Source organism: Gossypium hirsutum, chromosome A07 (genome assembly GCF_007990345.1).
Source record: "Gossypium hirsutum isolate 1008001.06 chromosome A07, Gossypium_hirsutum_v2.1, whole genome shotgun sequence".
Classification (NCBI taxonomy): domain Eukaryota; kingdom Viridiplantae; phylum Streptophyta; class Magnoliopsida; order Malvales; family Malvaceae; genus Gossypium; species Gossypium hirsutum.
The window spans coordinates 30,274,051-30,344,968 of NC_053430.1; the positions used below are offsets into that span (position 1 = coordinate 30,274,051).

Here is a 70,918-nt window from a genome sequence, read left to right on the forward strand (position 1 = left end):
CAATTAGGCTCTTTCATTTACTCTATATTGTTGATTTAATTAGCATTCTTTCTCTTTACATTGATTATATATTATTTATGAACGCTATGAGGAACTAATCCTTCTATAGGGGATTAACGAGTGAAGGTATGATCTGTTAACTATTTTCTAAAGTTACTTAGTGGATCAGTTGTGTTGGAAAGGGAGAACGTGAAGTAAACCCTAAGCCTAACAACCCCAGAAAGTTATTAATGTAGAAATTAATCCGAAATTGGTATTGTCCATCTGTGACCACCTTAACCCTAAACCAATTTGGACTATGAGGTTGGAAGATAAGTAGTTCTTATTGACTCATTATGTTAGTGGAAAATCGGAAGATCTTGCTAGGGTAACGACTAATTGATTAACGAGGAATCCGAAACTACAGTTAATGGAGATTACCGCAGTAAGCTAATAACTCAAAATTAGATTTGATTTATTCTTCCTTTTTAATCTCTTGAATTTTATCTTTTTATGGTGTTTTAGTTTTATTGTTATAAAAACCCCAAAAAATATTTTATTTTATATTCTTTATACTATAGTTGAATTTAAAGTATTAATTAAATCTTTTAATGTTTAGGTTAGAATGGATCTAGCAACTACCTCCCTTGGGTACAATTCTCGAAGTACTCATCCACTCTGTTATAAAATTATATTACAACTAGACCCGTATACTTACGGATACCGCCTCGTAATTTTATATTTTTGTGCAGTATTCACACTTTGGACATTAGTACGTATGGAGCCGGTTAGCCCTCTTAATCTCTTCATTTGTAACCAATTCCTCCAAAAAAGCAATGTTCTGGGACTTAAGACGTGGAAAAATATTATATGGGAGATCCCTCATGGGCTGAGAAATTTCACCATATAGTTTCTCAAAAAAACCAATTGCCTCATCTTTAAGGATATTCTAATCAGAACACCATTCACCATTGTCAGTGCACAAAGTCGTGATACAATTGAATTTCCTTATTTGGATTGTACGATTGTGAAAAAAAATTTATGTTTTGATCCCCAAACTAAAGCCAATCACACCTAGCCTTTTGCCTCCAAAGTAACTCATCTGATTAAGAAAATTCTCTAATTCATCGCGAACATCCATTTTTAGTTTGACTAACTGATTAGAGATAGATTGATTTGGTGCCTTTTGAATATTTGAATGTAATCTCATAAGATACTTTTAGCACTTCAAATCCATAAACAGACCTGTTCCATTCCTTAACACGTGAGGTAAATTTAGTAAAAGAGTCAGCCATATTAACTGAATAATTCCACTTATCTTTGACAAAAGCGAGAAAGTTAGCATGATTCGTCCACTTTGTAGAAATCAAAAAGGTCTTCCTTTAGCCAAACAAGTTTCCAGTTTGGTCTTCAGGAGGATGGGCCTGTGGTTAGACTTAATTCGCGTGAGATGAGAAACTAGGCAATATGGAAAAGTAGATACCCATGTGTCATTAGTTAGTGCTCGATCCAGTCTCTTAACCATGCTACTTCTTTGCTAAGTAAATGATGGCCTAATGAACCTTAAATCCTGCAAATTACAAGAATCAACCCTGTGACACAATTGTTATTTTTATCATCAGGTAAGAGTATAACATTAAAGTAGCCCATTATCAACCAGGAAAAAGAATCATGAGGTAAAACAGATTTCAAATCATCCCAAAGTGTCTTTTGTTTCCTCCTAGTCAGACTACCATAAACAAAGAAGATAAAAATAAAATTAGAGAGAGCACTACCAGAAACACAAAGGCGAATGAACTGTATATGATTTTGGATAATATTAATCCGAACAGATTCATTCCAACCCACTCAAATTCCTCTTAAAAACCAATAGCTTCAATGTGGTTAGAATAATTAAATCATAATTTATCAATGATAAAATTTACTTTTTTACTGTTTACTCTCGGTTCTAGTAGGCACACAATGTCCGAACCCTCTATATTGTATTCTTGAAAAAAATTGAAGAAATTTACTACTAGCGCAACCTTGATAGTTCCACGAAAAAATAGTCAGATTTAAATCCATAAAATTAAGAAAAAAATCAAAACCATACTGTCTAGAAAATTCCCTCCAAGCCTCATGCCCTTCCATTCTATCTGAATCACCAGAACCAAATTCCTCAACAGACTGTGTCGAAATAACCTTAGCCAGATGAGCAATGGAATTGCGCAAGAAAACCCTTGAATTGCCAATTGTCTTGAAATGACTTCCCCTTCCACGAATAATATTATTAAGTTTTTTTGGAAATACATGCTCTCCCAATTCTCTCCTTCAAATCTCGTTCCACTAACCGTGATTTTTCTTTCCCCGAAATCGAACTAATGACCCCGTCCAACAGAACACCAGAGTTTGTATCTCTGTTCTCCTTAAAAGTAATCGTTGTATGCTTGTTGGGTGATGCGTCGTTGAGAGCACCAAATATATCCTATTTCCTACAAAATAATGAAAAGAACAATAAAGGGAAGTAGGGTCGAATCCTCAGGGATGGATTGTACGAATGCTTGTTTTTTGAAATCCTAGACAATTTCTTGGCCAAGAAAACCTGAGTTCCTGAAAAATAAAAAAAGACGGAATTTAAAGTCATATTGAAATTGCGAAATTAAATAAATTGCGAAAATTAAAATGGAGAATATAAAAATAAACAGAGTTTGGGAAAAGAGAGAGTTTTTTATGTAGTAAGATTCCAGCTTCCGGTTGTCTCGATCGGCTTTGGGTTCAATCTTTGGCTTTTTAGTAACCCTTCTCGAGTAGGATAAGCCAGTTATAGTGGAAGAGAACGCCTACGACCACCAGCTCCAAGAATTTTGATTTAAAATTTGGCAGAACCTGACTCTAGCCAATAATCGCTTTTGTGGGATTATCTTATACTAGATCATCACTTCCCAACGGCGAATACCACGCTGTTTTGTCTCTTGGATTCGCCAACCTTTGACGCAGAAAGCCAACGAACCGACTGTGCAACCTTCTCAAAACGTACAAAGCGGTCGTTCATTGCACAAGTTAAAAAGATCACCTATTAAGGGACATGGACGAAAGCGTCAGCCTCGTAATACGGAGAAGCGATTAATACCCTGTTGAGAAGGCTAAGCGTGGATTCTAAGCCTCATAAACCTTTTTAGGGAATTTCGACAACCTTCAGCTAGATTGGTTTAGTGGCTCATGATTTTTGGGAAAAAATAAATATAATAGAAATTAGATTTTTATTGAAGAAAATAAGGAGAGAACAAAAGACAGAGCTTTTGAGAGAGGGAGTGTTTACAGAAAAAAGAGATGTCCAATATGTGCCACTCCATCCCCTATTTATAGAACTAGAAAACTTAGTCTATTCCTAATTAAATTCTAAAAGATAAATACAAATAAATAAAAATAATTAAATATAAATAAAATTAAATCCTAAAATTAAATCTAAATAAAAATCCTTAATAAATATCCTAATATAATTGAAATTAAAATAAAGTCTTGTGCTATAAAATCTCTTCTTTTGTATTTTAGTCCTTAGGTCTTCCATGTTTGCATTTTTGTCACCACTTCTCTCTTTCTTTGCATGTTGGCCCATTATATTTTCAAATTCGCACTTTTTGCCTTTAAATTTCCTTTTGCCTCTAATTTAGTCCCTAAAAGATAAAATATCATAAAGTAACCCAAATTAGTAGGATCATACTCAAAATAAACATGCAATTAGCACATAAAATATGTCATTCTAGAGTATTATCAAATTCCCCCTACTTAGCCCATGTTTGCCCTTAAGTATGGTTCGTGTCTACTGTGAAAATTAAATCCTGACATGTAAGAAATACTACTCCAAAATTTTATAAAAATTAGTCAAAATGCTTATGGAAAATAAAGAGAACCCTTAGCTTGTTTTAAGTAAAATTTGAAAAAAGTATTTCAATTAACACACACACAAATTAAGATCGACTTGGATTATTTCATGAAAATTAGGTAATTTACCAAACCTATCAAGAGACCTTATTTATTTCTCCTTTAGTCCCCCAATTTTATTAATACCTCCTTGTTTTTTTCTTTTTTTTTAATTCTATTTATTTATTTTTACTTAGAAATATATTGAACCTTTTGACGCGAAGGGAGATGACAGCCAAGCACCCCACCTCGGTTACTCAGCCCAACATATTCCTAATTTTTATTTTTCTTAAGAACATACCGAACCTTTTGATGCGAAGAGAGATAACGGCCAAGCACGTCATCCCGATTACTCAGCCCAACACATTCTTAAAAATTAATTCTGGTTAGCAGAGTTTTACCTAACACGTCAGACAACCTTTTGACGCGAAATAGGATGAGAACCCAAGCACCTTACCCTAGTTACTCAGCTAGTCACGTCTTAAGCTGCACTCATAACCACGGAAACATTATTATTATTAAACGAAATTTTAATTTTGGAAGACTTAGGAGCAACAATCAAGTGTCAAAAATAAGTTTCAGCAACCACCTTAATAGTCATGAACATATTTTAAGCATGCAATTGTATTAAGTGTCCTCTTCGTATTTAAACTTAATCAAAATTACTAAAAGCAAAATAAGGTTGACTTTATCGATCATAATTATTCAGCCTAAAAGAAATAAAAAAATGGAGATTAAATCAAGCAGGCAAAATCATAACTAAATTAGTAGACAAAAATCATGCATGTGGGTCAAACAGTGGGCAAGTCGTGGTCAAATTCTTGGGCATGAAAAGAGGCTGAATATTCTTTAAAAAAAATTATATAGGCAACAACGACCAAAGCAGCAGCAACAACAAAAACAACATCTAAAACAATAGAAATAATGAGGAATGCCTCCCCCCACTTAAAACACATAGTCTTCAATGTGGAATAAATAAATAGGTAGAAGAAAAGTTTAGAAGAACTCCCCGTGTAGTTACTATCGTTCGAGCATAATGGCAATAAGTTCGGCTAGTTGCTGGTCAAAACTGTCGAGTCGAACCTCGATACGCTCTAAGCGTGGCTGAACAGTCATCGAAGGAATGTACTATTCCAGGCTGTAGGTTTTGTCTTTTCTCCTTTTTTTCTCCCTATTTTCGCTTCGATTCACCTAGTTTGAAGAAGAGAATTTTTATTAATAAAATAAATAATTAACTAATAAATCATTAAGATAAAATAATAAATAATTAAAATAAAATAATAAAGAAAAATAAAGGAAAAAAAGAGAAATAAAATTGGGTTGCCTCCCAACAAGCGCTTGTTTAACGTCGCTAGCTTGACACATCAACTAGCATTGGAGCTGTTCCAACTGAATTCTTTCATTTGTACGAGCTTGAGTATTCTCCTTTTCTGTCACATCCACTATATTTAGGTTCAACATCCTTGTGCCTCTTTTTTTGGTTTTGTTTTTTTCTCCCAAAAAATCTTATGTGTGCCTATCAAGGGGCCAATCCCTTTTGAGTCGTGTATGGTCCCATCATTTTTTAGAAATGTGCATTTGAGATGCTCGGAAAGTGGTTTTAATTCCAGATCTGGTGCCTGCACAACAGAAGGTAGAAGTTTAGTATTCATAGGAGCCAATAATTTATTAACAGAAAAATCATCAAACATCATTTGAGATTTATCTCCATAAGATGACTTAAAAGTTTTTTCTACTGATGAGTCAATTATATCAACATGGTTTATGTCAAAGACTTCACTTGGGTGACTAATAGTGCCATAAACGTTAAACTTCACGATCTCCCCATCAAACTCCATCGTGAGGGTTCCGCTTTGTACGTCAATCTTAGTATTTGCAGGATGTCTGAAGACCCAGGAGCGTTATCCTCCTCTATTTTTATCATATAGAAATCTACAGGGAAGATAGGCCCATTGATTTTGACTAATACGTCTTCGAGGACTCCTTCAGGATGCACAATGGACCTATCTGCCAACTGAATGATAACACATGTCTTTGTCAAAAAACTCGCGTTAAGTGATTCATAAACGAAAAAAGGCATTACATTTATGAAGGCCCCTAAATCTCATATAGCCTTCTTAATTCCCAAATGGCCTATTTTGCATGGTATAGCGAACATACCCCCATCTTTGCATTTTACCGGCATTTTCCGCTGTAGCACTGCGGATACATTCTTACCAACACTTACCTTTTCATTACCTGTTAGTTTTCATTTCTTGGTGTAGAGTTCTTTAAGGAACTTGACATACCACGGAATTTGTTTAATGGTATCCAACAGTGGTAAATTGATCTCGACATTTCTGAATGTTTCGAAGATCTCCTTGTCTTCTTTACCTTTCTGACATTGATTTAATCGTCCTAGAAATGGAGGTTGGGTTTTTAGCAGTGGGGGTTTCACTTGGACCTATTCGTCTTTTTCGGGATTTTTCTAGGTGATTTCTTGGCCAAAATTCCTATCAGGAATTGGTTCCAATACCTTTCCACTTCGCAACGTCACTGCATTTACGTGTTGTCTTGGATTAGGTTCTATTTGTGATGACAGCTTCCCTTGTGAGTTCAATTTCTCAATTGATATGGTCAATTCTCTTATAGATGCCTTGGTTTTCTGTTGAAAATCAAGCATATTAGCTGCTAATTTATTGACCAAAATTTCTAAAGAATTACCTGAATCTTGTGGCTATTGTGGAACCCGATTTTGGTATGGCTAGCTATATCATGGATTAACCCCATAACTTAAGTCAGGGTGATCCCTCCATCCTGGGTTATAGGTATTAGCGTAAGGGTCATATCGCCTTTGCGGTGGCCCAAGAAAATTTCCCACAGAATCTAAATGAGCCATAGTATCATCATTCAAACTGGGACATGCATCAGTCGTATGTTCAGGGGTAGCATATATTCCGCATAACTGGGCTGTTTTTTGTTTTTTCTATAATAAGAGAATTCATCATATTAGTAAGTCTGTCAACTTTATCCTCTAAGGTTGAATTACTTAGCTGGTGAACCCTGCTAGGGGGTTAAGGATCTGCTCGAAATTACTGAGAATTTACAGCCATCGTGGAGATTAAGTCTCTTGCTTGCTGTGGAGTCATGTTGACCAACGCTCCTCCACTAGCGGCGTCTACCATATTCATCTACATGGGTTTCAAGCCTTCATAAAAATACTAGAGCAAAGACTGTTCTGTGATACCGTGTTGTGGGCAACTTGCACACAACTTTTTAAATCGTTTCTAATAGTCATACAAAGACTCTGCGTCTTTTTGCCTTATACCCACGATTTCTCTTCTTAACTCAGCTGCACGTGACGCTGAAAAAAACCTGTTGAGAAACAAACGAGACAGATCAGCCCAAGTTGTTATAGATCCAGGAGGTAAATAAAATAACCATTCCCTAGCAGAATCTGCTAAGGAAAAAGGGAAAGCATGCAGTTTAATTTGATCCTCAGTTACCCCCTAAGGTTTCATACTAAGGTAAACCATATGAAATTCTTTCAAATACTTGTGGGGATTTTCGTTTTGTAACCCCTGAAAAGTTGGCAGTAACTGGACTCAAGCCTGACTTTAATTCAAAATCAGTATCCATAGTAGGATACGCAATGCATAGTGGAAGTTGTTCTGCCAGAGCTTCGGCCAGTTGCCGAATTGTTTGAGCCATAGGTTGAGGTGCTAAATTAGGGTTTTCGTCAACCCTAGCATTAAGCACTTCTTTTAAGGAATCGACTTCTACTTTTTCGCCTTTAAAAGTTTGAGTAGGGTTTTTATTAACCCTAGACTCTACTTCGTCGTCGATTCTGATTTCTGACGGTGGATTACTTTGAGTCCCAACCACCGCTGACTGCTTTTTCCTTGTGATTAGCTCTCGCAGTCTTTTCAATCTCTGAATCAAACGCAAGAGTACCTGGGGCAGATCTGGTCATAAGAAACAAAAAATAAGATTAGTACGTTACCGATCCCCGGTAATAGTGCCAAAATTTGATGCGTCTTTGAGAGCACCAAATATATCCTATTTCCTACAAAATAATGAAAAAGAACAGTAAAGGAAAGTAGGGTCGAATCCTCAGGGACCGGATTGCACGAATGCTTTTTTTTGAAATCCTAAACAATTTCTTGGCCAAGAAAACCTGCGTTCCTGAAAAATAAAAAAAAGACAGTATTAATAATTTTGAAATAAAATAAAAACAAAATTTAAAGTCGTATTGAAATTGCGAAATTAAATAAATTACGAAAATTAAAATGGAGAATATAAAAATAAACAGAGTTTGAGGAAAAGAGAGTTTCTTATGTAGTGAGATTCCAGCTTCCGGTTGTCTCGATCGGCTTTGGATTCAATCCTTGGCTTTTTAGTAACTCTTCTCGAGCAGGATAAGCCAGTTATAGTGGAAGAGGACGCTTACGACCACCAGCTCCAAGAATTTAGACTTAAGATTTGGCGGAACTTGACTCTAGCTAATAATCGCTTTTGTGGAACTATCTTCTGCTAGGTCATCACTTCCCAAAGGCGAATACCACACCATTTTGTCTCTTGGATTCGCCACCCTCTGACACAGAAAGCCAATGGACCGACTGTGCAACCTTCTCAAAACATACAAAGCGGCCGTTCCTTGCACAAGTTGAAAAGATTACCTATTAAGGGACATGGACGAAAGCATCAGCCCTGTAATGCGGAGAAGCGATGAATACCCTGTTGAGAAGGCTAAGCGCGAATTCTAAGCCTCATGAACCTTTTTGGGGAATTTCGACAACCTTCGGCTAGATTGGTTTAGTGGCTCGTGATTTTTGGGAAGAAATAAATATAATAGAAATTAGATTTTTATTGAAGAAAATATGGAGAGTATAAAAGACAGAGTACAAAAGACAGAGCTTTTGGGAGAGGGAGCGTTTACAGAAAAAAGAGATGTCCAATATGTGCCATTCCATCCCCTATTTATAGTACTAGAAAACCTAGTCTATTCCTAATTAAATTCTAAAAGATAAATACAAATAAATAAAGATAGTTAAAGATAAATGAAAATAAATCCTAAAATTAAATCTAAATAAAAATTCTTAATAATTATCCTAATATAATTGAAATTAAAATAGGGTCTTGTGCTATAAAATCTTTTATTTTGTATTTTAGTCATTGGGTCTTCCATGTTTCCATTTTTGGCACCACTTCTCTCTTTCTTTGCATGTTGGCCCATTATATCTTCAAATTCACACTTTTTGCCTTTAAATTTTCTTTTGCCTCCAATTTAGTCCCTAAAAGATAAAATATCATAAAATAACCCAAATTAGTAGGATCATACTCAAAATAAACATGCAATTAGCACATAAAATATGTCGTTCTAGAGTATTATCACTAGGCTCAAAATCGCTTACCGTTTTAGATATGATAATGTCTATCGATCCTTCTGATGCTATCCTTGAATGAAAGAAAGATTTCGAGATATCGCCACCACAGCCTGTGGAAATGCTTAAGCCCGAACTAGCAATACCATCATCCTCAACCCGACCATTGATTTTAGAAGCTTTTGCAATCATATAATCCTTACCAGGTTCCTCCACAACCCAACCCGTCAAGGAAGAATCCCTATTTTCCACTAACCCATTAGATGGCTCACTCCCTTTATCTTATTTATTAACCATCAACAAATTGCTCTCTCTTAGGCCCTCAGAAGCCCTAGAATACATTGTTCTTAGATCATCTACCAACTTCCTGGACAAAACGGGTACAACAACTGACCCACTAGCATTATTTTAAGCCTTGAAGGACCTGCCAAATTCTTAAAGCCTAATTTATTAAGTGGGCCTCTATTCTGAGCCCTACTTTCCAAATGGCTTGAATTGTGATGGAAGACCTCAACATCTTGATTGCCTCTGGGTAATATTTCCTTCCTCTTTTTACGCCGATTATTCAGTACCTCATCTCTATCACCAGAGTTGATTCCAAAGTTAGCTTCCATACCTGTCAGAGCCTTAAAACGAGACCCCTCATTTTTTGTCGTAATTCCAGTGCTTATCTATGATAAATCCCTCAATTTCCACCATGATTTATTCTCAACAAACATCCATGGTTTGTATGTTTCACCATTCTCACCCATTCCATCAACGGCCATACTTACAGCTTCTAGTAGCGTTTTAGACAATGGTAAATTCTTTTCAGGGTTGGGTTTAGAGACCCTAAAAGGACAGGCATCCTTCACATGACCATATATTCCATAATGAACACATATCGTTGGTAAGAATTCATATTTAACTCTCTGGATTTTTCCATTAATTAAAATTTGTGACACCAAAAGTTTATCTAAGTTTACATATACAACCATACGTGTAAATCTTTCTCTTGCCCTGTTATCTGTATTCATATCCAATTTAGCTACCTTGCTAATCATTCCCCCTATTTCCACCAAAATCTTACGCTTATACATGTATCCTGACAAACCCGAAAATTTGATCCACGACATTACCACGCTCGGAAATGTTTGTGTTGGATTAAAAGACACTATCCATTGTTACACTGTTAGATATTGACCAGAAATAATCCGAGGTCCTTCTAAAAGAACGTTTTCACAGTCAAGTTTGTTGTTAAATTTGGTCAAGAAGCATCTATTCTCAATATCCATAAGATGGAGCGGCGACGAGGGCTTCCATAAGCTGTAAATTTCATTCTATAATACCGAGAAACCAATGTTATGTCCAAGGAGTTTCAAGATCACAGTATTGTCCATATCCCTAATAAGAATTTGATGAATCCTATTTGAGAATTTGATTGAGGGAATACCATTGAAAATGGACTTCTAGATATCTCCATCTAGTAAATCAAAATCCTCAGTCTCCTCTAAACCTTTCCCAACAATGTTGGATGAATGACTAACTAATTTGTCTTTCCAAGAAATTGTTAGTTATTCAATCAGATCTACCAACAAATCCCTAATCACGCTCTTATCTTTATCTTTATCCTTAAAGCGAACCTTCTTAAGGATTAAGCCTTCCACAGAGTTATCTCCAGACATAATTTTCACAGAGAGAATTCATTTTACTATCTTGCTTTACTGTTTTATTATTTTAAACAAATTTAATTTTAGCAACATATTAAACATATTAAAATACATTCAAAACATGCAATTTTATGTTCAAACATTAATTAAACGAAAACTTGCGCATCTCACTAAAATGAGAGTACTTTCTTACTTCATGCATATCATTAAATTGTCAACATAAACTTAAAATAAATTCATAAAAAAATAACCAATAGCGCCTAAATTACGTACCAATATGTAACTAAACCAAAATTACATAAGGTTTCAAAACAAACAACTAAAATTTGGGACTACGCCAAAGCACTGTTACTATTGTAATTTGACTGTTTTGTCCTGTATCATGCATAACCTTTGGGGGTGGAGTGTAAATGTATTTTTGAAACTATTTTGTATAACGATATATTATTTTGTTAAGACACTATCTTTTTACAAGAATATTCTTAACTTTCAATGCTTGAATTTAATTATTATAATTTGTGCATGAACCTATTTATTTGAACTTATCCGCCAAATGAATTGAACTCTGTTTTAAAATGCCAATGATGTACATTGAAACCTTTATAAAGTAATAGTCATCACATGTTTTATACTCGTAAATTTGTAAAGTTTTACAAGCTTCCACTGAATGATTTGTTTAAGAATAGTCTGATTTTAAGTTATGACACATCATACTTGGATCCAATTATCGGGTCAAATTTAGTGCGTTACAATTTAATTTTGTCAAACCTTTAACTCTTCAAAGTTTGCACAATTATTTGAATAGAGAGAAAACACATGTTTAGAGTTTCATCTACTTAGTGAAAGTTAGAAATCATAGAATAAAGGTGGGAGAAGAGTTACATTTTCTTGAATAATTGAGTAGATTTTTAAATTGTTCATATATTTTTTAAAAAAATTAAGTATTCTAAAAATTGTATAAATTTTTTTATGAATTTTATAATTCTAAAATAATTTTAAAATTTATATATATTTTTATAAATTTTCTTATGAATTAGTTAAAATTTAAGTATTCTATTTTATCAATTTAAACTTAATTCTAACTAATTCAATAAATCCAACACTCTATACATTTATAAATTCTATCAATTTGATCCTAAAACACATGTCATTAAAATCTAATTAAATAAGAAAATTTATAAATATTAAAAATTAATGACATTTATATTTAATGTAATATTAATATAATTTTTTAATATTAATATAAATATTATTATAAGTTTTTTTTATTTAATTAGATTTTAATGACATATGTTTGAGTCTCAAATTGATAGAATATGTGAATATTGAGGATTAAATATGTTATTATACCAAATAGAAAAAGGTCACATCATCACTCCTATTTACCATTTAGTAAAGAGAGATTAAAATAGAAATTGTTTGCTATTTAACAAAAAGTGACTAAAATAGAAACAATCAAAAATATGAATAACCAAAATAGAAATAATCTAAAATATTAGTAACTAAATTGAAAACTTTCATAATTGTAACAATGAGGCTTATAGGGTACATAGGCTAATAATTTTTTATTGATTCTTTTCCAAAAAAAAAAAAGTTCAAACTACAAAGAGGAAACATGTCAAATATCATTTCAAACAAATTATCTACCTGATTCCAAGTAAATATGGTGATATAATTTATAGCTGCCCTAATTGTTAGCCCACCAAAATTTTGATTGAAGTTTTTTCACCACATTTTTGTCCAATTGGAAAGCTTTGACAAGGATATCAGGATTAATCGATGGATTTGGTCCGAACACTGCATTGGCTATTGTAATGACACCAGGATTCTGGCTGCTCAAACCAGCGAAGGCAACGGCCTTGGTTTTTCCCACATTGAACTGGAAGTGAATGAGGCCAATTGGGAAAACAAATACATCTCCAGGGTATAGGACCTTGGTAATGAGACGATTATCGGTGTTGGATGTCACAAAGCCAACATAGAGTGTGCCCTCGACAACGACTAGGATTTCGGTGGCACGAGGGTGAGTGTGAGGGGGGTTTAGGCCACCATTTGGTCCATAGTCAATTCGAACCAATGAGATGCCAAGAGTATTGAGCCCCGGTATTTGAGCAACATTGACGGGAGTCACAGTGGATCCTACCGGATTTGATGTGTTTCTAGGAATGTTGAGCCCTGAATAATAGAAGTCTTCTGCTTTGGCAAGCTTTGGATCCTTGCAGAACTTCCCATTAACAAACACTGCATAAATGAAAAGAAGAAAGTTATTTCCATGTAGCATGCATGATAATAGGTTGTTATATTTGAAACACAATTTTAAGAACAAGAGATAAAAAACAAAACTTACCACCATCCTTGTGGTCGTCGATGGCTACGCAGAAGTCTTGGAGAGAACTAGGATCAGATGCGTAGGCTAATGGGGAAGCTAGAGCCAAAAGACAAAATGCTAGGATGAAATAAGCACTTTTCATTGTGATAAACGTAATTTTGTAGCTTAAAATTGTTTGAGTTTGGAAAGGATGAGGAACTCTGCTAGAGAACATGACTATTTATATATTACAATCTTTGAACTAGTCTATGTTTTTTCATTTTCATGGAGCAAATGAAAGTCTTACCAAGTCTATTGCATTATTATTATTATTTTAAAATCTGATGAATTATCTTCAACTACTACCCTGGTCTCTTCACCGGAATCCCACTTCCTATGCTTACATCAGTATCTTTGTCATGGAAGTAGTCAATTCTGTCAATTAAATTATATCTTATGCAGCACTTAATACAACCTGATCCATTCGAAGGTTGACTTTAGGAGGTATACAAGGTTGCTAAAGCACTCCAGGCCATATAATAATGTAATTTAAGTAATGTTAACACGTCCAGGTTGACAACATTTTGCCATTTGGCAGTGTTCAAACATAATCCCTCCATTCAAATACAGAAATTTGCATATTTTACAGTCATTCTTACGATAGGATGCTGGCATGTAAGGATTTTCATGCATGCAAGACTGTATAAAAGTATACTTACCTCTATTTTATTGTAACAAATGAATTCGAGAAATTGTGTTTCCAGGCCGGCTTATTTACCACCTTCGGGATCTATTAATTAAATCAAATAAAATAGCAGAATTGAGTTACGAAGTATTTGCAAGAAAGGACCTTAGAAAGATTCAATACTTGTGGTTTTATGAACCGTTCAATCTAAAGATATACATGGACACCCTAATCCAGTTCAAAAACTTAAGCTAGAAAGTGGAAACACCATAATTGGATTTTTTTTTTTGTTTGAAGTCAATAGAGTATTTAGAGAACAAAGAAGACCAGTTCCATTGCAATGTATAATGGCACATAGCGGTTGAAGAATGAGTCATTCACATTTCTTTAGAAAACAGTAATTCATTACAGACTTGGTAAATCTTTCATCTGTTTCCATTTTTAAAATTGGAATAAAGAATGAAAATGATAATGGACCTGCAGTGCGGCTAGAATCTATAAATAGACATGCTTTCAAACTAGATTTCTCACACCTCATAAACTAACAATTCTTACAAGAATATAATCGAGCTTAGGTTTGGTACTTACAGCAATGAAAGGTGTTCAATTCCTTGTAGCATTTGTGCTCTTGGCTTTGGCTTCTAAACTTGTCTCAGCTTCAGATCCAAGTCCTCTTCAGGACTTTTGTGTAGCAATTAATGATACTAAAGATGGTGGTGTGTTCTTTAGTTATTTGTTTTCTTTGAAACTCTATCTTTGCAATATATTTGTTTCGACTCTTACTAAAATTTTTACTTTGCATTTACGCAGTTTTTGTTAATGGCAAGTTCTGCAAGGACCCAAAGCTTGCCAAAGCAGAAGACTTTTACCTTTCAAGGCTCAACATTCCAGGAAATACATCAAACCAAGTCGGATCAATGGTCACTCCAGCCAATGTTCAACAAATACCAGGACTTAACACTCTTGGCATATCTCTTGTTCGAATTGACTACGCACCTTATGGTGGCCTAAACCCTCCTCACACCCACCCTCGTGCCACTGAAATTCTAGTCGTTGTGGAGGGCACACTTTATGTCGGTTTTGTTACATCGAACATGGATAACCGTCTCTTCACCAAAGTCCTGCACCCTGGAGATGTCTTTGTTTTCCCGGAAGGTCTGGTTCACTTCCAATTCAACATAGGGCATACCAATGCAGTTGCCTTTGCCGCTCTTAGTAGCCAGAACCCGGGGGTTATCACCATTGCAAATGCAGTGTTTGGCTCAGACCCCGCCATCAATCCTGATGTTCTTGCCAAAGCCTTCCAACTGGATAAGAATATCGTTAACCAACTGCAGTCCCGATTCTGGTGGGATAACAACTAGAGGGATTTATTTCGAAACTCCATGAAACTTATGTAGTGGCTAATTGTTTGGATGATGTTTGACTAGTTTCTCTTGCTGAATTTAGTATTGTTTTTAGTTGAAAAATAAAGAGGTTGATTATGTACCCTGGCTTGCCAAAACCTCTCTATATATTATTTTGGTCGTACTATACGGAGTCTTGTAATGGAAATTTGTTTCTTCTGCTATGGATGTTGGATCTTGGAGTTTGGCTCAACCCCTTCTTCGTGTAATGGAAATTTCATCTATCATTTGTTTAGCTAACCATTCACAGTAGTAAATAATAAAGATTCGAAAGAGAAAAAGTGAAACAGTGAAAGTACCATGAATACAAAAACCTCCCTCAGAACATCAAGCCTTGATCCAACCTGTGTCATATAACTGTAAGAAACAATTATGACAAAAAGAAAATGAATAAACAACCTAGACATCAAATTTTAATTCTCATTATACCATACACACTCACATATAACGTGTGCGTATATATGTATACATAACAAGCCAAATCTGAGTGGCAGAAGTAGTGAAACAACCTTCCATGGTTCAACATTACTCATAATTTACCAAAGAGATTAAGGTCATAGAAACAGGACTTGACAATTTAAGCTTCCAAGATAATAGATGTAAAGAGCAAATTGCAAAAGGCAAGTTGGAAGCAGTCCAACTTAAACACAAGGATCAGTTAAGAAAATTAAAATGGAAATAAATTATTTAATAAATAACTACTTCAGGTTTTAGATTTTAGCATTATGATTTTAGAAATACTAATTATTTGTTCCATATAACAAATGATTTACCTAAATTCCATATTTATTGATGTAAGTAGAAAGCAATCCGCCTACTAAGTTCGGAATATTCAACAAATTAGCAACATTTGATGCCAAACTCTCTTGCGCTAATCCTGCCTTCTCCAATATCTCTCTAATTTGTGCAGATATAAAGAAAATTCAAGAAAAAGATAAAAATGCATAGTACGATTTTCAATAACATCAACCCTAAATCTACTTAAAGGTTCCAAAACGTAACATTGTTTGGGGGCTGAGACAGTGAAAGGAAACTATTATAAGGATTTTTAATAATTTTCATTAAATACTCACTCAATTATGGGAAGTTACAAAATAATAATTTAATTTTTCTTTTGTTTCTTTTTCAGTTACCTTCCATTCAAATAACGACATGATAGCTTTTAAAATTTGCATAATAAAAATGTAGCCTCAAAGTTTACACATTATGTTAATTTAGTCTTAAATCTAAAAAAATAGCCACTAATACTTACATATTACCTAATTTATATTGACATGTAAAATTTTAATTTTTGTAGATATATAATTACATTGAAATTAAAACAAACTCCAATAGAACACAATGTTTGGATCTAGTACTCTTTAGTATAGTTTTTTGTCATATACACAAGTAATTTTTAGAACAGATTGGTTTAATAAAATTTCTATTATTCACATTAATATCATTATTATTTTCCCTTTATGGTTTTTGCATGCAAAACAAAATGAACAAACAAATATTGACTCCCTAATTATATAACACTTAACTCATATTAAGTTACATTATGTGGTTGGATCATAAACGAGAAGACCACTTATATTAGTAGGTCATCTAAATGGTTAATGGTTTGATGAACCAAAATTGAGTAAATAAATTCAAGAACTATTACATTGTCTATCAAGTCCAAATAGGGAAATACCTTATCTTGGATATCGGAGTAAAAAACTCCCAAAAGATAGAAACATAAATGCGATTGTTTGGAATGTCAATACTTTGGACATGACCCAAGATAAATAAATCCTAAATCCGTTTATGGATTTATTCGCTTGTGACGTTCATAGTGTGGCTAACCTTAATCTTAAGTAAGTGATCGACTATATGTGTGTGACTTGTATATTTTGATGTATTTATAGCTTAAGTTCAATTTGTAATAGAGCTGAAAGTTGGAATATTGGGCATACAAATTTTGCATGACACGACTTCATTTACAATAGTAAAATTCATAACTTGACAAATGGTAAGTGGTATCCTCTTATTGACATTACTTGATAGATGGAAAAGTAAAGTTGCCATGAGTCTTTCGTCTAGGACGAATGATGTAATTATTGTTTGTTAATAATTAACTTTTACATGAAAGAATATCTAATGGTTACCATGAGATAAATTAGAACCATATTGGATGAATGAATTTAACTAAAAAGATTAAGAATATCCTATGAGAGTAACACAAATGTGGCAAGGTCATTGAATGGACACTTAATAAGTTGCTTTTGTAATGATATATAATAGAGAGAGCTCAATCATGATACTTTAGTGGAACAACTCCATTAAATCATGTTATAATTAATAGATGAAGAATTAGAAATTAATTACAAATTATTTGATTCCTAATTATATACCTAATTGGTCCCTCTACTAGCTTGGTACAACCCTTGACAGTTTCATTTGAATCGATGTAATGGTTAATTGAAACCAACGAATTAGAGAAATAGACAACATGTATCACTATACACAATAAATGTGTTTTCTCGCTATAAACAAGAGATGACTTAAATATTAGATTAATTTATTCAAAATATTACTTAATTGATTACAATTAAATAATTGAAGTTTGAAATGGAAATTAAATTAATTAGCCATCACAATTTTGTTGAACAATAATATTAAATTTATTTGCTCATAAATTCTAGAATGATAAAGTTGCCATAACTTTAATGAAATTAAAATTAGGTTGAGAAAATAATTTAATAGAGTGAATTAATTAAATTTATTTTAATTGATTAAATAAATAATATTTTGTAAATAGAAAACAAGTTATTGGATTAGTTAAACTATATGTGTTGATTTATAAACCAAATAACACCTATAAATGTACCCAATACAAGAAAAATGGCCCGATAAGCTTATCATACATGGGATGGGCAACACATAAGGATCCCAAAGTGGGTGTCCCTTGCCTACCTTTGTTATCCTGTCAAAATAATTCAACTAAGATTTTAGTGATTTTCTCTGTATATAGAGATCATAGGTTAGGTTAAATCAGACCATACTAAGTATTGATACTCTGTCAAATTTTGATGAAATTTATTTTTCAAATAAATTCTAAATTTGAAAGGGTGATTTTTTTTTTTAATTTCTAGTCCATATCAATAAAATTTTCATTGTGCTCATGGTTTTTGTGAATTAGAATCCACACTTTAAGCAAATCAAAGTTTGAGAATAATAGAAAATGTCATTTTGATAGAAAGTAGAAAAACGATTTAAATTGATACGAATTTGGTAAAAAATTTACTGTCATAAATAATAAACGTGAAAAAGCCCAAGTCAACTTGCGGAATCCTGCTGATAACTTGTTTTAATTATATAATATATTTGAAAATAATGAATAGGATGCTCAAAAACTCACATTATTTGGTTAAATGATGACCACCCTTTTATATTTAGAACTCCTGATAAAGATTGTGTAGTAAATTATAGCCTTTTATATCTTCTTGTGGACTTTTCTCGTCGTAGGGAAAGCCAAGTCAGGGGTTGGGCAAGGCCAAGAAAGGCATGAAATATGACGTCAAAGCACAATTACCTTATTTCTCATCAGTGAGGCCTAAAGTCATTGGATTCTCCTGCAAACAATGTTGCCAATTTATTGAAATTGATCACATCATATTTTCTGGCAGACCAATTCACTAAACTCATCCTTGCCCATTCCAATTTTTCTCTTACTCAAAATCCAAGACAATATATATATATATAGGAGTTACATTTATAAAGTAATGATTTAGGAGAGAATATGCTCCTGACTGTTGTCTGATACGTTAAAACCAAAGCTAAAGTTAAGCTATTCCTTCAAAGGGCCGAAAGAAATTGTAATTAGGAGAAAGAGATGAACGACTAATCAAAATAAAATTATTTTAATATTTTGTAACTACTAACATGAATTATTTTATTATTTTAATATTCATTTTTATATAATATTTTGTCCTTTAATTTTTTTTATGCTGTTACATTTAAAAAAAAAATTATGTTATTAATTTTCATTTACGATATTTCTTTATATATATATATAAGCATTTTTACTTGAGTTAGGAAGAAAGAATTAGCCTTAAAATGGTGTTGCCCCAACGTGTTAAAGTCGATATTTGACACTTTAATTCAAAGTTTTGAGAGGGAAAGGGCGAGTGAACAGGGAATCAACATTGTAGAAGGACAATGACTCACTATGCTCAAAGTTGAACCATTAGAGTTGCTGAGTTGATAAAATTGATTGGTATTTGTTAGCTTCTTTATTTCAAGTTTGCATTTTAATTTTTGTAATTTTTTTTAAAGAATGTTAGCTATGATTTTCATTGTTTTCTATTATAAAGGAGCGTGCATGGATGAAAGATTATACATCGATATTCTTTGGGTTGGTGACAAATTTTTATAAGAAACTAAGCTAGGATATGAAAACTCATGTTATTAAGATTATGTTTCTTAGTGTTGTATTTTGATCTATTTATATAAGATGTTGCGTAAATATATTATCAATAGGATAATGAATCAAATAATATTTTTATCACTTATAATTTGTCTCTATATCCTCTTTGGTTATTTGTAATAAATAAGGTGGTATTTATTAGTTACATTTTAATTTTTAATAATTATATTTTACAGTTTTAATGAATTAGTTGAACTTTAGTTCTTTTCATAGCCAATTGGATGACTTTTAATTTATAATTAATTAGTTATACTTAGTTTTTTTTATCAATTACTTTCATTGTCTTTAAATTCTATTTTTGTATGTTACAAATTTTCTTTGTGTATATTAATTTTTTATATATTTTTTAATGTTGCCATTGCAGAAGCTTTAATTATTGTGCTAGTTTTTAGAGGATGTAATTGGTGGCTCAAGAGAATAGAAGATGATTTATTAGACCTTGAAAATATATAGAGAAGATAAATGTGACAAAATTTATAGTTTAAGTATCATTTTTAATGAAAAAAATACTTTAAATATTAATTTAAAAATTAAGATATAATTTAGGGGTGAATTTACAAATAAACCAAAATTGTATTACTAAAATCTATCTTAAACGATCTAACTACAAAATAATACTATAAACATTAAAGAGTTATAAATTACATCAACTTATAATTTTTCGTACAAATAGATAAGGGCGAAGCCAAAAAATTTTTTTAGGGGGGCCGGATGAAATTTTAATTTTTTATAGTTTATATTTTTATAATTTGTAAAGGATTAAATTGAATTTTTATAATTTTAGGGGGGCCAAAGTGCAATTTTACATTCCAAATTTAAAATTTTTAAAAAATTTCAAGGGCCTAAAATGAAAATTTTCATTTTAGGGGGGCCGGGGCTCATGCCCCCCCCGGCTACGCCCCTGCAAATAGACTAAACATAATTGGTAAATACAAAAAAAGATAAAAAATTTCATGTATTCTTAAAGATTCAGCATTCAAATTTTAATTGTGTCGACAAAAGTTGATATCGACATCTTGAATGTTAAGTTTAGATCTCATTGGGCATAAATTATATATTAATTCTCTGAATTTATTTTGGTTAATTAATTTAAGTTAAATTATTAAAATTTACTGTTATTTTATTATAAAAATGTTTCCATATATAATCTAACCATGCAAAGGGCGATAATATTCCTAGTAAATTATAATTTTTAATGCATCAAAATTTATCAAATGAATTCTTAATTATATACTGAAACTGAATATACAAAAAATGGCTTAATTAATCTTAAAAACTTAAGTTAATTGTAGTCATCATTGAATTGTTTATTACATTATTTCTAAGATTTTCATTATATTCAATTAAAAAAAAAAACATTAGATGGCCTTAGAGTTGAATGTCTTACATGAATTGCAAAAGTTGACAAATAGATGGCCTAGAGTCGTGGTGCAAGTTAAGATACAAAAAAGACAAAAGCTTCAATTTCTCCGTAATTTTTGTTGGCCTGGCCACCCTTTCAATCGCTGGGTGGTCCTCTCCAGCTTCTTTACTATATTTTCTTTTCTGTAATTCATGTAATTTCATTATTATTTCTTCTTCTTCTTCAGTTTATTTCACAAATCAATGAGATACAAATATCATATTTATAGAATTATCCTCAAAGAAGAAAAAAGTTAAATTAGCAGAAATCACAATACTAGAATAATTCAAAAATAAATTAACAATATATTACCATAATCAAGTTATTAAAAATTACATTCTAATCTGATATCATCAGATCAATTTGATAATGAAATTTGATCAACTAAAAAATTATTGTCGAAAGCTCTAAGATACTTACTGCATTAATGATATAAAAAAAAATCAATTCTCAAATAATTTATTTTCCTTGTGATCATCTGAAAATCCAATTTTACAAGTCCTCTCGAAATGGTTTTCGATAGATTTTTACTTGATAAATTTGTTATATACGCAACCGGAAAAAAAAATGAAGTTTGAGTTTTTATTGTTGGGTCCAAGTGTTGAAGGTTGCCTCTATGTATAATTATTATACCTATACAAATTTAACAGCATCTAGTCAACAAAAGTGGGAACTCAACCAAAAGTAGTCTTGATTTACTGTAAACAACTGCAGCAGCATGAACGGGGAACGAGCTTGAATTCAATTTCCGATAGTCTACGGGTACAATTAAACAAAAATGATATCATGGATCTGCTAACTATTGGAACCCACCCACATTGTTTGAAAAGTCAAAAAGGGTGGGCACCGAAAGTAGAAAGTAAGATTGGTTGGCAAGTTGGGTTAAAAGTTGGCATGGGATAATTGCAATTTTGGTCCCTAATTGTATAGGGACATTGCAAGTTGATCCTTAAACCTCAACTATAAATAGGCCTAACCATTTCTTACTTTCTTCATCCCACACTTGCCATTCTCTACTTAAGGCAATTGTTCTCTCTCCCTATTTGTAAACTTTCACTTGTATTTTTGGAGTGAAATATATTTGGTAGTGCCCGAGGACGTAGGCAAAATTTGCTGAACCTCGTTAAAATTCTAGTGTTCTTTATTTTTGTTCTGCATATTTTGCAAGTGTCATTGTAGTGATTTATTGTGCTATTAAATTACGATAGAGGGATATTCTGGCTAGGAAAGATCTGGTATGTAAGCGATCCTCGTGATCCACCTCTCTTTCCTGGGAATTGAACTTAGTGTGATTTTTCAGTACAATAATTTTACTCTTTCACACGCTTCCGCGCAACAATTGGTATCAGAGCCAGGTTCGTACTTGGGGAATACGACCGTTTACGATACTATTCACGTATACGGCACTGTTCACGTATACAGTAGTTGGGACTGAGGAGAAAAATGGCAGCAGCATCGTCATCAGCAAGGACTACTGTGACAAATGCAAAATTTGAAGTAGAGAAATTTGACGGTACCAATAATTTTGGTATGTGGCAGTGTGAGATCCTGGATGTCTTATGTCAGCAAGAGCTGGATATAGCCCTTGAAGAAAAACCTGACAAGATGGATGACAAGGAGTGGGCCAAGATCAATAGACAGGCGTGTGGTACAATCCGCCTATGTTTGGCCAAAGAGCAGAAGTACTCCGTCATGAGGGAGACATCAGCGAAGAAGCTGTGGGATACATTGGAAGAAAAGTTTCTAACGAAAAGTCTTGAAAATAGGCTTTATATGAAAAAGAAACTTTTTCGGTTCACGTATGCACCCGGTATGTCGATGAATGACCATGTGAACTCATCCAATAAAATTTTAGCAGACTTGCTAAATTTGGATGAGAAATTTGAAGATGAAGACAAGGCATTATTGTTGTTGAATTCCCTTCCTGATGAATATGATCATCTTACCACCACATTGCTTCATGGGAAAGATTCAATCACATTTGATGCAGTCTGTAGTGCGTTGTATAGATCTGAGACTCGAAAGAAAGATAAAAGAGATCACAGAGATACAACTGCAGAAGTCTTAACAGTAAGAGGTCGTTCACACAGCAGCAAACCTGGTAGAAGGGGTAAGTCCAAAGGGAAACCCGCCAAAGATGAATGTGCCTTTTGTCGTAAGAAAGGGCATTGGAAAAAGAATTGTCCTAAGTTACAAAAGGGCAAGTCTATTTCTAATGCATGTGTAGCGGAGCATGATGAGGAGTCAGACTTTAGCTTGGTTGGCATGGCAATGGCATGTCAAACGGATGAGTGGATATTGGATTCGGGATGTACTTACCATATGTGTCCTAATAAGGACTGGTTTTCTAGTCTTGAAGAACTAGAAGGTGAAGTTGTTTTTATGGGCAATGATAGTGCCTGTAAGACAATGGGTGTAGGTACAATCAAATTGAAGAACCATGACGGCTCAATCCAAGTTCTGACAGATGTTCGCTATGTACCCAGCTTGAAGAAAAATCTCATCTCATTAGGGGCCCTAGAATCTAAAGGGCTCACAATCACTTTGAGAGATGGATTACTAAAGGTAGTAGCTGGGGTATTGACGGTGATGAAAGGCACTAGAAGAAATAACTTGTACTATTTAAATGGAAGTACAGTTATTGGATCAACATCAACAGCTTCTGCGAAAGATGCAGATTCAGAGGCTACCAGGTTATGGCATAGGCGATTGGGGCATGCTGGTGAAAAAGCTTTGCAGACTTTGGCGAAGCAAGGCTTGTTGAAAGGTGCAAATTCTTGCAAATTGGAATTCTGTGAACATTGTGTTCTGGGCAAGCAGACGAGGGTAAAATTTGGTTCAGTAATTCACAATACGAAAGGAATTCTGGACTATGTTCACAGTGATGTGTGGGGACCTACCAAAGTGGCTTCTTTGGGAGGTATGCACTATTTTGTCACTTTTCTTGATGATTATTCAAGAAAAGTATGGGTGTATCTAATGAAAAGAAAAAATGAAGTTTTGGATGCATTTCTGAAGTGGAAGAAGATGGTGGAGACTCAGACAGGTCGAAAGGTCAAACGACTTCGATCAGATAATGGTACTGAGTACAAAAATGATCCATTTCTACAAGTATGTCAAGATGAGGGCATTGTGTGACACTTCACTGTTCGAGATACACCACAGCAGAATGGGGTGGCAGAACGCATGAATCGGACTATACTGGAGAAAGTTCGATGTATGTTGTCCAATGCTGGATTGGGCAAGGAATTTTGGGCTGAGGCAGTTACATATGCGTGCCATCTAATTAACCGATTGCCATCAGCTGCAATAAATGGAAAAACTCCTATGGAGATGTGGACTGGTAAACCTGCTACTGATTATGATTCTTTACATGTTTTTGGTTCCACTGCATATTATCATGTAAAAGAATCTAAGTTAGACCCAAGAGCAAAGAAAGCATTATTCATGGGTATAACTGGTGGTGTAAAAGGATACCGTCTCTGGTGTCCTGATACAAGGAAGATTGTTTTCAGTAGAGATGTAACTTTTGATGAATCAACCATGATGAAGAACGAGGATTCACAAAAGGATGACAAAACCAGTAGTACTTTGCAGCAGGTGGAGTTTGAAAAGGTTAATGATGATCCAGCTAATATTGAAAGAACAAATGATGAAGAAGTTTCGACCCAAGAACTTCTACAACAACAAGATTCAATTGCATATAGGAGGCCAAGAAGAGAGATTCGTAAGCCTGCTCGCTTTGACGATATGGTGGCCTATGCACTTCCAATTGCAGATGATGATGTTCCTTCCACTTACACAGAAGCAATAAGTAACTCTGATGGTGTAAAGTGGAAGCAAGCTATGAATGAAGAAATGCAGTCTCTTCATAAAAATAGGACTTGGGAGTTGGTGAGACTGCCCAAGGGAAAGAAGGCAATTGGATGCAAATGGGTATATGCAAAGAAGGAAGGATTTCCTGGTAAAAATGAAATACGATACAAGGCTAGATTGGTAGCAAAGGGTTACGCTCAGAAAGAAGGAATAGACTACAATGAAGTGTTTTCTCCAGTTGTGAAGCATTCGTCTATTCGGATTTTGCTAGCCTTGGTTGCGCAATATGATCTTGAACTAGTTCAGCTTGATGTGAAGACCGCGTTTTTACACGGTGATTTGGAAGAGGAAATCTATATGACTCAGCCAGATGGATTCAAGGTTGCTGGAAAAGAAAATTGGGTTTGCAAACTGACAAAGTCGCTTTATGGATTGAAGCAATCTCCGAGGCAGTGGTACAAGCGATTTGATCAGTTCATGAAAGGGCAAAGGTACACAAGAAGTAAATTTGATCATTGCGTGTATTTTCAGAAGCTACAAGAAGGAACTTTCATATACTTGCTCTTATATGTTGATGATATGCTAATAGCATCTAAGAGCAAAGTTGAGATTGAAAGATTGAAGACTCAACTCAATCTCGAGTTTGAGATGAAAGATCTAGGAGAAGCTAAAAAGATTCTCGGCATGGAAATATGTAGAGCTCATGGCAGAGTTAGCTTGTCTCAGAAGCAGTATTTGAAGAAAGTACTACAGCAGTTTGGCATGAACGAGCAGACCAAACCTGTAAGTACCCCGTTGGCTTCTCATTTCAAGCTTTCTGCACAACTATCTCCTTCGACGAATACGGAACGAGAATACATGTTGCAAGTTCCGTATTCTAATGCAGTGGGTAGCTTGATGTATGCAATGGTGTGTACAAGACCCGACATTTCACAGGCAGTTAGTATAGTGAGCAGGTATATGCATAATCCTGGAAAAGGACATTGGCAAGCTGTGAAATGGATTCTACGGTATATTCAGAAGACCGTGGATGATGGATTACTGTTCAAGCAGGATAATACACTTGGTAAAGGTGTTATTGGGTACGTTGATTCTGACTATGCCGGTGATTTGGACAAGCGAAGATCAACCACCGGTTATGTGTTTACACTTGCTGGAGGACCAATAAGTTGGAAGTCTACACTACAGTCTACAGTTGCATTATCAACCACAGAAGCCGAGTACATGGCTGTAACAGAGGCTGTAAAGGAGGCTATTTGGTTACAAGGTATGGCTAAAACCTTGGGGTTGGTTCAGGAGCATATTAACGTGTATTGTGATAGTCAAAGTGCTATTCATTTAGCAAAGAATCAAGTCTATCATGCATGTACAAAACATATCGACGTACGATTCCATTTTGTGCGGAAAATTATTGAAGAGGGGAAAATTTGTCTTCAGAAGATCAAGACTGCAGATAATCCCGCAGATATGATGACCAAGGTGGTAACAGCAACCAAGTTCGTACATTGTTTGAACTTGATTAATATCCTGCAAGTTTAACAGTTGAAGAAGGCACTATCAAGTATTGTTGTCAAAGGCAGAAAGAATTGTGTGAAGATAAGATTATCCTAATCAAATCTTCAAGGTGGAGATTATTGGAACCCACCCACATTGTTTGAAAAGTCAAAAAGGGTGGGCACCGAAAGTAGAAAGTAAGATTGGTTGGCAAGTTGGGTTAAAAGTTGGCATGGGATAATTGCAATTTTAGTCCCTAATTGTATAGGGACATTGCAAGTTGATCCTTAAACCTCAACTATAAATAGGCCTAACCATTTCTTACTTTCTTCATCCCACACTTGCCATTCTCTACTTAAGGCAATTGTTCTCTCTCCCTATTTGTAAACTTTCACTTGTATTTTTGGAGTGAAATATATTTGGTAGTGCCCGAGGACGTAGGCAAAATTTGCTGAACCTCGTTAAAATTCTAGTGTTCTTTATTTTTGTTCTGCATATTTTGCAAGTGTCATTGTAGTGATTTATTGTGCTATTAAATTACGATAGAGGGATATTCTGGCTAGGAAAGATCTGGTATGTAAGCGATCCTCGTGATCCACCTCTCTTTCCTGGGAATTGAACTTAGTGTGATTTTTCAGTACAATAATTTTACTCTTTCACACGTTTCCGCGCAACACTAACCATGTGGGCTGGTGTACACATGGAAAACTTCTTGTTTTTCTCTACTTGATTAATTATTCTTCATTTTTTTTATGTAAAAAGATTCTATTTCAGCTCGTTAGCTCCGTAAATTACGCTGTTCTGAACCTAGGAATTGAGATGTTTCCATAAGCATTCCCATTTCTTCAATTAATGCAACAATAATATGTCTGTGGGGAGTAAGACCGAAAACAAGATTAATGTTATCAAGACATGATAATGGCTTGTGTGTTCGGATAATCTGACCAAAGGAGAATCAATCATAGAACTGGCAAGAAACTTCTGATCTATAATCAATGCTACATACTGTCCCATGCTTGCATGGCATGCACATGTCAGTTTTGTTTTTTTAATATATGGATTCTAAAGACAATGTTCAAAGATCTGAAAGAGGGGCTTCTATATTATTATGCTTTGTGAGAATTTAGACCGGAGACAAGTTTTGGTGAACCTGTAGCAAATTAAGTTTATTATTAGAATAATGAGGAGAAAACAAGGAACCTTCCGACGCCATTTGCTGCAAACTGTAGTGTCCTAGGAACCCAAGTTAATGCTTTGATTTGATGTGATCGAATATGAAAAAAGTAGCTGCACTTTGAGGCCAGGAGATTTGAATATGCAACTCAATAGTCCAAAATCACGACAATTGTTATAATGGTTTTTGTTACAGGGATGTGGAATCCGGCCATGGACCCATCTGATTTGTTAGGTTAAAGACCTAATCAATTTTACGGATGTGATATGGGTTTGTTTGTTCATTTCCAAAGCTTGGAAACCGGTTTCCAAGGTTGCACGGATTTATTGTTATTATTATTATTATTATTTTAATTGAGTAAAAAAGCCTAAGGAAAAGAAAGAGAGTGAGAGATGAATATAATGGACACATGAGTGAAAGCTAAGGAGAGTAAAGATGAGAATTCCAAAAGATGGCGAATTGCATGGAAAAGCATGCGAAATCCTGTATAAGGAAAGCATGTCGTTGTTTTGTCAATTCCAATCTAGGGAGCTCCTATTAACATGGGAGTGTCGTCAGAGTCAACTCAAATCTGGGAGAAGATAACATTTTGTAGAAATTTGTTCGTCCAATCACAGATTTAATTGAATTATTAGTGCATGTGGATAAAATAGCATCCAAACAACTGAATTTATTATTATTCTCAAAAAATTTAATGGACCGAAAGTGTGAAATGAAAATGATTGTTCAGAAAATTGGATAGGAAATGGTCACTCTTACTACCAATATTGATTATTTTCCCCTACTTTTTGCACTTTATTGACTACAAACATATAAAGGTTGTATGTTAGTTTGTGAGGCAAAAATAATTAAATTAGTAAATTATGTATAGTAGGTGATTGGGTTTTGGTTTGGATTCGTAAATCGTGGCGGTGCTTTCGGTTCACACCATGTCACGGGTTTCAAACACAATCTTGAAGCTGAATCCTCAAGGGTAAGACAGACATTTGGCTGCACCATCTGAACGTGATAAAAGTAAAGCCTGAAATAAAAAACCGCCTTACATTCCATTATTTAAGTTCTCTTTCAACTCCACCATCTTCACCATTTTTCTCACTTTTTTGCCCTTTTGGTTTCACCCTCACTGACCAATGGGACAAAAATCGAGAAACAACCGTCTGTTTCACTCCTCCATTATTCTTCTCCTAGTTTCTCTCTCCGCCGCTTTATCCTCTCCTTTCCAGCTCCAAACCCTACTCCCCCGCCCTCTCCCTTCAGCACCCACCCTCTCATGGCAGGACTCCGAACCCGAATCTAATTCCCTTCAAGAAACCTCCCAGCTCGACCCTCTTAGTTCCAACACCACATTGGAAGTGCAGCTGGAATTGCACCATGTAGACGCTTTATCTTCGGAAGATACTCCGGAGCTACTCTTCGACTTACGACTCCAACGGGACGCGCTGCGGTCTGGAACTATATACTCTCTTGTCTCCAAAGCTGTTGCGCGGAACCCTCCACGCGCCGCCGGTAGGCGTTCTGGGTTCAGTAGTTCTATTATTTCTGGACTCGCTCAAGGTAGTGGAGAGTACTTCACGCGCCTAGGTGTGGGTACTCCTACGAGGAATCTTTATATGGTACTTGACACTGGTAGCGACGTGGTTTGGGTCCAGTGTTCACCTTGCAAGAGTTGCTACTCTCAATCCGACCCAATTTTTGACCCGACTAAATCAACTTCTTTCTCCGGTATTCCTTGTGGATCCTCACTTTGCCGTAGCTTAGATTCATCGGGATGTAATCAACGCCGGATGTGTCTTTATCAAGTATCCTACGGCGACGGTTCTGTTACTTTCGGCGACTTCTCCACTGAAACACTGACGTTTAGAAGAACCACGGTGGGACGCGTGGCACTCGGTTGCGGTCACGACAATGAAGGCTTGTTTGTTGGTGCGGCAGGTTTATTAGGTCTTGGTAGAGGGAGATTATCGTTCCCCTCCCAAACTGGTAGCCGGTTCAACCGGAAGTTCTCTTACTGTTTGGTCGACCGATCGGCTTCGTCTAAACCATCCTCCCTGGTTTTCGGTGACGCCGCCATTCCTCGAGGCGCTCTGTTCACTCCCTTATTAACAAACCCAAAGCTCGACACTTTCTACTACGTTGAACTGCTCGGGATCAGCGTCGGTGGTACACGTGTCCCCAAGATCTCACCTTCCTTGTTCAAAATGGATCAAGACGGTAACGGAGGGTCATTATCGACTCAGGCACATCCGTAACTCGCTTGACTCAACCCGCTTACACGGCAATGAGGGATGCATTCCGTCTCGGAGCTACGAATCTGAAGCGGGCGCCTGATTTCTCTTTATTTGACACGTGCTTTGACTTGTCAGGGCAGACTTCCGTTAAGGTACCGACTCTGGTGTTGCATTTTAGAGGAGCTGACTTGTCATTGCCGGCGACCAACTATTTGATCCCGGTAGATAGCAGCGGGACTTTTTGCTTTGCTTTCGCGGGTACAATGAACGGGTTGTCCATCATTGGAAATATCCAGCAACAAGGTTTCCGGGTTGCATATGATTTAGCGGGTTCTCGTGTCGGGTTTTCTCCCCGTGGATGCGCCTAAAAATGGTGGTGCTTTTAATTTTTATATTAAGGGACAAAGCTTTATCCCTATCTCTATTTTATTTTCCTTGGATATTTTTGGGTGAGGGTAAGAAAGGAAGAAACATAATGTTTTCATAGATAAGAATGTAAGGGAAAGTTGGTGATCACGAAAGGCGGGTTGCTGGTTAGAGGTAGAGAATGTCGTTCGGCGGGTTTTCAGTTTTCACGTGTTGTCCGTTGTACTTTTGAAACAAAAGAAATGGCATGTCCAAGAAAGTATATATATTTTTAATTTTTAATTTAATAAAATAATATATTAATAATAGATTAATGGAATCATCCTTAAAATAAGATTTTGTTGATGAGCATGGTGATTGTCGTAATAAGGCAATATTTTATTTATCTAATTTATTAAATTAATTGCAATTTGTTGCATAACCAACAATTATTTTGTTTCTCATGGTTAGGGTTGGATGGAAAGATGATTCATTCTCCTATGAGCATTGATCTTGGAATATTAGGTCGCCATCAAAAGGGGCAAAAGTTGAAGTATAAAGAGAAATTGGGACAAGTGACGGGTGCTGTGCTACCATAATAATTCATCCAACGATGGGGTTGGCACATATATCAAAGGGGTGGTTTTAGTTTTGGACATGGCAAAAACATTTTACTTAAATTGTAATTTTTATTCAAAAACAATAATAAATTTTTAACAATAAAATCAAATAAAATATTTAATTAAACTCCCATTTGCCTCACTATTAAATTCTACAAATTTGCACGCAAATGAAAGGGTGGTGGTGAGTCACACCAAAGCTTTAGAGTTTAATGTGCGAAAGTCAGAGTCAGTGGTATGTGCAAAATAATGTAGGAACAATGATTTGGTTTAATTTAATTTGAGATGATAAGTCACGGCGTCGAATTTGTTAATTAGCAGCACATGATTCAAAGTTAGAAAAGGTAGAGAAAATAAAGCAAAAGTTTCAATTCTTAAGGATGTCATGTTGGCACTACCGGTGTCTTCCCTCCACCATTTTTGGTTTTCCTTCATTATCAACTACCTTCCCCCATCTTTTCATTGTCTAACACACTTTTGACATTTGGATGCATGCATATATATATATATTTAGTTTGACTCTGCAAATGAGTTGGTATTTGACAAAATTCACCTTAGCTCCACTTTCATGAACTACAAATGAAAATTTTCCAAGGAAGATTCCATGTTGACATCACAATATACAAAAAAAAAATATTTAAATTAAGATTTTAATTCATATTATCCACACCCAAAAAAAAAATCGATGCTAAGAAATAGATTTTGAAGTATGATGCATAAATACAGTTTATATTTTGTTCAAAAAAATAAATACAGTTTATATTTAAAACTCTAGTTGGGGTGGGACTTCCATTTTCCAAACAGTGTCCCACTCTGATCTAAAACCTCCACCACATCCTTGATGTATTACAGGTTTTCCCTCAGCTAGTGCATAGGCACTAGATTCATCCCATTCTTCTTCACCATTATTGAGTGGTCCTTGGATAAGGCGTCTAGTTGCATCTTCCCTAGGATTTGATCAACTCACCGTTTCTAACCACCCATATCCGCCATTGTTTTAATAGCCCAGAGCCTATCACTTTCTTTTTATATTGTGCCACCCTAATTTCACCCTGAAAGGATTATGTTTAGACTTATGAGTCTTTGATCCCCAAGTCTACCACCGTGCTTTTCTGTTTTGGCCGTCTTCCAATTAATGAGGTCTAGTTTCGAGTTATACGCCTTGTATTGTAGGCGAAAGCAAGTTAGCTTTCTAACCACTAAGTTCAGTTCTCATTTTTTGTCCACAATCAAATTGTAGTTTGGCTTTGTTACCCTCTTTGTGTCAGTGGGAAACCCAAGATCTCTCTCTAAACCCTCAAACTCTCAATGCAAAGGGCGTTGCAAATAGTATAATAATCCATCACAATGTTTACTTTTTCTTTGGGATTAAGACAAAGGCATATATATGTTTGGTTACATGAAGGTGAATTTTATGTTTGTTCATTTGTTAACTATGAATTGCCTATTGCCTTAGTTTTTAATTCATCAAAGAACTGAACTGATCATAAATATGTTTGGAAGTTGTCCTTTTAGTTTTTCTCCATTTGATATTGCATGTAGTCTAGTCCCCAACTACTGAGTATGTATTTTGTTATATTTGAGGAAGGTTTCCCAATACTAATTCAGCATTTCTGATCTGGCACGGGGAATTGTGGATTTGAACAGAGGTGGCATGTCTAGCTGTTTATGCTGGGACATATATTAGAATCATTGGTTCATTCCCATTTGAGTTTGGTTCTTGGGACATATTTGGAGTTTAAAAAGTTGCATAATTTCACAAGAAATGCGCGGAATAGTGGCTTCATATACAGGTAGGAAAGGCTGATAGAGATTGTCTAATTAGCCATAACTATTTTAGATTTTATAGGCTTCATTATTTCTATTCACCCCTCTAATAGCCTGTACAGTGTAACAGGTTGCTGACCAAGGTTAATAGTGCGGCTTTTGTACTTAAATAATACAAAAATTAAAATTAATAACTGAAACGGCATGCCCACTAGATTATTTACTAAAATGGTATTCTTTTTCTGGTGCCGTCTGTTAAATTGACTACACCAAACTGAAATGTAATGATCTAAAGTATTCAGGAACTTGATATGAAATTTACCATTTTGAGTGACAAATGTGGCTAATTGCCTTCTAAGCCCCCCTTATTTATTATTTTCTTCTTATTTCTCTTCAACTCACTACATTGTGTTTAAACAAGCCCTCAATCTATTTTTGTAATTAAATAAGCTCTTAACCTATGATTTTTATTCATAAAACCCTTTATTTTAATATTAAAATAAATATATTTTACCCAAAGTAAAGCTATTTAAAAAAATATAAACTAATTCACATTTTATGTTTATGTGAATTTGATGAGAATAATTTATTAAATAAAAAAAAATTAAAATTTCTTGAGAGTGCTTAAATGCATGATATTCTTAACTACTCTTTTGAAAATTTTGATTACTTTTTTAGATTTTATGTTGATGTTAAAAGTGTATATAAAATTTATTGCATCAACAAAAAATTAAGATAAGAGCTTGAAATTCAAAATACATTTACTTTAATATTAAAATAAAGGGCTTTTATGAGTAAAAAATATTGGTTAAGAGCTTATTTAACTATAAAAATAAGTTGAGTGCTTATTTAAACACAATGTAATGACTTAAAAAAGAATAAAAATAAAATAATAAATAAGGAAGGCTTAGAAGAAAATTAATGTTTGGTGCTGCAATACTATTAGGAGGCACACTTTCACCTTTTTTTCAGCAGCCGGTTATTTATTTATCTTTGTTTAGACACAAGTACATTTATGTTTGTAGAACAAATTTAGCTGTCTGTTTTGCTCTGCAAGTGGTCCCAAAGTGGTGTACTAGTTTCTCCAATTTCACATGCCGAAGGCTGGTTCTGTTTTCTAATGAATTGGTTTTTGTGCAAAAGAGTGTTTCAATGCCTTTGAATGCTAGTACTGCCGATGGGATTTCATTTTTTTTTTTGGCCTCATGCAGAGCAGATCTAGCTGCCCCAAATAATTTGACATCTTAATATGTGTTTTTAACGATTTCTTGTTGGACAGTGCCACAGTGGGCATATACTCTTTGTTCAACATGTAAAACAATGGTACACAATGGGTGCCCCACTTGTAGTAGACAGGAGCTTTGTGATATTTAGAAGTGTTCAAATGGTTAGTTTGATTAATATTTTAATCGAATTACCCAAAATATTAAAATTTTTAACTGTTAACTAAATCAAAATTTTTTCAAATACATTAACCGTACCGAAATATTTCGGTTAATTTAGTCAGTTTTACAGTTATATAGCCTAGAAGTTAGGGGGGAATGACAGGAAACTCATTTGGGAAGGCACCCCGAGAAGTGTAAGAGGTTGCCATGAATCATGAGAGAAAATCATGCAACGTAACTTCGGTGGGACAGGAAAGAGTTGAAGCTACGAGTATGGAGATGGATACGGAAAGAACAACAAACCCAGGAGGAGGTGCATGCATACCCAATCTCTGTAGTTAAAATGCCAAGCTGGATCCCTGCTTCACATCCCCATAATACTTCTTATATATTCTTGTAATATTTAAATTAGCTTGCAGTTAACATTGGAGGCTTAAATCTTTTTATAACTAGACAATAAGCTTAATCTCTGTATAACTATTGAGACGTGGAATCTAAATCTAGTTGAAGAAGCTCAAAAGATGACAATATAAACTAGTTGACTTAATTCCTACCATTTCAATGTTTACTTTTGTTCTTTTCAGAACGAAGATGAAGCTCAAAAGGCCTACCAAGACTCACTTCATATACCTAACCTGAGTGAGAAGTGACATCGAAATTGACCACAGATGAGGACTCCTGATCTATTTCCTTGGCTCCCACGTTTCAACGTACAATTCAAAAGCCTATCCATTTGAGGAACTTTAACATCACTAAGCAGCCGACATGTGAGCTGTCTGTGGCCTATGGTGAAACCGGAAATCCTTCCTCTTGTCTGTAGAATTGTTATTGGACAGCAATTTGATCACTTGATTTCCTATATTTATAGTTTAAAAATATTAAGCTAGTTTTACTGTATTTGCAGCAAATGAAAGAAACAAATCAATCCCAGAGATGCGGAATCAGCATACGTAATTGGCACGGTATCTTAAAACAGACAGGAACTTCAACTTAAACACACTTTAACAACAGCGAATGAAAAGAAACTCATGTCTTTACTACAAATTTCAAAAAACCAACAAAAAACATCTTGATAAACAATTGAAATGATTGTGAACCTCTAACTAAGTGGCATTTTGTAAAGTACCATAAAGAATAGAGAATCGCATCAAAGGGAGGAGAAGAAAGAATAGACCATTGTCATTCTGCTGGGCCATTTAAGACCTAGCATTTAGCAATGCATGCAAAGTAATAGAAGGTATGTGCAACTACTTAACTAGCAACTAACAAAACCAACATTCTCTAATGATGTTCATCACTATTAAAAGTGTTTTGGGATAGCATTTTCATAGCCCAGTAAGCTCATCAAGATGTCGATCCATGATCTGAGAGAGTGTCTCCAGAAATGCAGCTTCACTTGTGCCAGGAAGCACGGAATCCTGTGCCTCTTGGGCCATTTGCTCAATTGCAGATTCCTCCTTCAAGTTCTCCCTGCACATTACACTTCCAATCGCAAAGGGAGTGAACCCTCTCACCGCACCCTTTTTGAGGAGCATGGTGGAGATACGGAGGGTGCGTGCGCACTCTGGTGGCATATCCCATCCAAGGGATTTCAAAAGGGAAATATCTTCTTCAGCATCCAATGATTTTATATATTCAAGTGTCTCAGGCGAGTAGGATTGACGAGCTTGAGGCCAATACAGCCAGTCAAATGTGCAATCTTCAAACTATGGAAACAGAAAACTTGATTAATGTTTATGCTTCAAGAAACAGCAAAGATGATATGAGAAAAATACAGAAAACACCCAAAAACAGAGAAAAAAAAGAAGATAGAATTTGAGCTTTTGAATGAATGAAACAAAAATGACAAAGTTTAATGATACACTCATAAACTCTATACAAGATGGAAAACCCCCCCAAGAAAATTTTGGCACAGAATCAGAATGGTAGCATCACTGAGCTTGCTAGATAGTTTAAAATTAGCCCATCAGTGAACCATAATAATTTTAGTAGTATATTGGAGCCTCTTGACTCAGTAAGATCTAATACAAGTTCAATAACCTTCTAATCATGAATCTATTTCAAGTTAAATCCACAGTTGAATTCAAACTATCCTCGGTACTGTGTTTAACATTTACAATCTAAAGGATGAACCTAGAAACAAAAATAACAAGAACAGAGTTAAGGGTAAAGTAGTAAAAAACGGAAAACAAGGATTGTAGTAAATTACAAATTATCAGTGAGCAAACTTACGCTTTCAGGTAAGCAATAGCCATGGTCAATTGGAACCAGCACTGTTTGCCCATCTTCATCTTTGCTCAATAAAATATTTCCAGCATGCCTATCAACATTAGCCAATCTTATATCCAACACAGTGATTTTATGTACTTGCTCAACTGGAAAAGACCCAGGACCCATATCCTCACAACTTCCATTGTTTTCCACAAACATCTGCAATGACCCAATCTTGACAATTGCTAAATCAGCTGGATTGTTGAACCCAGCATGCAAACACTTGACCAGAGCAGTAGGAAGAACCCCAGCAAAACCCTTCTCCTCACATCCTTTAGGATGATCCAAGAAATACGCAGCTACTTCCCTGAATGCTCCTTCTCCAACTCGTGTACCCTTTTTCAGCCCTTCACCATCTGGTGACGCTGGTAATTTTCGAGGATTATTAACAGCTAAAGGCTCCTCGTCAATTGGCTTAAAAACAGAAACAAACTTTTGGCCTAATGAATCTTGCATGAAATAGACTCCTCCAGTACCCTCCACAGACCTGATTGGAAATTTTGCATTGTACAATCCATCAAATGTGGAGTTAATCATATCAACAATGACCGAAGGTAATTCAAACTTGGGATTAACAATAACAGGCTCTAATACAAAATCCCTATCAGGAGGCTTTCTTGGTTCAACCTCCCTGTCAACTTCATATCTTCTACAAGAATTCTCTTCATCACCAACATCATATTCTAGCTTGCGTTTCAATTCTGGTGCCACAATAGACAACTCGAAATTCTTAGCAACAGGCTTAGCCCTAAGTTTGGCAGATTTCCGAACCAATAAATGCAATACAGCACTGTTGTGCGTACATAGATCATCAATGAGCCTCTGATCCTCTAATCGCTCCCCATCACAAACAACTTCTTGGTCATCAAAATCAGAAAAACCTTTCTCCCTCTTAGCAATCTGCTCCTTCACATAACCAACATCACGCCCTCGTTCGACATGAAAGGTAAATTCTTTCCCAGCTGTAGTCTTAACATGAATGACCTGGAGATCAGAAAGCCTAAGAACCAAGTGTAGAACATTTCCATCGTTCACTCCATAGTCACGAACAAGTGAATTGCTCCGCGCCAGCTCCCGGCCTCCACAAACCAACTTCTGATTCTTCACAACAAAACCTTTAAAGGTTTGAATGCGTAGCTTCAAGGATTCAATAGAATCCGATTCCAGAACCCGCATTGGAATCATTGATTCGGAAAGGGCCAGATAAATCCAAATTGATTCGTTTTCACAAAGACCCAATTCAGGATTCATGTGATCAGGAGGGATCAAAGGTTCATTTCGAACCGGGACAACAGCAAGACCAGCCGAAGACATGGTTGACAGTGAAAATTTGAAGAACAAAGATTTTCCAACACTCTAAAATTGAATGCTAAAAAGTCTTAAACTATCTGTACAGATCCACAATAATTTCCCCCACATCTCTTTTTTTGTACAATCTAAACGGTTCTATACAAAGAATAAAAGAAAAAAAATCCAATCCTACAAAAAATTGAAACCCTAGGAATCAAAAGCGAATCCCAGGCTCAATTCATCTTGGTTTGCAAGATTAAAGATTAGAGATTGAATGTACGGAAAGTATTATAATGACATAAAAAGAAGAGATTTCTTACCAGAAAGGAGCGAAGAGAAGGGAAGATGCTTATGTCAAATTTAGGAAATTAGTTTAGGTGAGAGAGAGAGAAAATGGAATTGCAGAAAAGGAAGACGCGTGTAGCCGTCGTCCTTTTATAGGTAACGCGGAAAAACTTGTACTACTATTGGCTTTTCTCAGTTTTGACCAACTGGCTTTATACACGTATAAATTTCTTCTCAAGCATTACTTTAGGTACAAGGCAATTCGATTTTTGGTATTTCTCTTTATTCGGCTCTGCTTAATTAAAACCAAAATCTTGGACTAATTTCTAAATTACCAATCTTTTATGATTTTTTTAAATATATAATTCATGCCTATAATTTTTATTTTTTTATTGAAGTTTACGTGAATTTATTTTAAACCTTTTTAAATATTTGTTTCCCTAGAGTTTCAAAATTTTAGGTAATTTTCCTTTTTCCAAGTTATTCAAAATCTTTTGTATTTGATTCACTTGGTTTGACTCGGGTGAAGTCAAAATTTTTTTAGAAGGCAAAATTAAATTATATATTTTTATGGTAGTAAAAATATAATTTTGTCATTTTAATGGTTTATATTTTTATAATTTTTAAAAGATTAAATTTAATTTTATCATTTTTGTGAGAGTTAAAATGTAATTTTACCATTTCTAATTTAAAATTTAAAAAATTATAAAAGACCTAAATAAAAATATTTTATATTAGGGAGACCCTGTCAATCCCCTAGATCTACCACTGGTTTAACTATAAAATACTTTAATTTATATTTTATATTTTTATATTATCATAATAGTGTTAATATATTTCTACCAAAAAAAATGTTGATTTATTATACAAAATTAGTGATACATATTTATATAGATACATGTATTCTTTTAAACATTATTGTTTTATAATAAATTTTTATCCACGAAATTCTAATCGGCTAAAAATATGTAAATAAAATATTATACATATTAAAATGATGCACTTTTAAAGTATTTCGATTTCAATTTTTTTTTAAATTTTTGATATTTTAAAATTTCGAAATTCATTATTATTTTGCGTGTTTTTTTAAATAAAATATATAAATTGAATAATGGAAATGTTAAAAAGGTTGTATCATTTGCTTTAGTTTGGGTCAAAAAAGCAAAGAGATGAAGATTTAAAAACAATAAAATTCCAAGGAAAGACAGATGTGCGTTGTACCAATTAGTTAATTAAGAAGTCGGAAGTTGACATTTGAAAAATTGAATGAAACGAAATTTCCAAGGCTTTTCGCAGCCCCGTAGTGACTCATGAATGATGTGGTAAGCCAATCGTCTAGATGGATTCTTGTTCAACTTCTTTTTTAAATATGTGGATGGTGGAGTCTGAACACAAAGAAGAGATCCAACGACTACACTTTCTCACAGACTTTCTGGATTTCTAACTCTTGTTTTACAATCATATCAGCTTAAATTTAAATATTCAAAGTTTTTAAATTTGTATTTTATAAACAGATTAAATATCTTAATTCGGGTCCAAATGAAGCACTTAAATAAAATTAGGGGTATATTCATTTACCTATATCAGTTCAAATGGTATTTCAATTTGATTTCTATTTTGATGATCTAAATTGAAATAACCGATTGTTTTAAACATAAAAAAATAGTTTTATATTTATACCAAGTGGCCCAACCCAAGTATCTAGTCCAAAAAATTTATGATAAAATACACCATATGTCACCTAATTATGGGTCATTTTCTCTTTTTGTCACTTAATTACAAATCTTTTAAAATTAGTTATCCAACTATGAATTTGTTTCTTTTTTGACTATTCAACTATGAATTTTTTTAAATTAGCTGTCTAACTAATCGAAATTTTTTTTGACCAATTTCGTTAATTGCACTAATAGGAGGGCGATGTGGCAATTAAAAAATTAGTCCTCAATCTTTACATATTATATCAATTTAGTCATAATTTTAAAAAATTAATCTTCAAAATTTACAAATGATCCTAATTCTAAAAAAAACATAAATATTTTCAAATATATATAATAATGAATTTAAAATTTATATTAATATTAAATAAAATAAAATAAAAACCTTTCGATCCCCTCTCCCGTTGACCCTTGTTACTTTATTAGCAAAACCCATAACTGAAATAGTTGAAACATGTTAAACAAAAATGGAATCCCTCAACTCAACCGTATGATTTCACAGTAACAAGCAGTTTTGATGGGCATCATTATCCACATATCTTTTCTGCTAACATTCAAAATGAACTTCCAAGTTAAAATCACGGTGCAGGATAAGGCAATTCCGTTTGATTGCCACTAAAATGTTTTCCGTAAAATAATTTCTGGAAAATGTTTTACTTTTCTATAAAATGATTTACTGGAAAATATTTTCTGGTGTTTGATTGAATCTGTGTAAAATATTTTCTGCTGTTTGGCAGGTTTCCTGAAAATATTTTCCAGAAAAGTTGTTTTTACCTATATTTTAAATTGTTTTTACATATATTGCAATAATTTATTTATAAATAAATAAATCAAATTAAATATATAATAATACTCAATTATTAAAATATAAAAGCATTGCAAACTACTTCCGAAATTTACTAATTAGTAGTGAATCAATTGTAGTAATCTCCTGATGAAATTATGCTCAGCATAAAAGCAATTTTTTTGTTGTCTTACAAACAACACAGATAGCATCATTATCAAATTTTAGCCACTCTCAAGTATAACCAATTCTTTAGCCAACCAATCTACATTATAACACAAAGCTAACTCCTATAAAATTTATCCCAATGCACATATTTACAGACATAAATATGTATATATGTATGCATTCAACAAATACATAACCATATGCATGCAATCAGCTATGTTATTTGAAAGCTACTACTAGATCAAGCATTGCCCCAATATTATAGGCTGCCATCCAATAGAGAGGAAAAAATACAAGCGAAGAACCCAGCTTTTTACCTAGACATATGGCGAAACGTGCTCACGCAACTGTTAAGAAAAAATCACTCATGGCCCAAAAAAGAATTTCATAGAACTAATGGTAAAATCAAAATGAATGATACATACAATCAAAATTTTCAACTGACATCTATTGATTTAATACAACCAGGTAAAGAGGCAGACAACCATCTGATATCTATGAAGCAAATGAACTAGCAATATGCTAGAAATATCAACAATTGCAATCAACAAAGGCAATAGGCTCCATTGAAGTCCCCAATTTAAATAGAAAAGAGCAGTATTCCAGAGAGTCTATTATGTTGCCATGATTTCCAATTATAACAGCAGTATTCCAGAGAGTCCCTCCATGATTTATATCCCTCTCAAGAATTGAGCTTATAATGACCATGTTATACTTGAGTGCAAATTCCTGAAGAAATTGTGTAGACTCCCCGTTAACAGGTTCTGCAAATTCACACCACCTCTTTTCTCATGTACAGAAGGCAAATGGCATCATCTATGCTTCCTGAACTTGCATCATAGACTCATTAATTTGCATTTTCAGAATATTATGCATCGATCAATAAAATTGACCATACCTGCAGCATAGTATGTTGACTCCTGAAGCACCAGCAGCATCAATTATTGGTCCTAATTTCAACTGATTATTGTGCATCAATTATCCCGAAAACTGATTATTGTTTTAGGCAGATAGAAAGATTAAAAGCACGAGGAAAAGAAAGACACCGCTATGTACCATATTCACTAACCATCTCAACTGTGCTACACTGATTTTTAAGGGAATATAAAATCAGAGTTGGGAGTAATCAGATGCAGTTTATGGTTAGTCACAGAAATCAAAGAAAGATAGAAGAAATGCTCAACTATCCATTCAAATTATGGTACTGCATAAGAGTCTTGAATAAATGGCAAAAAAAAAAACATAACTCAAACATCTTCTCATGCATGTCCTTGTGGTAATAAATAGAAATCATTTTATCAAAGAAAATACGTGGGGTGCTTTCAAATTATCAGAAAATAGTTTGACCCACAGCTCTTCAGCCTCTTCAAGTCTCTCATCCTCCGCTAAGGCATTCAATAAGGTGAAATACGTTCCCATTGTTCTTCTTTGACCTTTGCTTAACATCCACTTTATCACCTGCAAACCAAGTGCACTTTCCTAGACTTAACTCTTTTTAGTGTAGAAAGCCAAAAGAAAGGATAAAACTGAAGAGAAATGATTACCTGAATTATTCTCTTCCATTCTTGTTCGTTCTGTAGGATCTTCAATGCTTTCTTAACTGTAATTAGAGGGAACTCTAGTTCCCACGTAATAAATGAGTCGAGAGCCCCGTAAACTTCCTCCTTGACATTTGACAGTTGCTTAACCTACATAAGGATGGCCGATAATAGATGACTATTATCCCAAGATTGCTATAAAAAGAATCAAATCCGTGTCTATAATTACTTCGCAACGAGCTCACTCAGCTTAAGTCACTCATTCCAGAATCAGCAACCATTAACGATATTTGTTTTGCTAATATTTAACTTATAAAAGTTAAGATAGTAAAGCAAACAAGAACTTACACAAGTAACAAGCTTTGCTGATTTTGAGATAGTCCCAATTCTATTCCTTGATTCCTATACCCGAGGATACCGAGGTCTTGGACCTTTAGCAGCGCATACCTGAAAATTATTTCAGATTTACTAATTCACCAATAACACCATTAAAATTTCAAACTTCATACAGCATTCCCTTCTCTCTTTAGCGTTTAGGAGGAGACAATATATCTATACATGCGAAAATTTCAATTGAAAGCCTACCACGGTATTCCTAGGCCTCTGGTTAATTTTAACTGATTCCAATCTTTTAGTAACGAGTGGCAGAGCATATCTACAACAAAGCATCCTGATATAATGCAAAACCAAAAGGAAAAAAAGAAAGAAATTTTGATTAATTGTGGTAGCATTAGTTGCCATCCACTAAACAATTTTATTGCTTCAAGAAAATCTTAAAAGAAAAGGTTAAACTTATATATTCCAGCATTTTCTCAGCAACCAAACGCAATTGCTTAAACGAGACAGAACTGAAAGAGGAATACCGGTTATATCTTGAGGGTTTAAGAACCAGCAAATTTCAAGGTTGAGACTTGAGAGTTTGCTTCAGCGTTGTAGATGGAAGATTTTTTCTTTCCTTTTTTCGATGGTTTGATCAAAAAATGTAAACAATTGGTGGGCTCCGATTGTGCATAATATTAGCATTATGCTACACTTGAAAACATAAATAAAATCTTAATCAACAAAGTGAAGACAGATAAATTACAACCCGGAAAGCGGGAAAAAGAATAAGAAAAGACCTGGTAGAGTTGAGGCTTGAGATTTGCGCTCAAGAGGTGGTGAAGCGAAGTATACCCACAAATTGATCCATCTTTGAAACTTTGCTTTTCTTCTGTGCTTCCATTTTCTTTCCCAATTCCATCAGTTTTCTCAATTTTCGGATTCCCTCAATTATTGCTCCGAAATCAAAACATAGAAAAAAGGTTGATGAAAGCCGGTGTCTGGTGTTAAGAATCGGTGTTGGCTGATGGCAAGCAGAAGATCAGGTGTCAAGCGAAGGGGAAGGGCAAGGGGAAGGGAAAGGGAAAGGGAAGATCGGTGTCTAAAATTTTCCTGAAAATGTCTTACCGAATTAGAAACGGTAAGTCATTTTCCAAAATTTAACACTTCTTTTTCCCGTGTTTGTAATTGATTTTACATGGGGAAAATATTTTCAGCCAAACAAACACTAGAAAAGGCTGAAAACCTTTTCCGGAAAATATTTTACTACAATCAAACACACCCTAAATTTGGCTAAATTTGGATAGATGGTGTATTTAACTTTGAAGAGGTTAAAAATAGCGATAGCGGTGAAATTAGATACTATAACCTTGATATTAGAAACAACGATAAAATATGTGTTTAAATTCAAACGCAACTGTAACAGTTTGATAAGAGTAGAAAATGATTATTAAGGACATTAAATTAGAAAGTAAATATAATAGAAGTTTTTTAAATTATTTTACTTTTACAAAATTATTAAAAATATGTTAATTTATAAATTTATTTAATAAAATATTAAAATGTAACTTATGATATTTTATTACAAATATTTTAATTAATTATATAATTAATTATTATAAAAATCCACTTAAAAATAATATTTAATATCATGAAAATACAAACAATATTATTATAATGAAACATTGTTTTTAAATTTAATAAAACTAAAATTTTAAATATAAAAGAGATTGGGATAAAAGATAAAATGAGAAAAAAAAAGCGACAAAAAGGTCAAAGCATACCTGCGTTGAACCCACTACCAATTTTCTCACCAGTGAAAAAATTCCATTTCTACTGGTGTTGTATGGCATTTAACACATTGGTGCTGTGCAATCTAAACAGCTTCCACCAGCATGATTGCATTGAAATAACACTCAATTGCACCACACCGGAGGAAAACGGGCATCCAAAGGAGCTTTAAATCATATCAAAAGTATTCAAGCACACTTCAAAATATCTAAGATGAGCAATGGTGGCTACAAGTTGTTGGTTACATGAGAACGGGGATGCTTCGCGGCTAGGTAACTTAGGAAAGGCAGGCGGTTGGTTTGAGACGATTGGATAGAAGGACATACAGGACCTTTTTCAAAATGCTTACTTTATTAATCATGTCGGTGCAAATCTGGGATTGAATGCAGGAGGAAGGAAATTAGTTGCTATTGGAGTGGAGGCGAAAGTGGATCCAAATTGGGATATGGCTGAGGAGGATCATCAGATGGAGGTTGGGGAGAGAAAGAAATAACCTTACAATACATTGTTTTCTTAAGTTTCTGATGAGTTGGATTCAAGAAAGGCTTTTGTTGGACAAAATATTGTTCACATTTCTGATATAATAACTAGTTCTGCTCGGCAGGGCAGCCAGACTCGATAAAACTCTTAAGTTAGACTGTTTAGGGGGTTGGGTACCCCTAGGCTATTCGTCACCTTTGACACGTGTTGAAGGAGACTAATATTGAGATGACTTTCTTCATGGAAACAAAGTTACAGAGTTCGAGGATGGAGAAAGTTTGAAAGATTTGGGGTTTTACGAACGAAATCGATGTAAGTAGTAATGGTACAAAGGGTGGTTTATCATTCACTGGTTTCTACGGACATCCAGTGGGAACCTTACGATATTAATCGTGGGCACTACTTCAGAGACTAGTAGAGGAAGGAAACAATCCATGACTAGTCATAGGAGATTTCAACGAAATAGTGTATTTCCATGAGAAATAATACGGTAGAATAAGATATGAGAGGGCTATGGAAGCTTTTAGATTTGTTCTTGATGATTGTGAACTCCTAAACTTGGGATACGAAGGCAAATGGTTTACATGGGAGTGTGGTAGATTGCCTTAAAATAATATCCAGAAAAGGCTTGATAGAAGGGTGGTACGAATGGAGTGGTGGGACTTATTTTTGAATTCTAGACTGAAGCATTGTGTACACTCATTGTTTGATAATTGTTCCTTATTACTTAATACAAGTTGTCCGACTGAAATACAGGAGCATGGGCAACGAAACTTTAAATTTGAGGTGACTTGGATACTTAATGAATCATGCGAAGAGGAGGTCAATCGCTTACGGGCGGATTCAATAGGTATTTTGCCTAATTGGATTAAGTCGATTGAATGAGGTTAATACGGTGGGCAAATGATATAAGGCAACTTTCGAGGATGACCACAAGTAAATTACAGAACTGATTAAAAAAGCTAAGCAGAAAGCCTCCGAATGACGATGTATTGGAAGAATTAGTCATTACTAAGATGCAACTGAATTTAGAGATTGATAAGGGCAGAAGATATTGGGAACAACGAGCAAGGGCTAATTGGTTAAGAAATGGGGATCAAAATATAACTTATTTTCACAAGTTTTCTTCGTAGCAAAAATGAACGAATGTTATTAAACGACTTGATAACAAGGATGGTCGAATTTTGGTGAAAGACAAAGGGATTGAATAGATTACTTATTGGTATTTTCAGAGCTATTCACATCACAAGGTGGAAGAGATATGAGGAGACTCCTTTTGGGTATTCCGATTCATGTTACTGAATGCATGAATGAGTTTTTGTGATTGAGGTTCACAGAGAAAGAGATCGAGACGAAAATTCGTAGTATGCATCCTACAAAAGCATCGAGTAACGATTGTATGCCTTTTTTTTTACATATAATTGGTAAAGATGTTAGTAAGTATTGTCTTGATATATTGAATGGTGATGGGCCCCTGAAAAATATCAATCATACTAATATAATGTTTATTCCAAAGCAAACTAATCCTTCTAGTATGACTCATTTTCGACCAATCAATCTATGTAATGTGTTGTTCAAAATAATTTTAAAGGAAATTGTTAATAGATTGTAAATGATTATGTCACATTGTATTAATAAGGTGTAGAGTGCTTTCGTGCCAGGAAGGTTGATTACATATAATATGGTAGTGGCTTTTGAAATATTGTATTCTTTTAAAAGAAAAAAAAGAGGGTGGTCAAAAGGGCTATTTTGCGTTGAAGTTGGATATGAGCAAGGCGTATGATAGAGTCAAGTGGCATTTGGTGGATAAGGTAATGCTAAAAATGAGATTCGCAATTGTATGGGTAAAATTGATAATGATATAAGTAAAGTCTGTTAAGTATACAGTTGTTGTAAATTGTGTAGTAAGAGGAGAAATTTCCCTTTCAAGAGAACTTCAACAAGGTGATCCCTTAAGGCCTTTTCTATTTTTGTTCTACAGTGAGGGGCTATCATCTTTATTGCGATTGGTCTATCAAAAGGGTTTGGTGGAGGGAGCGAAGGCGAGTCGATCAAGGCCTATAATATTGCATCTGTTCTTTGCAAATAATAGTTTGATTTTCGAGGATGTATCTTTAGTGGGGCAATAAATGTGAAAAATGTTTTGGTAAAATATGAGAGATGTTCTATGACTCAAGTAGTGACCACTTTCCAAGAAAGGGGAGCGATGGAGTATACCATTGTGGTAGTTGAAATGACGAATTCCCCAACTACATTACAATACCTCGCTCCTTATACAGGAGTTACTTTGGCTGAATATTTTATGTATTGTAAACGACACACATTAATCATTTATGATGAACTTTTCAAGCAAGCACAGGCTTATCACCAAATGCCTCTTCTATTACGAGGATTGTCGAGTTGTGAAGCTTATCCATGAGATGTTTTTTATTTGCACTCGCGCCTTTTTGAAATATCCCCTAAATCAAGTTATCAGTTAAGTGAAAGAAGTATAACTGCTTTACCAATAGTTGAGACCCAGTTGGGAGACGTTTCGACGTATATTCCTACTAAAGTGATTTTCATATTCTTATCCGTCGATCTATTCAATCTTGGAATCAGACCTACTATTAATGAGGGGATTTCCGTCTCTAGAGTAGGATTCGCGACTCAAATTAAAGCTATGAAATAAGTCGCTGGTAAATTAGAATTGGAATTGGCCCAATTCGTCGAATTAGAAGCCTTTGCACAATTTTCTTCTGATATCGATAAAGCTACTCAGAATCAATTGGCACGAGGTCAATGATTACTGAGTTGCTTAAACAATTCCAATCAGATCCACTTACGGTGGCATAACAAATAAGTACTATTTATACCAGAACGAATGGTTTTCTTGATTAATTAGAAATTGAACAAGTAAGGAAATTTCTTGTTGAGTTACATACTTACTTAAAAATGAATAAACCTTAGTTCCAAAAACGCTTGTGGAAGACATTATTTAAAAATAAATGGAACATTTTCTACTTCAGGAACAATTATAAATAGAAAATTCTAACTTAATGGAATATAGAGAAATTGAGTCTAAATTGCGTCCAATAGGATTTGAACCTTTACCAAAAGTTTAGATTACTTTTGTCATATCCATTAGACAATTGATGCTTTTCATTACGATTTTTTGATATTTTGATTTTTCTTCTCTTGTTCAGTTTTTTTCTTTTCTCTTGGTTGGAAAAACTAAGGAACATGTGAAAAATTGTATTGTTAGGAATTGCGTATTTATTAATTCAATTCAATGAATTGAATTAATAAATACTCAAATAGATAGAATTCAAATATTGAGCTGGTGGTGGGAATCGAAAGTATCGTTAGCTTGGAAGGCTAGAGAAAGGAAAAAGGGTAGTTGATTAACTTTAAAAAATCCCTTATTTATTTTAACTCGAACGTTAGTGAAAAAAAAATACCTGATAGAAATGGGGCTAGGAGTGAGAAGTTTTATGGATCCTGAGAAGTATTTGGGGCTACCGATAGTGGTGGGTCAAAATAGAAAATTGACTTTCCAAAGTATTAAGGATCGAATTCAATGGAAGATTAATGGGTGGTGTAATTGGTGGTTATCGCAAGGAGGTAAAGCAATTTTTATTAAATCTATATTGCAGGCGATTCTCACGTATGTTATGTCATGTTTTTTATTGCAAAATTCCTTTTGCAAAAAGATAGAAACGTTATTATGCCGTTATTGGTGGCAGAGATTACAGTCGCAACAAGGAATTCATTGGTGTTCGTAAGAAGGATTGTGCGCATTGAAGGAGGTTGGGGGATTGGGTTTTCGAATACTGCACTTCTGGCTAAGCAAGGGTAACGGTTAGTTTATAATCCTACCTTATTAGTGGCACGAGTACTAAAAGCAAAATATGACAATGGCGATTTTTTAAGAGAGGAGTTAGGAAGTCAACCTTCAGCAATCTGGAGAAGCATTTGGGCAACAGAGGGGCTTCTGTTGTTGAGGAGTAGCTAACACATCGATGATGGAAAGTCAATACTTGTGTGCGAGGCAGCCTGACTGCTTGGTGATAGACCTTACCCAATTAATTCACCACATGTTTACGTGTTAATATGATTGCTAATCTAATTGACGAGCAAGATTGGGCATGGAAAGAGAATTTAGTGCTTACCACTTTTACTTACCAAGAAGCAAAGAGAATATTCAGCATTCCATTAGTATAGCACGGGCTCTAGGACAAATTGTGATGGTGCCCTAAGAATTCTGGAGAGTATACAATGCGTAGAAGGTATTGACTTTTGCTGAGAGGCTTCCGCGAAGCTGAGGATGACTTGTATAGAGATATAGGTTCAGAGGCAATATCTTTATACAGACAATTGTTGCAAGCAAAAGTGCCAAACAAGATGAAAATTACAATCTGGTGATTTATACTTACCTTCAAAGTCTAATTTGTATTAGAATGTTAGTAATTGATGCAATATGTTTACGATGTGGAGGAGAGTCCAAAACTGGTTTTTATGCTTGTCGTGGTTGCCCCTATGCCCTACAAGTTTGGCAACAACTAGGTATAATTTGGAAACTAAACCAGATAGGAGAATCGTTGCTTCAATGGGTTAAGCAATTATTTACAAGGTGTAATCAACAACAAGTGCTTGTTATTGTTACCATTTAGGCTTTATGGCTATTGAGAAACAAGTTATTGCATGAAGGAAAACAACAAACCAACAATGACTTATGTACCTTCATTTTGGGCTATGTTAGGGAATTGGAAGCATTGGAGGGGGCTTAAACGAGAAATATGACAGATGAGACGATAGTGTGGCGACATCTTGATCCGTGGGTTAAGAGTTAATTTCGATAATAAATTTTATAGAGATTTTGAGGCGTTAAGTTCAGGTATAATAATTAGAGATAACAACGAGTTGACAATGGGTGCAGTTGGAATAGAAACATATCGACCGTGGAGGTGACAAAGGCATTGGTTGCCATTCAGGCTATCAAATTTGCCCAGGAGATGGAGTTTCAGACAATGAAGGTTGAATGAGACTCCTTGGTGATTATTTCAAAGCTTAGGATGCCATGCATAAATAGATCAAAGATTGGCAATCATATTTGGGAAGCCAAACAAATTAAAATGGACTTTGAGAGCTTCAAATTTCAACACATAAAAAGGGGAGGTAATCGGGTGGCTCACTTGCTTGTGAGAGACGGCTTCCTCCGAAAACGAGACGTTTGATGGATAGAGGAGGCTCTAGTGGGGATTCAAGTGCTGGTGGAAGCCAAAGGACAGAATATACATAGTACCAGCTAACGGTTCCGGCTGTGCTGACAAGGAGTGCTAGATCAAAAGATGTTGACTAGCGTTTTTATTAAATCGCTCCAGTTTTAAAGCCTTTCAATGGGTTTTTCTGTTAATTGAAGCATTTTTGCATTTCGTATGTTTGGGGGAGGGGTTGTGAAGGGAAAGGGATAGTTACTTTCTTTTTTCATCTTTGGCCCTCTGTATCTCTTCAATTGCATTGATTTTATTAAGTCAATAAAAGCATGCCAGCTGTTAAGTCAAAAAAAAAAACTTAAAAGGTAAAAGACTTTAAACTTAATCGTTCTTCATTTTCCCATACTTGAAATTCCATCCCAATACCTAAATGTTAACACAATATGCACCACCACCCACACTTCCTCGATGGTCACCATTACCGAAGGCCACATGACCACACCCGTCTAGCGTCCACCAACACCAGCCCACAACCATCATTCGTTTGCCCAACACCCCCTATATTTTGCTTCACTTTCACTTCCAAGTTAATTCTTTGGTAGGCTAAAGCTAAATTTTTCAAAAAAGATATTAAAAAATTATATATATTTTTGGGTCGAAACTAAAGTGTTCATAGCCATAACCAATAACAGTGACTACTCTTCTTTACTTCTAGTGCTTTTCAGAAAGGTAAATAACTAGTCATGAAATGCACTTAATATAAATTTTGATCTTTATTAAGTACCAAATTTTATATATTTTTATTTCTTTAGATCTCTAAAATATTTGTATAATTTTCTAATGACCCTAATTATGTAGTGATCTATAAAACTAATAAGGCTAGAAAACCCGAATCTGAAAACACCATTACTGGAGGTTATAGCTTCAAGATCCTTGATTGTTTTAATCAAGTAAAAAAAAATCTGATAAACGAAATAAAAAAATTTGATTCAATTATTTCAATTATCCCTTAAGTTTCAATTCGGTTAATTTGATTAGCCCCTAATTTTCGATTTATTTGGTTATTCCCATAAAAAAACCCGACCTAACCCAATGCACACCCCTAATGTTTACATTAGGGTAATATATTACTATAGGTCTAATTTTTATGGATTATAAATCACATAATATATAAAAATTACATAGTATAATATATTATAAATTTAGAAAAATAGATTGAATTAAGCTAGACTCGAGCCTTGAATATCTGAGTCCTTCCCAAGCCTATATCTTAAACTTATTTAATTATTTTTGCTCAATCCTATTTTTCGAGATTAATATTTTCACTCAAACCCAACCAAATTTTGGATACAACTTTAGACTTGAATAAGTAACCCAGTTCACGAACAAAACAAATCTAACTTACAACAGGGAAAGTTACCGAAACGGGAATAGAAGTTGAACATCTTCAGGTTTTTGGTTAATGAGTGTATGTGGAGTACAATAAGCTCAGAAGGCCATAAAATTGAGCCAGGTTTAAACAATAGCGAAACACCGTTCCAATTATATTACCAAAAATTACCTGCAGAAGCATTTCTATGTTGCAACCGAACAAGTTGACAGCATATACAGGCCGCCACAATGCCAAGCATTGCTCCAGCAAAGACCTGTGATGGCGTTTAGCCAGAAAATTCCTTAAGTTTTATGACTCGATTCCAACATAAGTTAGTAACCACAAAGAGATCAAATGGCAGTTATCAAGGCAAGCTACTAGAGTTTTGGGGGGTGTTGCATATAATTATGGGAGGAACTTACATTCAAGTTAAGGTCATATTTGTATCGAGGGAAAAAAAGAAGAAATTAGGAACCCATATGTGGAAATAGGGCAACTGCAGATGTAGACCTGTGAAAAACAACCATACATAGACGTTTCAATATTAATGCGGAGACATCCATATTGTTTGTATGGAAAATTAATATTTTGCAGACGGATTATGTTGGTGCAGAACTTCAATTGTTGGGGATGTAACTCTGAATACTTGAACCAAACTTGAAAATAATGCTTGAACACAAAAACTGATCAATATGACAAAACACCAAGTCATGTATCAAGCCATTTTTAGTCTTTTTTGTTAGTTCTCATTGTAAATGTTGTGCGCAAAAATAATTATGAACAAATAAACCTCAAGAATATAATGAAACCCAATGATTGTTTATATTTTGTACAGATAAAAACAATTCACTGAGCACTAAGCCATGTTTAATAGAATATAAATTTCTATAAAAGAAATCTGAAGTAATTCTTTATAAAATAATTTATGAACATCAAAAGATGGAGAAAGAACAAAACGGAACTTTGTTTCAAAGCTTTTGATATGTCATTCCAAATAAAATCTGAATTTTATCTATAACAAATTTCATGTTTGTTAATATAGATACAACCATCTCCTAGCAATAGACATACCATTCAAAAAAGTATCTACCTCGATTGTCACAACTCTTGATTAGTAACAAATAACCAAGAGATGTAAAATTTAATAACTAAGAGACTTAATTTATACCTTATAACTCTTCACTGCTAAATTTTGGATTACTTATAACATTTCCCTTGTAACTATTGGAACATTAAATACTTTGAAAATGCTAACAGATTATGAGCATGATATAGATGTTTTCATTGGAAAACAATATCAACGGAGGAATAGGAATTAGAATTCTACATTTATTTAATTTCTTTAGGAGTTTTAGTTTTACTGGATTTTTTATTTCCTTATAAACTTTAAATTAGGAATTCTATTAGGACTTTAAATTAAGAATTAGATTAGGATTTTCCTTTGTAATTAACAGCTTATAAAAAGACTGCCAATATGAAATAAAAAGGGAGTTTATTTTTTATCACAAACGTTAGTTTGGGAAGAGGTTCAGTCAAAGACGAATCTGCCTTTGAGTAACCATAGGTCGAAGCAAGGATACTTTCTCGTCTAGACCTGTGACTAGATCTTACGCCAAAGCGCATAACTTGGTATCAGAGCCAGCTGTCATGGGTGACGAAAAAACTTTGACAGCCAAGCTGGAGGCATTTATGGAACAAGTGGCTACAAGGCAACAAGCATTAGAGGAGCAGATGGCGATTTTATCTCTTTCGGTCCAAAAGACAACAAAAGAGAATTTAGAAAAAAATAATGAAGAACAAAGCAGCAGTGGAGGCAAGAAAAGAAATTCAGATTCACAACACGGTGGGGGCATGGTGCCAAGATACTCCAAGATGGAATTTCTCACTTATGATGGTGTTGGTGATCCTTTAGGATGGTTAAAAAGATGCGAAATTTTTTTTAGCAATCAGCGGACCAACGAAGAAGACAAAGTCGGCTTAACTTCATTCCATCTCTTAGGAGAAGCACAATTGTGGTTTGATCAAATCGAGGAAGAAGAGACAAATCTGAATTGGGAGCGCTTTAGAGAGTGTTGGCATGTCAGGTTGGGCCACCTATGAGTAACAACCCCTTGAGGGAACTTGCAAACTTGAGACAAACTGGGATGGTAGAAGAATATCAATGTCAATTTCAATCACTACTGGCTAGGACTACTGATCTTAAACCTCGACAACAAGTAAACCTTTTCACTGGCGGATTAGTAGAGAACTTAGAATTGATATCGAGATGCAAAAACCGAGAAACCTTGGAGTTGCAATGAATATGGCTCGAGCTTTGGAACGGAAACAAAAAGTCTCTTCCAAGATGTTATCTCAAACCAATCTAAACTGGTCAGCTTCCCAAAACACTGGCAGCAATTCCATTATTCCAACAACTAAGAGCTTTGCAAAGGGAGGAGGACAAACAACGAAACCAATGGGGAATAACAGCAAAATAGGTTCTTCCGCACCATTTATCAAAAGATTGACACGAGCAGAGATGGCGGAGAGAAGGGCTAAGGGATTGTGTTATAATTGTGACGAGTCTTACTCCATGGGGCACAAATGTAAAATGATATTTTGGATAGAAGTACCAGATATTGAAGATGAGCAAGATGATGAGGTAGATGATCTTGAAATTTCCTTACATGCCATTAGAGGAACTTGCAATTCATCTACTATGCAACTACCAGCAAAGGTGTCAGGAAAAACAGTGTTAGTTCTCGTTGATTCAGGCAGTACACATAACTTTCTACGCGAAGGTCTAGTGCCAAGATTAGGACTGAAAATACAAAAGAAAAGGGGGTTGCAAGTATGTGTGGCAAACGGAGAACGGGTTCCTAGCATTGGCATTTGTAAATCAGTACAGTTCGTTGTGGCCAATGACAACTTTCAAGCTGATTTTTATACAATACCATTAAAAGGGTTTGATATGATTTTGGGGGTTAAATGGTTGTGTACCCTTGGTCCAATTTTATGGGATTTCAGCTCCTTAATTATGCAATTTGCAGTACACAAAAAGAAGATACTCTGGCAAGGGCAGCACCTAGAGGAAGTTCCACGACTCCGCTTGATACAGGGACAGGATTTAACTAATATAGTATTAGATAAGCTACTGGTAGAATTTGCGCATTTATTCCAAGAATCGTCTGGGTTATCTCCTAACCGTAAATGTAACCATCGTATAACTCTCAAACCAGGAACGAGACCAATTGTAGTTAGGCCTTATCGATATCCACATTTTCAAAAGGATGAGATTGAGAAGCAGTGTGACCAAATGTTACAACAAGGAATCATTCGACCCAGTAGATCACCATTCTCTTCTCCAGTACTATTAGTAAAGAAGCATAACGGGTCATGGCGTTTTTGCATCGATTATCGAGAGCTTAATGCTTGCACTGTTAAAGACAAATATCCGATTCCTGTCTTGGATGAATTGTTGGACAAACTTCATAGGGCAAAATATTTTACAAAATTGGATTTACGATCGGGATATTTTCAAATTAAAATGGCAACTACTGATGTGGAAAAGACAGCCTTTCGAACTCACCATGGACACTTTGAGTTTCTTGTCATGCCATTCGGGCTGACCAATGCCCCTTCCACATTTCAGAGTTTGATGAATGACATTTTTCGCCCTTACTTGCGTAAGTTTGTTTTAGTCTTCTTTGATGACATATTAATTTATAGCAAAACATGGACTGAACATATGCATCATGTAAGATTAGTTTTTGAACTCTTGCAGGATAATATGTTGTTCTTAAAGAAATCCAAGTGTTTCTTTGGAGAGTCTCAGGTAACCTACCTCGGTCATGTCATCCATGGTGAAGGGGTCGAGGTTGATCACACTAAAATTAAAGATGTCACCGATTGGCCAACTCCTAAAACTACCAAGGCTCTACGAGGCTTTCTTGGGTTGGCAGGATATTACAGAAAATTCATCAAGAATTATGGACAAGTGGCTACACCCTTAACATCTCTTCTAAAGAAAAATGCCTTCAACTGGACTAAGGAAGCTGATGTTGCTTTCACCCAATTAAAAACTTCTCTTTCAACAACCCCAGTTTTGCAATTACCCAACTTTGCGGAGGTATTTGTGGTTGAATGTGATGCTTCAGACAGCGGGTTTGGAGCTGTACTACAGCAAAAGGGACACCCCATTGCCTTTTTCAGTTGCAAGATTGCAGATCGACACCTTAAGTTGGCTGCCTACGAACGTGAATTAATTGGTTTGGCAAAGGCAGTGACTCATTAGCGACCCTATCTTTGGGGAAGGCATTTCCTCATCCGTACTGATCACTTCAGTCTTAAGTATTTGTTAGACCAACGACTTACGACATCCCCACAACAACATTGGATCAGCAAGCTAATGGGGTTTGATTTCCGAGTGGAATATAAAGCAGGGAAGTTAAACAGGGCTGCAGATGCTTTATCTAGAAAAGACGAAAACTTACCACACCTCATGACTGTTTCATTCCTTCAAGTTGAAATTCTTAAAGCCATCAGACGAGAAATAGAAGCTTCCCCAGAATTATCACAACTCCAGCAAAGAATTCTACAAGGAGAGTTGGGGCCCGATTGGGTTGCACAAGATGGGTTGATTTTCTTCAAAGGGAAGTTGTACCTTTTACCTACCTCACCAATTATCCCCACTCTTATCTCCTCTATACATGCTATGGCACATGAAGGGGAATTGAAAACATTACATTGTCTTCGCCAAGATTTTTTTTGGAAAAGAATGAAGCTTGCAACCTCAAAATTTGTGCAACATTGTTTAGTATGCCAACGCCACAAATGGCAAAATTTACAGCCCGCAGGTTTACTTCAACCTCTTCCAATACCACAACATGTTTGGGATGATATTTCTATGGATTTCGTGGAAGGTTTACCCAAAGTAAAAGGGAAATCGGTACTTATGGTGGTTGTAGACAGACTGTCGAAATACGCTCATTTTTTACCTTTGTCCCATCCATTTACTGCTATATCTGTTGCTACCGTCTTCTTTGCAGAGGTATTCCGACTTCATGGCTTGCTGGAATCCATAGTTTCAGACCGTGATAAAGTTTTCCTCAGTCTGTTTTGGAAGGAATTATTTTGTCAAAGTGGTTCTAAGCTCGCTTTTTCCTCAGCATACCATCCCCAATCTGATGGTCAGACAAAGGTAGTTAACCGAACAATAGAAATGTACCTACGATGCCTCTCTAGTGATCGTCCACGACAGTGGGTCGATTGGGTTCCATGGGCTGAGTATTGCTACAACACCTCATATCACACTGCCCTAAAGGCCACTCCCTTCCAATTAGTATACGGTAGGGATCCACCTCGACTTCTTTCCTATTCAGCTGGTTCTACAAGGATTGAAGCTGTGGATAATGCTCTACAAGATAGGGATGCACTTTTACACAATACTCGGGATAGACACTTGCAAGCTCAGCAACGAATGAAAGCCACTTATGATTTGGGGCACAGAGAGTTGAATTTTAAAGTCGGGGATTGGGTTTGGTTACGACTTTAACAGTATCGACAATTGACGATAACTAAACAGAAGCATCACAAGTTATTGCCAAAATATTTTAGTCCTTTTAAAGTCTTAAAGTCTTAAACATAAAATACATCATGTATTCTACATTTATTTAATTTCTTTAGGAGTTTTAGTTTTACTAGGTTTTTTATTTCCTAATAAACTTTAAATTAGGAATTCTATTAGGACTTTAAATTAGGAATTAGATTAGGATTTTCCTTTGTAATTAACAGCCTATAAAAGGCTGCCAATATGAAATAAAAGGGGAGTTTATTTTTTATCACAAACGTTAGTTTGGGAAGGGGATTCAGTCAAAGACGAATCTGCCTTTGAGTAACCATAGGTCGAAGCAAGGATACTTCCTCGTCTAGACCTGTGACTAGATCTTACGCCAAGGCGCATAACAGAGCATTTTAAGTTGAAGCAGGGAATCAATGGCCACCATATTTAATTCAATGATTCCGATTCAAATAGCAGCTGAAAAGTTGTTAAAAATGTGTCCTTGAAAGTTAGCGACATCACCTGTCCTGTGATTTACCTAAATGAGAATGAAACCTCATTATTTGATATACAGGCAGGAAAGTTTCTAGATTCCTAAATTAGCGTCAAGTTGGATTTGTGTTACAAGTAGGAAAGTTACTGAAACAAGAACAAAAATTCAGCATCTTCTGGTGAGAGTTCAATAAACTCATCAAGCCATAAAATCGAGCCAGGTTTTTACAATAGTAAAACACTGTCCAAATGATATGACAAAAAATTTACCTCTATAAGCATTTCTAGGTTGTAGCCAAGCAACCTTGGCAGCATATACAAGCTACCACAATCCCAAGCATAGCTCCTGCAAAGACCTGTGACGGTGTGTGGCCAAGAAGTTCCTTGAGTTTTCTTTGACTAATTGGATGCCCTTGAAATAGGTCCTCAACGATCATATTAAGAACCTACAACCGGGAAGACATAATTATTCCATGATCCCAACACATGTTAGTACCAACAAAGAGAAAGTTTTCAAGGCAAGCTACTATTAGAATTTCGGAATGTTGCATGCAATTATTGGAGGATGAGCTAACATTCAAGTAAAGGTCATAATTGTACACAGGGGAAAAAAAACAAGTGAGATTTAGGCATATATATGTAGGCAATAGGAAGCTCCTACAGATGTAGACCTATGAAAAACAAGCTTACCCAAATGTTTCAATATTTTTGCAAGACAGAAAATATTGAAAGGCATTCTTATTGTTTATGAAACCCTAATCTTCGGCAAACAGATTATGATCATTTTAAGTTGAAGCAGGGTAGCGATGGCCACCATATTTGTTTCGATGAATCAGATTCAATTAGCAGTTGAAAAAGTTGTTAAAATGTGAAGCATGTACTTGAAAATTAGCCACATTGCTCGTCCTGCGACTTACTTAGATGAGAATGAAACCTCATTATTTGATATTAATTCTTAAAGCTAAAGAAAAGCAATACTGCAAATCAGAATCTAACTTAGTGACATTCAAGAACCATGTTATGATAACATCTTTGCTTTTCCAATCATTAAAGAACCCATTCAACACTTCCACTTCAAAGTCCATATCAAATTCGAAGCTCCGGTCATCAGTGGGGAAAATTCACTCACAGAAGAGTAGGATGTAATTGTAATGCCAAATATACCACGCATACCATGAGGTCCGTGACCCCAAGAACAAGATTATGTAAATGGAAATCCAATGGCATATGCTACACAATATACCCAAAGAGAATATTATCAACTAGCCATTCACCTACAATTTAAGCATTGATAAGTACTCAAACATTGGCAACATTCATCTATAACCAAATTCAGATTTTAAGCCTCAAACTAGGTTTATTTCTGAGTTCTGACAAAAGATTAGCACTACAAATATTCCAATTTCAAAGTTGAAAAAAATATTAAGTCTATCTCTCTCCGGACTCTATTTGAGTAAATTAAAAAATTTGGTGTTTTTCATTAACTTTCATCTATGTCCAAAGTTTACCCACCCTGCAAGTCTCCTTTTCCTTTTCTCTAAACAACCAAGACCTATGGCCCTGTTACAATTACAATTTCGCCATGTTAATAACAGGACCAACAACTTGCCAATATAATGTTCAGAAAATCAAGTCAGCCCTCTTAATAGACCAGCTTCAAGAACCTATACAATTAAAACAACAAAAGAAACGGCGATGCAACATTATAAACAAACACAACCCAAAACTCAAAAATCTTCGAGGTAAATAACAGAGAAAATAAAATTGTTGGTTCTTAGTTCTTACCGCAGCTTGCATCCCCGCATGCCTTCTAACTCCAATGGCGTCGTACATAACAATCAAACTAAACCCCAAACAAACAGGAAACAGGGAGTCCGCTATTCCATGACAAATTGCAACCGATGTCGTCAAAGCAGTACACAAAGCCGAGTGCGAAGAAGGCATCCCACCAGAAGCAAACAATATCCGGAAATCCCATTTCCGCTCTATAAAGAAATTTAAAAAAATCTTCATCGATTGAGCAATGAACCATGCAAACAAACCAGAAACAAACGTGGGATTCGCCGCCAATGTCGCCACGAATGGACTAATCCGAACTTTAGCGCTAGCTGTTACACTCAATAAAGCCATCCCAAGACCTCCACTTTGCAAATAATTGCCATTGTATTGGTCTAAAATTTCTTCCGATTCTGTAATGCAATCGTGCAAACGTGAAGCCCATTTTTGGGAATGCGAAAAAGCCAAGCCTCTGATGCTTCTCAAAACTGGGACTAAAACCAATAAAGGGTTAACCATAAAGCTTCGAATTTTACATTTGGGATATGAGTTTATTGGATCAGAAGGAGATTTAAAGGGGAAAGAAACAAGGGAAGGTCTGAGTTTGAGGAATGAGAAGTGAGGCGAATGACAACGAATTTTGGGACTCTTGGGAATAAAACAGAAAGTATTTAATGAGGGTTTTACAGTGACAGAGCCCATGAGTGAAAAAGCTAATTTCTATTAGCTTCTATCCGCATTTGAGAGAGAAAAACAGAGAAAACAGGAAAGATAAGGAGGAGAGGATCTACATGGGGAGCTTGACTTGAGACTTGGAGATTAGAGAGAGTGGAGAGAAGAAGCAACTGAATGAATGAAGTTTCTTATTTCTACGAGATACTACTAGATAGATGGAAACGTGTGGTGGAGAACAGCCTTCGTTATTGGTTTATTTTAACGAATATGCCACTCTTTAGTCTTTACCCTTTCCTTCAGGACCCCGACGCAAAGAATATGCTACCAGGAACTACTTAAGTAAACTTAAGGGTAAACTACGAAGTTAGTGTCTCAACTTTTATAAGTTTTCACTTTGGTTATGAAAAAGAAAAATTTGCAAAAAAGGCATCTCCATTACAAAACGTTTTCATATTAATAACATGTCATTAATTCAATGTTATTGTACACTTATTTTATTTGCCCAACTTTAATAAATTTTTATTATACCTCCACTCGCGTTTAGACATGTGGCAAGCCCGAAAGATGCCTGAGTAGCAAGCTAAACTCACCTTTCCAAGATGATTACCTAGGCAATAGATAGTCTAATATTCATTAGGAGCATAAAGTTGTCAGTCACCAAATATCATGTAGGCTCATTTACTTTATCTCATCAAGTCAGAATGAATGATAAGATTTGTCTTGTTGCAAACATCCTCATACCATCAAAAACATCCCCCTACACGCTTCGTAATGATGGCCAAATAACTAGTCAAACACGTTAACACCATCTTGCATGAGACCTTCGCCTATAAATATCTCTAAGAACAATGAAGAAAATATGGACTCTTCAAGAATACCAAACCTATACTCTATCAACATACCTTTAGCTCTCAACCTTAGCACTCTCTACACCTTCACTTTCCATAACCTCCGGCTTTCTGCCTTAATTGGGTGAACTAACCTCTGTAGCAACCACCACTCATTTATACTTCCTTCTTATTGTATCATTGCATCAACAATTTTCATTTTGGTCACTCATTTCCTTAAAAAAATAAAAGAAATTAAAAATATAAAATGAATGGAAAAAATAAAAAAACTTAAAAAAATTAGTTAATTAAAATGAATATATAATAACATATGATTAAAATGAAAATATTTTGTAATGACAGTGCCCTTTTTGCAATTTTTTTTTATTTTTTGGACTAATATGTAGTTTGACTTTTGAACTTTTCCAAAAGTACCTAGTTGGTACCTAATTTTATTTTTTACTTAGTTGGTACCTGAAATTGTATTATGTCATCTAGGTTAGTACTTCCGCACTAACACTGTTAATTTGGGCTAACATGGCACTGATAGTGACATATGGAAACTTCTCAATATGACACGTGGCAAACAAAAAAAATTAAAATCTTTAAAAATATAAATTAATTTAAAAATAATAAACTTTTGGATAAGTTCAAGTACCAACTAAATACTTTTGAACAAGTTTAGGAGACAAACTACGTATTAACCTTAAAAAATTAACGTTGTTAACAAATTAGAGCAATGTGTGTGATAGATTTCAAATCCAAGTACCAACTAGGTAAAAAAAAAAGATTTCAAGTACCAAGTAGAAGCTTTTAGACAAATTGAGGTTAAACTACATATTAACCCTTATTATTATTTTTTTAATGACCAAACACTAAACTTAACTGCCTACAACAAGCAACCAGATGGACCAGTGGCAGCGAGGCTCAATCTTGGAACATCGGTTAGTTTAGGCAGAAAGCCTGTACGAAATTCAAAGTTCAGTTTGTTCCATGATGAGCTGGATTCACAAGGTTCGGCCCATCGAGTCATAGACCGTTATAAAATGTCCATGTCACCATTAACGACTATGTCCGTCTTTTTCCCGCTTCCTTCGCCAGCCCAAATTTCTGAGTCCAACAGAAAACGACTGATTCCCATCTCATTTCAGAAATTCCTCAACCAAAAGACAAAAAAAAATCACATTTTTCTTCAAAAGGCGCTAGCTTCCGAGTCGACTCATCCGTCTCGGCCTTAACTTCTCTTTTCATTTTTTTTGACTCCGTCACTGCAACATGGAAAATTTGATAACATTGGTGAATAATATACAGAGAGCGTGTACGGCGCTTGGTGATCATGGCGAAGAAAGCGCATTGCCTACCCTTTGGGATTCCTTGCCTGCCATAGCCGTCGTCGGTGGCCAAGTACGGTCTTCATCGTCATAACTATCGAATGACATTTTATTATCATTTCAATGTTCTTTTCTTGATTTTCTTTTTCTTTTTTTAATATTCGTCGGGTTTTTTCGAATATTTGTTTTCTTGTGTCTTTCTCGGCGATTGATCCATTTATTTTTCCTTTTGGTTCTACGTTATTTTGACTCGCAAGGTATTGGTTCTGCTTTTTTCCCATTTTGAAGCTAGGAATTTGAGTCTATTGAAATTGGGCATTGATCATTCACGTCTTTTGTTTCCATAATAGGTTTTTTTATTTAATACTTTTATTAATTCAATGGATGTAGAGTTCTGGAAAGTCATCAGTGCTGGAAAGTGTAGTTGGAAAAGATTTTTTACCTCGTGGCGCAGGTAAACCTTTTGTTTTTCATTTTTCACCCCATTTATGAATATGCAAAAACATGGATATGATTGAAAAAACAACAACTTATTTTTACAGGGATTGTTACAAGGCGGCCTCTTGTGTTGCAACTTCATAGGATCGATGATGGAAAAGAATATGCAGAATTTATGCATCTCCCAAAAAAGAGATTCACCGATTTTAGTATGCTTTCTCTTGGAGTAGAACTTTTGTTAGCACTAATTAACTGCTTAGCATTTTCTTTTTCAGCTTCTTAAGCTAATCCATCCACTATCAATTCATTTTACTACTCTGTTTAATCTTGAACACTATGCTTACTATACTTTCTGCAGCTGCTGTTAGGCAGGAGATTTCTGACGAGACAGATCGAGAAACTGGTCGTTCCAAACAAATCTCTAGTGTTCCAATCCATCTCAGTATCTTCTCTCCTAATGGTGAGATAAGAGTGGTTGTCAAGTTGTTCAACCACTTATCATAAATAGGTGTCCTTTTTCTTTTCTTTTTTTTTTCTAAAATAAAACACATTCTTTTGTTTATTATTTTTGCTCTTCAATGCCTTTGCAGTGGTGAATTTGACACTGATTGATCTCCCTGGACTTACAAAAGTAGCTATCGGTGAGTGTCTCACCTTTTGCAAGTTTGTTTATGTTGTGTTGGCATATTCATGTTTATTAATTTAGCTTATATGGTAATTGGCTTGTCATGTAGAGGGGCAATCTGAAACAATTGTGCAAGACATTGAGAGTATGGTTCGATCATTTATTGAGAAGGTAAATAGAGGCAGAAATTGAGAGATTCTTGCTTATTCTTCATACACTAAACCTATCCTAATTGAAAATGGTGTTAATTATTGCCCATCTGATTCTTCTTTCCAACTTTTTGTTCATAATATGCAATCTGTTAGTATTTATGATGTTCGAGGGTCTACTAATGCCTAAACTAGTGTTTGTTTCTAATGCTTATTAACATTTAGAATATATACTTTCTCCAAAAGGAAAAAAAAATTATGCTATACTTGTTTCTCATTGCAGCCCAACTGTATCATACTTGCAATTTCTCCTGCGAATCAGGATCTTGCCACTTCTGATGCAATAAAGATTGCACGAGAGGTTGATCCAAAAGGTATAGTTTTGGTCAATGTTCTTTCATGTAGTAAATAACAGACATTGTTTTCATTTTAAAAAGTTGATAGTAGAAAGAAATCAACCTGCTAAAACAGAAATAGGAGAAAGAAGAAACGTGTAACAAAATAAAATAGGCGTTTGTAATTTAAAAAGATAATTTAAGATCAATAATGAAGAGTATGGTGCATTCTGCTTGGGATTTCCTCTTTTTTAAGTTAATAAGAAGAAAATTCATTCTCAAGGAATGTGTTGGATATATGATGGACGGACAGAAACTGAAGCAAAAATAAGATAAAAATGGAGAAATCAAATTGTGAACAAGTGTTTCATTACCAGAACTCCTTATTAGTTTACATGAACTATTATGCTTAAATAAAATAATTACAACTTGGCTTAATCTTGCAATTTGATTCATACAACTTGCTTCTTCATTGGCTGATTTCAGTCTAATCAGCAACCAAAACGTTTTATAAAAAATTATCACTGTTTCAGTGCAAGTTGGCAACTTGTAGAGCAGTGCAAATTGGCAACTTGTAAAGTAAAGGCTCTCATGTATAAACTCACCTAACAAAGCTTGCACTTTTGGAGACTTCGTAGCTTTGATGAGCTCGCACTATTGGAGAACTCGCAGTCATGAGTGAGCTTGCAGTTTTGGGTGAGCTCGCAGCTTTGTAGAGCTCGAACTTTTGGTGAGCTCATAGTCTTGCAATCTGGGTTTTGTCAATGCATGGATGGTCACCTCGCAACAGAATCAAATACATTCTAAGATGGCATTACCTCTTTGAATGTGATTAAAAACCACTCTTAAACTAGTAGAAAGAAGTTGTATGAGGTGAAAATGGAATAGAAGATCAGCTGGAAGACATTGCGAGTTAAAGAAATGAAGTCCATTTCCTTTGTTTGACTGACAGTTTTCTTTAGTTTTGCCTTACCTCATGCCTCTGTTACCTGCTCAACTGTGTATTTCTTCTACTGATTCTGTGATGTGACATAACAAGCATTAGTAGCAGAAAATGGCATTTAGCAGCTATTATTCTACATAAAACACATTTTGTAGGAAGGATCCTGCTTAGAGACTAGATAAAAATGTGCATGGAATAGTGACATAATTGATCAAAGGGAGAATACCTATTGTTATGGCAGCAGTGTTAGGTTTCATTTTAACAGTTTGGTACTTTTCACTTCGATTGCAAGGTCAATTGGCTACTGGCCGGATAAACAGATAGTTTATTGATATAAATTTATCCATCATATTCAGCAATAGAACACTTCTTTTCCCATTTTTGATAAGGTGATTATTTTCCTAGTTTTCCATTTAACTTGTATAGAATTTCATGTTGGTTGATGGTCAAAAATCAGGAGATAGGACATTTGGGGTTTTAACGAAGATTGATCTGATGGACAAGGGTACCAATGCAGTTGATGTAAGTTTTGTTCTTCAAACGGTTGATATAGCTGACATTGTATAATATAATACCAACAGCGCTAAGATATATATTTTATCTTTTATATTATATACAAATCAAGTTCAACCTTCCCCCTCCCCTCCCCCCCTTTTAAAGAGCCTTTCCATTCTCATACAAAAGAATTCTTATAAAGTATTTTGTGGACTTGTTATTCGTTTCAATATATTAGTGCGAATTTGTTGCCAATAATCATGTATTCAGCTCCTTCGATGACTATGTTTGCTTATAATATTTTTGGGATTTTAGATTCTAGAAGGAAAATCATATAAGCTGCAGTTTCCATGGGTTGGTGTTGTTAACCGCTCTCAAGCTGACATTAACAAGAGTGTTGATATGATTGCTGCTCGGCGTAGAGAGAGAGAATATTTTCAAAGTAGCCCAGAGTACAGTCACCTTGCCCACAGGATGGGTTCTGAGCACTTAGGAAAGATGCTTTCTAAGGTAAATGTATATTGTTTTCTAGTAATTTATGTAAATAAATTTATATGGTGAGGCTTACAAAGATTAATTTGCCTGCTGATGATTCTTTTTTTTTCGTTTTTTTTTTGGGGGGTTCCTTAAGTGATAATTTGCATTCCAACTTATTAATATTATTCTTGCTACTGAAATTGGTTAAATTTGCAGCATTTGGAAACTGTGATAAAGTCTCGAATACCTGGTCTTCAGTCTCTTATCAATAAGACTATTATTGAACTGGAAGGAGAATTGACCAAACTTGGGAAGCCGATTGCAGCTGATGCTGGAGTAAGTGTTAAACCTGTTCGATTGCTTTCAAGTTTTGCCTTTCATCAAATTTTCTGAGCGAAATTTATACTGGAAGAGATTTTCATAGAAGTTGTTTTACTATTACCCGTATATCAGACTTTGATAATTGATACTTAGAGAATGCATAATGTTCACAGGTTTAGTCACAGATTGTTTTTTTTTCCCTGCAGGGGAAGTTGTATACAACAATGGAAATCTGTCGGGCTTTTGACCAAAACTTCAAAGAACATCTTGATGGCGTGTATGTTTCTATGTACTAATGTTTTTGATTAATTTGTTAATCTCTTGTCAATTTCCAATTTGATGTACATTTTGGTTATGTCTATGTTCACAGGCGTGCAGGAGGTGAGAAAATATATGGCGTATTTGATAATCAACTCCCTGCGGCTTTGAAGAGGTTGCAATTTGATAAACATCTTTCAATCGAAAATGTACGGAAGTTAATTACTGAAGCTGATGGATACCAACCACATCTTATAGCCCCTGAGCAAGGATATCGCCGACTTATTGAGTCTTGCTTAGTAACTATAAGAGGGCCTGCTGAAGCAGCTGTTGATGGGGTATTTAATTCATTTTGCTATATCAAGCTCTCCTCTCTCAATTTTTGTGGCATGTCCTTTGATTGAGATATCTTTCACGATTCAATTTCAGGTCCATGCTATACTAAAGGGAATTGTTCAGAAGGCTATAGCTGAGACAACGGTAAGTTCCTGGCCATGCTAACTTTATGATTTTAACCATGCTCTGTAATATCTTGTTAGTTACTGGTTATCTTTTGTTTTGTATATATAGGAACTAAAGCAATACCCAACTTTGAGAGTGGAAGTAGGGAATGCTGCATTTGAATCGTTGGAGAGAATGAGGGAAGAAAGCAAGAGAGCTACTCTACAGCTAGTTGATATGGAATGTGGTTATCTCACTGTTGAATTCTTCCGGAAGCTTCCTCAAGATGTTGAGAAGGGTGGAAATCCTACACATTCACTATTTGATAGATATAACGATTCCTATCTTCGACGAGTTGGTATGTACCAATTTCTTTCCTTTTTTTTTTTTTTTCTTTTGGGTAAGCTTAATCATTTTTCACTAAACTACGTGTAAATTTTTATTTCATCACTTAATTAAAAAAGTTACAATTTGGTCATTGAACTATTAAAAAATTTTCATTTAAGTCACGAGGCTGTTAAAATCGATGCTAGATGACTTTATCTGCTTGCAATCAAAAGCTCTCTTTTTTCTTCTCTTCTGCAGTTCTTTTTTTTTTCCATGAAACAGTTTTAGACATTACAAATTGGTAAGTCAAAATTTGAACTGTTTTTTTACGAATTTGTAAGTCAAAATTTGAACTATTTTTTTCTCTGATTTTCGACATTAATCGTTAAATCAACTTGGATATAAGAAATGTTCTTCTACTCATCGATGGGTATTAATCCACCGTACTAATTGTCGAATCGTCGCTTGAAACTTGCTAGCGGAGCTTTTTTTTTTTTAAAAAAAACTTAACAACCCGGTGAACTAAATAAAAACTTTTGAATAGTTCAGTAACTTAAATATTTGAATAGTTCAACGATTAAATTATAACTTTTTTTAGTTAAGTGACCAAAACAAAAACTTACCATGGTTTAGTCACTAATATGTTGTTTACCCTTTCCTTTTTCGGTTTGTTCATAGCAGACCATGTTAATTCATGGCATAATCCTGCAGATAAAGGAGAGCGTTAAGAGGTTGGGTATGGAGACCTTTCCTTAATTTTTTCTGAATGTGTAAAAACAGGTAGCACTGTCCTGCAATACGTGAATATGACTTGTGCAAGTTTGAGGAACTCTATCCCCAAGTCAATTGTTTATTGTCAAGTTCGTGAGGCCAAACGCAGCTTGCTTGACTTCTTTTTCACCGAATTGGGTAAGAAAGAGGTAAGTATATATCATGGACCCAACCGCATGGCTCAACTCTCACCTCACTGTTTCAAAATGCAACAATATATGAAACTATATCCTATAATCGTCTTTGCAAATACTATATTTGCAGTCGAAACAGTTGAGTAAGATGCTGGATGAGGATCCAGCAGTTCAACAACGTCGTGCCAACCTTGCAAAGCGACTAGAATTGTACAGGAGCGCACAACATGAGATCGATGCTGTTGCCTGGTCCAAGTAGTTGAATTGAGATTAGCCATAGAATTTGTTACTCAGAGAGTACATTTGAAATTTCTTTTCTTTATTAGAAGATTTTGAATCTTTGAATACTAATTCAGATCTATTTGAAGGACTGGTTTAATGCAGGAACAAGCATTCATTGGTTAGGTAAGCATACTTGTTCTGTCTGAATTAATACTGCCACTATAACTTAGCATTGACTTATTATATACCTATCTCAAAAAAGAAATTTAAAGTTCCTTGGATGTTTTAGTAACAACTAACAATAAGGTTGAATTTTTGTTATGTTGATGGCAGTAAAGTTAATGGCACTGTTTTGCAGTGACAGGTATATTTATTGTTATTACTATGTATCAAACATTATCATAACATATTGCATAAGAAAGGAGCCACCTGGTTATTTTCACCGCAAGACTCCACCATGTGTCCAAGCTCCATGGCTAGGAATTCTAGGGTCAAACCCTGTTTTGAGGAGTGAAGACAGGCCTATATTAATGGAGGTTGACCTCACACAAGAAATATTATGTTGCACCGTTGTGAAAAAAAAGTAAAAGCCTCAACATACCTGCGAACAACTCAAGATTTATTGCTTGTAATAAATTTTCTGTTAGGGTGTTGTTTCTCATAATCCTTTTAGTTTTTAACTTTAGCATGATTTATATAAAAACTTTAATTATTATTCGATTTAAATTAAGTTATAAACATCATCATTATTATATATTATATAATTACAATTTAAAAAATTTATGATGTAAAATTTGTGCATGTTAAAATCCTAATCCCAATATTTTTTTAATGTAAAAAAGTTAACTGAATATAAAGGAGGTTTTAACTCTGGTCATTAAGTTATTTTTGTTTCTAAATTTTTTTTGAAGAAGATTGGATTAGCATAATATCTATTAATTTACTTGTGTAAATTGGTTTTGTGCATTACCATAATTACCAATGAGAAAATATGAGATTGTTATTGTTAATCAAAGTTCATTTTCAGCGCAGTTTGATGATTATGGTATTACTAGTTAAGTGATTCTTATTTCAGTTTTGGTTTTCATTAATCTTCCACTTTTTCTAGTTAAAAAAAAAAAAACACTTCCTACTTTTTCTATTTGTACTTTTACTGTTGTTTAATGAATTGTTGTATTGCTTTTGGTATTGTCATTCCTAAAAGAAATAATAATTCGTCCTCTCTTGGCCCTCTCTATAAATGATGAACTTTTGTGCTCAAGCTAAGCCACTTGTATTACCAATAAAAAAGTTGAAGCTAAGCCTCTGCATGCACTGCTCATATTTACTTCGTTTCCTTTTCATTGTTAATTGCCAAAAGAATTTCGTGTAAGTGGCTTTGAGAGGGAAAATGGAATCTGCGAACGAGCTCAAATGGAGAAAGCAAGCTCTCAAACCGATTGATACGACGAGAAGATCATCATCAAGCAAAAGCGAAGAAGAAGAAGAGAATAAGAATGGCCAGAAAACAGGTGAAGAAGAGCCATTGAGCCCTTCATCTCGTCTGTTTCATGAACCAAACTTCAACGTCTATGTTATAGCCATCATGGGGTGCAAGACTAGAATTTACCCAGACGTTGTCAAAGCTAACTTGGGCCATACTTTGCTTAGACACCCTCGTTTCTCTAGTTTGCAGGTACCACAGGCTCGAATTCATGTTCAAATTTCTTAAATTTCTGGGTACTTCAAAAATGTATGCTTTACTTGTTTCCCCTTCTTCTCTGTATTGAAAATGTCAGGTGATGGATGAGAGAAACAAGGGAGGAATGAAATGGGTCCGAACTCAAGTGGATTTGGAAAAACATGTGATTGTTCCAAAGCTTGACCCAAACATTTATTCACCCGAAAAATTCCTGGAGGATTACATTTACAACCTGAGCAAAACCAGCATTGACGAATCGCAGCCTCTTTGGGACCTCCATTTGCTCAACTTAAGAACCTCAGAATCCGAGGCCGTTGGTGTTTTCAGGATCCATCACTCCCTTGGCGATGGCACTTCTCTCATGTCTCTTCTACTCGCTTGTACTCGCCAAATGAATGATCCTCTGGCTTTGCCAACTGTTCCAATCAAGAAGAAGCAAGAAAAGAAGAATGACCATACATGGTTTTGGAGAATTACGTCCATGTTTTGGTCTACTTTTCAGGTGTTTTTGAATACTGTGGTTGACGTTTTCATGTTTACTGCCACCACATTGTTCTTGAAAGACACTCAGAATCCTCTCAAGGGTCCACCGGGTGTTGAATTCACTCCTCGTCGAATTGTTTATAGAACAGTTAGCTTGGATGACATCAAGTTGGTCAAGAATGCAATGAACACTGTAAGTCCATGCGTTGCATTAGGAAAAAAAACTCAGTTACTGCAGAATAATGTTTTTTTAAAAACATTTCAATTTGCAGACCATAAACGATGTTGCTCTGGGGATAACACAGGCTGGTCTGTCCCGCTATATCAACAGAATATATGGTAAGATTTCTTACTAGCATATAGTTTATGGCTGAAACGAGAAAGAATGATTGATTTTTTCCTTCACTCGTTAATTAGGTGGGAATAACAAAGCTGAAGGAGCAATTGAAATAGATAATCTTCCAAATAAAATTCGCCTCCGATCAACTTTGCTCATCAACATAAGACCATCTGCAGGAATCCAGGTTAGTAGTTTTCTGTCAAAATAATTTTATATTTGCTCCCTAATCTCTTAAATAATCTGAACTAAACATGTTGAATGCATGCATGGCAGGCTTTAGCTGATATGATGGAGAAGGATGGTGAAGCAAAGTGGGGCAACTGGATTGGTTATGTTCTCCTCCCTTTCACCATTGCGAGAAGGGATGATCCATTAGATTATGTTCGTGATGCTAAGGCCACAATAGACAGAAAGAAACGCTCCCTTGAAGCTATATTCACTTTCTCCATTTCTGAGTTAGCACTCAAGCTTTTTGGCGTTAAGGTCAATTTCAATCTTTCTAATTATTCTTTAGTCTTAGCTGCTTCACTGATTTGTCCAATGCTGAAAACAGACGGCAAGTGCTTTGTCCCATAGAATTTTGTCTCATACAACAATGTGCTTCTCGAATCTTGTTGGACCACTGGAGGAAATTGGGTTTTACGGTCATCCTATGGC

General features: G+C 35.0%; 6 protein-coding genes and 3 pseudogenes across 13 annotated transcripts in view; 5 read left to right on the top strand and 4 right to left on the bottom strand.

The window, feature by feature from the left end:
* Positions 1 to 12,446: 12,446 nt before the first annotated feature.
* LOC107956483 (germin-like protein subfamily 1 member 13) lies at positions 12,447 to 13,406 on the bottom strand. The gene is made up of 2 exons (XM_016892134.2): positions 13,239 to 13,406; positions 12,447 to 13,132 (listed from the first exon to the last, which is right to left on the bottom strand). Exons 1-2 carry the CDS (start codon positions 13,360 to 13,362, stop codon positions 12,579 to 12,581), a joined length of 678 nt encoding a protein of 225 aa, XP_016747623.1. The 5' UTR covers positions 13,363 to 13,406; the 3' UTR covers positions 12,447 to 12,578.
* Positions 13,407 to 14,419: 1,013 nt separating this feature from the next.
* Positions 14,420 to 15,547, top strand: LOC107956482 (germin-like protein subfamily 1 member 14). The gene is made up of 2 exons (XM_016892133.2): positions 14,420 to 14,600; positions 14,695 to 15,547. The coding sequence occupies exons 1-2, from the start codon at positions 14,477 to 14,479 to the stop codon at positions 15,246 to 15,248; spliced, it is 678 nt and encodes a 225-aa protein (XP_016747622.1). The 5' UTR covers positions 14,420 to 14,476; the 3' UTR covers positions 15,249 to 15,547.
* Positions 15,548 to 28,286: 12,739 nt separating this feature from the next.
* LOC107952960 (aspartyl protease family protein 2-like) lies at positions 28,287 to 30,531 on the top strand (annotated as a pseudogene).
* A 4,458-nt stretch (positions 30,532 to 34,989) lies between these two features.
* On the bottom strand, positions 34,990 to 38,009 carry LOC107952959 (phosphatidylinositol 4-kinase gamma 4). The gene is made up of 2 exons (XM_016888168.2): positions 36,207 to 38,009; positions 34,990 to 35,680 (listed from the first exon to the last, which is right to left on the bottom strand). Exons 1-2 carry the CDS (start codon positions 37,557 to 37,559, stop codon positions 35,300 to 35,302), a joined length of 1,734 nt encoding a protein of 577 aa, XP_016743657.2. The 5' UTR covers positions 37,560 to 38,009; the 3' UTR covers positions 34,990 to 35,299.
* Positions 38,010 to 40,911: 2,902 nt separating this feature from the next.
* Positions 40,912 to 43,493, bottom strand: LOC107955825 (pentatricopeptide repeat-containing protein At4g21190-like; annotated as a pseudogene).
* A 2,965-nt stretch (positions 43,494 to 46,458) lies between these two features.
* LOC107952955 (ATP synthase subunit alpha, chloroplastic-like) lies at positions 46,459 to 47,563 on the top strand (annotated as a pseudogene).
* Positions 47,564 to 51,242: 3,679 nt separating this feature from the next.
* On the bottom strand, positions 51,243 to 59,974 carry LOC107952956 (uncharacterized). 6 transcript variants are annotated; one of them, XR_001699010.2, is made up of 4 exons: positions 58,998 to 59,974; positions 57,483 to 57,658; positions 51,604 to 51,691; positions 51,243 to 51,455 (listed from the first exon to the last, which is right to left on the bottom strand). XR_001699010.2 is itself a non-coding variant. In XM_041117935.1 (3 exons), the coding sequence occupies exons 1-2, from the start codon at positions 59,688 to 59,690 to the stop codon at positions 57,497 to 57,499; spliced, it is 855 nt and encodes a 284-aa protein (XP_040973869.1). In that variant the 5' UTR covers positions 59,691 to 59,888; the 3' UTR covers positions 51,243 to 51,455; positions 57,483 to 57,496. The 6 variants fall into 6 exon arrangements, 4 of the variants coding, with proteins under 4 accessions (XP_040973869.1, XP_040973870.1, XP_016743656.2 ...); XR_001699011.2 differs by having other exon boundaries at positions 51,604 to 51,864; positions 58,998 to 59,888; XM_041117935.1 differs by lacking the exon at positions 51,604 to 51,691 and having other exon boundaries at positions 58,998 to 59,888.
* Positions 59,975 to 61,595: 1,621 nt separating this feature from the next.
* On the top strand, positions 61,596 to 68,483 carry LOC107952954 (dynamin-related protein 1B). 3 transcript variants are annotated; one of them, XR_005930624.1, is made up of 17 exons: positions 61,599 to 61,894; positions 62,212 to 62,275; positions 62,364 to 62,468; positions 62,618 to 62,719; positions 62,850 to 62,900; positions 62,994 to 63,055; positions 63,317 to 63,407; positions 64,769 to 64,833; positions 65,122 to 65,316; positions 65,500 to 65,619; positions 65,811 to 65,881; positions 65,975 to 66,200; positions 66,292 to 66,342; positions 66,433 to 66,661; positions 67,411 to 67,550; positions 67,666 to 67,940; positions 68,116 to 68,483. XR_005930624.1 is itself a non-coding variant. In XM_016888166.2 (16 exons), exons 1-16 carry the CDS (start codon positions 61,766 to 61,768, stop codon positions 67,792 to 67,794), a joined length of 1,830 nt encoding a protein of 609 aa, XP_016743655.2. In that variant the 5' UTR covers positions 61,599 to 61,765; the 3' UTR covers positions 67,795 to 68,483. The 3 variants fall into 3 exon arrangements, 2 of the variants coding, with proteins under 2 accessions (XP_040973872.1, XP_016743655.2); XM_016888166.2 differs by having other exon boundaries at positions 67,666 to 68,483; XM_041117938.1 differs by lacking the exons at positions 67,666 to 67,940; positions 68,116 to 68,483 and having other exon boundaries at positions 61,596 to 61,894; positions 67,342 to 67,511.
* Positions 68,484 to 68,846: 363 nt separating this feature from the next.
* The window catches only part of LOC107952953 (O-acyltransferase WSD1), a 2,555-nt gene continuing 483 nt past the window's right edge, over positions 68,847 to 70,918 (top strand). Inside the window, exons 1-6 of the mRNA XM_016888165.2 lie at positions 68,847 to 69,432; positions 69,536 to 70,114; positions 70,194 to 70,260; positions 70,339 to 70,445; positions 70,535 to 70,744; positions 70,815 to 70,918. The exon at positions 70,815 to 70,918 is cut by the window's right edge and continues 34 nt beyond it. Coding sequence (XP_016743654.2) covers positions 69,148 to 69,432; positions 69,536 to 70,114; positions 70,194 to 70,260; positions 70,339 to 70,445; positions 70,535 to 70,744; positions 70,815 to 70,918 — 1,352 coding nt within the window. The 5' untranslated portion in view covers positions 68,847 to 69,147. The remainder of the gene's footprint in view (positions 69,433 to 69,535; positions 70,115 to 70,193; positions 70,261 to 70,338; positions 70,446 to 70,534; positions 70,745 to 70,814) is intronic.

What these genes read in the sequence shown, in the direction of transcription:
- LOC107956483 (XM_016892134.2), bottom strand. Translation starts at nt 13,362, where the DNA reads ATGAAAAGTGCTTATTTCATCCTAGCATTTTGTCTTTTGGCTCTAGCT. An exon ending in CGACGACCACAAGGATGGTG is followed by an intron (nt 13,133 to 13,238) that starts GTAAGTTTTGTT and finishes TCATTTATGCAG; the next exon opens with TGTTTGTTAATGGGAAGTTC.
- LOC107956482 (XM_016892133.2), top strand. Translation starts at nt 14,477, where the DNA reads ATGAAAGGTGTTCAATTCCTTGTAGCATTTGTGCTCTTGGCTTTGGCT. An exon ending in TAATGATACTAAAGATGGTG is followed by an intron (nt 14,601 to 14,694) that starts GTGTGTTCTTTA and finishes GCATTTACGCAG; the next exon opens with TTTTTGTTAATGGCAAGTTC.
- LOC107952959 (XM_016888168.2), bottom strand. Translation starts at nt 37,559, where the DNA reads ATGTCTTCGGCTGGTCTTGCTGTTGTCCCGGTTCGAAATGAACCTTTG. An exon ending in GCTATTGCTTACCTGAAAGC is followed by an intron (nt 35,681 to 36,206) that starts GTAAGTTTGCTC and finishes CTGTTTCCATAG; the next exon opens with TTTGAAGATTGCACATTTGA.
- LOC107952956 (XM_041117935.1), bottom strand. Translation starts at nt 59,690, where the DNA reads ATGGGCTCTGTCACTGTAAAACCCTCATTAAATACTTTCTGTTTTATT. An exon ending in ATGCGGGGATGCAAGCTGCG is followed by an intron (nt 57,659 to 58,997) that starts GTAAGAACTAAG and finishes TCCCGGTTGTAG; the next exon opens with GTTCTTAATATGATCGTTGA.
- LOC107952954 (XM_016888166.2), top strand. Translation starts at nt 61,766, where the DNA reads ATGGAAAATTTGATAACATTGGTGAATAATATACAGAGAGCGTGTACG. An exon ending in TAGCCGTCGTCGGTGGCCAA is followed by an intron (nt 61,895 to 62,211) that starts GTACGGTCTTCA and finishes CAATGGATGTAG; the next exon opens with AGTTCTGGAAAGTCATCAGT. An exon ending in AGGCTATAGCTGAGACAACG is followed by an intron (nt 66,343 to 66,432) that starts GTAAGTTCCTGG and finishes TTGTATATATAG; the next exon opens with GAACTAAAGCAATACCCAAC.